Consider the following 60,948-nt stretch of genomic DNA (forward strand, 5'->3'; position numbering starts at 1 on the left):
CCCCAACCTATAAGTTTAGTAAGGTGAATGAAAAACAATAACTTCTCTCCTATATCGTTTAATTAATTCAACATAATCTTTATTGACTTGTTATTTATTTACAATTAAAAGTAATTCAGCATTTTTGTTTTAGGCCCATATTTGGTGTTCCCCACGGCTCCAAATTTGGGAAACACTGCTCTTGAAAACAACAATATAAGCCTAATAAAAGTGCCTGACAAACATGGTTAAGTACGTTATGTCAAACGATTTTGAATGTGCAAATCAGTAAGTCGCAGTAGAGCTGTATGTTTCATAACTATATTTTGATTTTGTTTGACATTTTGTGTTTGTGTTATTCCACTGAAAACGTACTACTGGTTGTATGTGATAGTCCTTAATGACATTGGAAGACAAAGGAATATGGATCTACTTGGAGCACCAGAACACTCCAACAAATCGGATCAAAGCTATGGTAGACGAAATACAGCGACTTACAATATGTAATGATACACGAACAAAACGTTCATGGGCAAAAACCTATTCACGTTGTACAAGCAACAGTACATAATATAATTAAGAAGGAACTCTGTCTTAAAACAAGTCCAACAGGTATAGGAGTTTGCAATGATAAAGCTTTCAGTCATATCTCCGTTTCAAACGTTGCATACCTCAAACAGCTAAAGAATGAAAAGAAGTTAAGGACTAAATCGCCGATCGCAATGACTATGGATTTCCGTGCAATCAACGTTATGGAAAGCAGTCAGAGATAAGTGGTGTTGTTTGGACATAACAGTCTTACGATAATGCCTTTTTACAGTAGAAACAATGTTGCAGAGCTATTGTTAAGATGCAGGGTGGTCGGATAAGCGATTTCCGAATGTCGCGACAAGGAGGTTAACAAAGTGGCGATAAATCCAAAATCGTTTTAATTAATGTATTCACTGCTCTGTTTTGGCTAACTCTGTCGGAAAAAAAATTGATGACTCTAAAAAGTGTTCAGTGGTAAAGGTAAAGAACACATTACATGTATGAATAAATATGTACTTTTCAATGTTGAATATGAATGTCTTATTATGAACATTTTATCAGCTTAATTCTAGTTTACTTAACTGAAATATTTCAATTTCTCATAAACTTTATGAAATCTGAACACATGTGACAAACTTCTTGTCTGGCTGACAGCTACTTAGTTTAATAAGCTGCTAAAGTGATTATCCCAAGCAGAGTAAAACTGATAAAGATACAGTATGATGAAATACACACAGCCATTATAAGCACTTTTATTTAGGTCTTTGAGACCATTCCCTTCTGCATTTCTGCATAGTGTTCTTTATACTATACAAAAGCCAGTCGATATTCATCTACACTAATCCTCAAAGGTAGAGTTTTTGTCGAAGAGTTACGAAAGGTTTTATGCTTTATAAATGACTTCAAAATACAAAACTACGCTTCCACATCGATCTAAGTTTTCACATTATCAATAAATGTTTCTGGACCTCTGGAGAAAAACATTTTCTTTATTCATAGAAAATCCGTCCCTAATTCCGAACTTCTAGACAAGAGTGGAAATGAATCAAAAACACCACAGTAGTGATAGATTAAAGTTTTGGGTATATTTGGTCACAAAACGGATTACACAACGGCTTGTTGAAATAGAAATGTAAAGCCCGACCACATATATAGTAAAGCAGGAACTTAGTACGAAACCCCATTAAAAAAATAAAATGATTCTTGTTTGTTCGTTTGAATATCGCCCATAGCTACACGAAGGCTACTTGCGCTAGCCGTTCTTAATTTAATATTGAAAGACCAGAGGGAAGGCAGCTAGTCATCACCACCTACCGCCAACGTTTGGGCTACTCGTTTACCAACGAATAGTGAGACTGACAAGTACTTAACAAGTATTTGAGCTTTCGAAATTGCAATAAAAACAAATTGCACCGCATGTTTATTCGGATGTGATCTAGAACATAAGGTGAAATTACAGTTTTCATGTTGTCATCAAGTATTTGAGCTTGCGAATCAGCAATAAAAAATAAATTGTACCATATATTTATAATATATGTATATTTATTTATTTTATATGGTGCAATCTGTTTTTATTGCTGCTTCGAAAGTTGGAATATAATATAGAACATGTTTCACAAAACATTATCACTTATTAAGATTAAGACGGTGCTAATTTTTATTCGAATAACATCATCATATTCTTACTATCTCTTAGAAATAAACGTCTTCTTACATTTCACAAGGAAGTGAAAATATATCTATTGGTGTTTATGTGTGACTCTGATGACTTTAGAAAAAAATATAAGACCGTTTTCCCTTTTCTAAGTTCTATTGACTAGTTGGAAGAGTTTCAGGGAAAGTCTACAAGGGTACATTAAGGGATATGTGTTTGTTTCGTTTGTTTGTTTGTTTTTAATTTCGCGCTATCTGCGCTAGCCGTCCCCAATTTAACAGTGATAGACTAGAAGGAAGGCGCTTTCAATATAGTCCATCGCCAACTCTTCAGCTACTCTTTTACCCAGGAATAGTGGGATTGCCTATTATATTATTACGCTCCCACGGCTAAAAGGGACGAATATGTTTGGAGACGGGTATTGAAGCCTGCGACTTGCAGTTTATGAGTCAAACGTCCTAACCACCAGGTCATGTCAAGCTTTTCCGGGGATGTAAAGATAACCTATATGTTTATATATATATGAATGGGATAAAATTTCTTATGTTTCATTAAGAAATGGAGAATAAGAAGTGGTATTATTGAAGCTTACAAGATTATCCTGCGTACTGATAGGATAAAGACCCCTGATTGGATGCTATACTGAGGGGGCATTGACTCAAAAAGGCCATGCAATGAAAAACAACTGTTAAAATGTTAATTAGATCGTCTAATTATATCGTGCTTATTGGAGATACTGCTTCTTGTGACAAGCTATCTACATTTCACTGAATGATCTGAAAGATATGTTACTGAAGATATATCTTCATAGAAGCTATGCAAAACTCTAGCAAGCTTATAGATACTTTTTGTGTTATGCCCTGTTACTTTCTGATAAAATTTGTTACCATGAAAACTACAATGTACAGAGAAATCAGATAAAACAGAAGCATAAACTTATTTTTTACCATACACAAAGAGATCGGTAAGTTATAAAATATAAAATAAACCTGTTTACACGTTTTTCCCGAAAGAAAAAATGGTAACACAAGAAATTACTGTGTGAAGGAACAGCGATTATTAATGTAAGTTAGAGTTAGTTAAGTAGTGGAATAATAGGTGGCTGCTTGAGTTGCCAACTATTAAAAGTGTTTTGTAAACAGTAAGTAAAAGGATTCTTTCTCAAATCTTCAAATAGAGAAAATGGCTCAGTAAATATCATGGCGGGCTTCGGGACAAAAGGTCTTGGGTTCAAGACGTGATGCCACAAAATATGCTTCTACTGTCTTGTGTGTGATCGTTATAAAAATACTTCAATCTGGTTTATCGGGTCAAAGCCGGACAATTTACTTGTCGTAGAGGTCAGTAGTTCATCCATACGTGAATTCTAGTGGTCACTGACATGTCCTTTTAGTCCACGTGCGCATAAAATGTCGTCGTTTGAGTTGAAAAAAAACAATTTCTGGAAACAAGAAGAAAGAGCAAAATTATCAGTTCTACAAAGTGACTACTGTATTCCAAGAAACAGGAAGAAAGAGCTTGATTATCAGTTCTACAAAGCCACTACCGTATTCCAAAAAACAGGAAGAAAGAGCTTGATTATCAGTTCTACAAAGTGACTACTGTATTCCAAGAAACAGGAAGAAAGAGCTTGATTATCAGTTCTACAAAGTGACAACTGTATTCCAAGAAACAGGAAGAAAGAGCTTGATTATCAGTTTTACAAAGTCACTACTGTATTCCAAGAAGCAGGAAGAAAAAGCTTGATTATCAATTCTACAAAGTGGCTACTGTATTCCAAGAAACAGGAAGAAAGAGCTTGATTATCAGTTCTACAAAGTGACTGCTGTATTCCAAGAAACAGGAAGAAATAGCTTGATTCTCAGTTCTACAAAGCCACTACTGTATTTAAAAGAACAGGAAGAAAGAGCTTGATTATCAGTTCTACAAAGTGACTACTGTATTCTAAGAAACAGGAAGAAAGAGCTTGATTATCAGTTCTACAAAGTGACTACTGTATTCCAAGAAACAGGAAGAAATAGCTTGATTCTCAGTTCTACAAAGCCACTACTGTATTTCAAAAAAACAGGAAAAAAGAGCTTGATTATCAGTTCTACAAAGTGGCTACTGTATTCCAAGAAACAGGAAGAAAGAGCTTGATTCTCAGTTCTACAAAGCCACTACTGTATTTAAAAAAACAGGAAGAAAGAGCTTGATTCTCAGTTCTACAAAGCCACTACTGTATTCAGAAAGAAAGAGCTTGAAGCTCTAAAAGTGACTAGGAAGAAAGAGCTTGATTATCAGTTCTACAAAGCCATTACTGTATTACAAAGAACAGGAAGAGAAAGTGTGACTCGTCTTAATCGTGTTGTCTGTGACGGTAACGTGGTAGTTGCTATAAAAACGTAGCTGACCGTTTCGGGTCTATGTTCACCTTATGTTTCGTGACGATACCCTGACAATTAATCTTTATGCTCATTAATCTTTTAAGTCTTTATATATGCTAGTTTCTGCCTCAAAATTATCTTTGACAGGTCGTTAATCTTTTATAATGCAATACGTAATTGTAGCCTTTCGTTCTGCCAAATATTTATCTTTCCAGAGGCAGTCCAAAGTACGTAGTTCCCAATATGACCTTATTTTGGTACATATTATCCTGCTTACCTGTACATTTAATATACTTTATTGCTGAGGATATATCCTGATTCGGTCATTTTGTATGTTCTATAGTCCACTGCATTTAACCCCGCAGATAAGCATGATCTAATTTTATTGAGTACTTACCAAAGTACTGTAATTCTGGCATTAATAAGACAGGTAATTTATAATTGGTGAAGTGTGTGTAATTATGTTATGATATTTTTATGTTTAACAGTAATGGTGTTAATATTCAAGCGTTAATATAAGCACGTGCGTTGATTGAGCACTTTAGTCCTTACGAAAACAGAGTTCATTTTCCTGATAGGATTTTTATCTGTAACACCTATCAAGGTCGTTTTACAACACGACCAAAGAAATACTGTGAGTTCGTCCTCATACAGTGTGTTCGGTAAATGATATTTGTCGTTTTCAGCAGCTATAAGCCTACGCGAATTTATAATTATCTTGTAATCAAACATATCATTTTTAGCATAAATATAAGGACAACTCAGATATTTGCTAACCATATCTCGTAATCTTAAATGTCTTAATGTCTTCCATTTATTACAATCAAATAGCATGATAACCACCAAGACTAAGGGCGTAGATTAGCGCGTTTTCATTTAATACGTTAATAATGCCAACCTTTTGAAAAAAAAACTGTTTGGAAATTACCTGAATGGCTTAGATCTCACTGGAATGTTACAAAGGTACATAACATATAGATGGACATACGCCGATATATACTTCCCAACGAGCTAAATAAAATGAGAATATTAATAAATATTTGACGTAATTAATTTTTATTGGAAATAAATGTGTAAAAAGGGAACGTTTATATCACTCAGAATTTTCCCCCAAAGACACACAGAAAGTCATCTATCTATAGCTGATCATAATTTTGAACGGGAAAAACCAAAATGGAGGCAGCTTATCAAAAGCACCCACGGCCATTTATTGAGCCACATTTATCTGACTGAATGATAGGATTAGACTGTCACAGTTTCAACAAGTAGCGAGCCATAAACCTTCAGTAAATCTCAGCAAGTTAATTCCTAAGCCTCGCCTGGTGCTGTAATTTCTAATCCTATATATATATATTTGTTATTTATTGCTGACCCAAGAAAGTTAACAAATGAGAAAGAGTTGCAGTCTTATATAAATAGAGCAAGTTTAATAATACACTTTGTTTTACACTACTTACAAACAAAGATAATTTAATTCAGTATTCTTCCAAAATGGATGATTTCATGTGAATAAATACACAACTACTTTTCTATTTATCAATGAATTCAACAATAAGAAATCTGTATTATAAGATTTACGGCTTATAAATTTACAGAGGAAAGATTGTTTTTTTGGGTTTTTTATTTCGCGCAAAGCTACACGAGGGATACCTGCGCTAGCCGTCCCTAATTTAGCCGTGTAAGATTAGAGGAAAGGCAGCTAGTCATCAACCACCCATCGGCAACTCTTGGGTTACTCTTTTATCAACTAATAGTGGGATTGACCACACATTATAACGTCTCCACGGCTGAAAGGGCGAGCATATTTGGTGGGACAGGGATTTGACCCCACGACCCTCGAATTACAAGTCTTAATCCATCTGGCCATGCCTGGTCCAGAGGAAAGAAATATTTCTAAATGTTTAAATGCTCTTTCTGTATTGAAAGAAAATATTATTTTTAAGCATTTTTGAAGTGGTTTAAAATTAGTTTGTATGTATTTTCTTATTACAAAGTCACTTTGGAATATCTGCTGTATTCACCGAGGGGAATAGAACCACTGATTTTAGCGTCGTAAATCCGTAGACTTGTCCTAGCGGAGAACTAATCTTGAGTAATTCATTTTCTATATTTGTAGTTTCAGTACCTTTAATTAAAACATGTATAAAACGAATTTATTTCGCAAGTCCGTGACATTGGGTATGCATGCGACGTTATTAAATACACCGATTATACCTGTTAATATCACTGTGTCTTGAACACGTGCCTGTTGTTTCCACGAATTACCGTATTTGATTGCTCTTAAAGAAGACAGTAACAGGTTTTCACGTGTTTAAATCGAGATGAAATCTATAAAATAAGAAAGTAGGATTACAGACAGTAAAGAAATTTCAAAAATATTTTAGCCTTTGGAGATAGAATTGTACCATGTATTTACTGTTTTAAATGTGATATTTAAAATTTAAAAATAGTAAAATAAACATCCCAAGAATAATGACCGAATGGGTAAAACAAAAAAAAAATGTGTAATTACTTCCCCAACAAGAGCTTTATCCATGAAATGAGTATCAATTTGAAATAACTATGCACACTCCATGTTATGACAGAACTGAACGAATCTTATGAATTCTTGTATTTAAGGGAAATTTTACTTATGTAATAGTGATGAATTTCTGTTCAGGTGTGGAAATTTTTCACATAATCAGCTCAGTCTTGTTACTATGCATTTCATTCTTTAATGATAAAATTTTAATGTTATAGCCAGAATCAATTTCATGTAAAGTTTACTTTATGAACGTGTTTTAACCTTGTTAGTTTGTTATGAATTTTGCGCATAGCTACATGAGGGCTATCTGCGCTAGCCGTCCTTAATTTAGTAATATAAGACTAGAGGGAAGGCAGCTAGTCGTTACCACCCATCGTCAACTCTTGAGCTACTCTTTTACGTACGAATAATGGGATTGATCGTCACATTATAACCCCTACGGCTGAAAGGGCGAGCATGTTTGGTGTGAGGGGATTCTAACCCGCGACCCTCGGATTACGAGTCGATTGTCTTAACCACCTGGCCATGCCGAGCCATGGTTTTTAACCTAAAACTTTATTTATTCTCACCAAAGCATTCTACTAACCAATAACTCTGTTACTGTTTAGTTTGTAACTTAAGTAGACCTAAACATAGTACAGCCAGCATATGTGTTTAGTAATCAATAACTCTGTTACTGTTTAATTTATAACTCAAGCAAGCCAAAACGTTGTAGTCAGCACACTTGTCTAGTAATCAATAACTCTCTTACCGTTTTTAGGAAGCCTAAATGTTGTTCAGCCAGCATATTTGTTTAGTAAACAGTAACTCTTCTACTAACCAATAACTCTGTTACTGTTTACTTTGTAACTTAAGCAGACCTAAACCTTGTAGTCAGCATATTTGTCTATTAACCGATAAATCTCATACTGTTCGGTTTGTAATTTAAGTAGGCTTAAACGTTGTACAGTAGCACATTTGTCTAAATTACATGGTAATTCACGAGAATTACCTCACGAATTTATTATTTTTTCCTATTACCCTTTTCGGGGCCATGCCCAAAATGTTATAGCATTTAGTGCTATTTACCACTTACCAAGTTTGATCGCATTATAAGTCTACAAAACATTGGTAAACGTCTGGTGTCAGGATCCTCTTTCCTGATTGAAATCAGGTTCTAGTTTAGGATCAGAGAGGGTCAAACTCTTTCCTCTCAGGAATTATTGCTTTGTTTATATTTTTCGTGAAGCCTAAGTAACAACCCTTGTTACGTTATTGTTGCATTACTCGCAGTATGTTAAATTTTGTCCATTGCCCGGAATTTTAATTAATACATCCTTTCGTGACATGTCCAGTTTATGGAGTAATATTAACTCGTTGTACAAATAAGTTATATATAATAAGAGTATTGCAAGAAGTTTCATCATTTCTTCCTCTCATCGAATCATGATCACTACTATTAAACAATAATTATATTACTAAAATATAGTAACAGATTTGCTTAACACCAGATTTCGATACTCCTGGTGAGCACAACATGTAGAACATACAAGAACAATGAAAACAATGAAACGTGTGTTTGTGCATTGTTTATAGCAAAGCCACCTGAAGTTATCTGATTTGTCTACAGAGGGTAATGGAACCGATTACTTTAGCGTTATAACTCCAAATACTTACCGCTGTCCCATTGAGGTCGATAATGCGATTTTTTTAAATTTATTTCTATTACCTATTTTCCGCTAGCCGTCCCTAATTTAGCAGTGTAAGATTAGAGGGAAGGCAGCTAGTCATCACCACCCACCGCCAACTCTTGGGCTACTCTTTAACCAACGAATAGTGGGATTGACCGTAACAATATAACGCCCCCACGGCTGAAAGGGTGAGAATGTTCGATGTGACGGGGATTCGAACCCGCGACCCTCAGATTACGAGTCGAGTGCCTGAACCACCCGTCCGTGCCGGGCTGTTCTGCGATCGGGATGATTCATAAACTTTTTTCTCAAGCTTGTATAAAATACAAAAACAATAGAAAAAATTAAACTTCAATAAAAATTTATTTCTTTTCCAGGTTTACAGAGATCGGGAATTTCTAATTATTCTTCAACTTTAGTAAATTATAATGTCAATATATATTTTTAAAACATTACTGGAAGCTACTTCTATAAGTTTATTTTAATAAAAGTAATTAATGACAATCGATTTATATGCTCTTATTTAATTTTTGCTGTTCAAATTACTAATTTAAAAATATGTCTCTAATTATCAGAATAATATTTTAAATGTTATATATAACTTTTATTTACTTTACATTTTTTTAAACTTTTTGTCTTTTGATGACATGAAGTTTCGTTATGAATTTCCAAGAATAAATTACGCCAATCTAGTCAACTTTTCAATTTATAACTTTAACTGTCTCATAAAGTAATTTAAATTAGTTTTAAATTTGTTTTCATAATTCAACTTTTAAAAGTTTTGTCGGTTATTTGTTTTTGTTTGCAGACTACCACATAGCAATTATAATTTTTGATCTCAATGTCAACGGCTTAACAGACAAAATTTCAATTAAAACAGTGCGTAATGAAATGTACAAATATAAATGGAAAACACTATGATCTGAGATACAGAAACGAATACAATACAAAACAATTAAAGAAAAATATGGATACGAACCAGTTGAAATATATGAACACTTTTTGCAGCTAATGTAAAAAAAGGGAAAATAAGAATGTGATTTATTTTTAACACTGTTAGAGAAACGTACTACTTGTATTATTTAACAGTTACCCTTATTCTAAGTTTAGCCAGGGTTAATTTTTTTACTTTGCATATTAAGTAGGTTATTTTGTAAATTTAGAACAAGCTAAATATAATAACGGTGTACGAATAAAAATAATTTTCTTTAGTTACATTTATTTCACATTTAAATCACATAAAACACTAATATCTTAATGACAAAACTTTGTCCTTAAGTTTCTTTCACATGTTTCTTTTTTTTTTCTTATTCAATCGAAACTCAATAAAACATTAACAAAAACAAAAACATTAACAAAGACTGTTTACAACTTCAATTGTGTGTGATACTTCCAATTGATTTGAAACTTATACATTGTATCTAGTTAAGAATATTTTGTTTTGTTTTTCTCTATCTGTAATTTTCCTGGTGAAATATTAAACATGTTCATTTTCGATTTCTAAATTATGGTGAAAATCAAATAAAGTTATTGCAACACTTGTGAGATATAAAATAAAATTTAATAAACTTAATAATTCATTAATCTAGCTATTCCGTTTACTGGACATACACTAAACTTCTCTATGAACTTTATAAGTACCAATAATTTTTTTTATATCATTATGCTTTCGAAAATAACCTTGATGCCTTCTTGTTTCCTTCTAAACGATTTTCGTCTCCCTGAACTGTTTAAATGTGTTAAACATAATGTGATTCAAAAAAAAAAAAACACGATAAAAGCTCAGTTTTAAGAGGTAATGTTATTCTGTGTTTAAATATGAACTGCTTCTTAAGGATTTAACATATTAAGATAAAGACAATTTATATATGGTTGACTTTATGTTTGACTGACCGTTTCAGTGATATTTCACATGGTAAGACTGCTTGTGGACAATTTCATTTATTAAGGAAAGTAAAAACACGTCGTATCTAAACTCACGAGGGTTTTCTTGACATATTCAAAGATCTGTCATTTGATTTGAATTGCTTGGTGTTAGTTTGATATATGAAAGGATGTAAAGACACATCAAATCTAAAATAACAAGGACTTTCTTGACATATTCAAAGATATGTCATTTTTTTTAATTGGTTAGTGTTAGTTTGATATATGAAGGAATGTAAAGACACGTTGAATCTAATATAACAGGGATTTTCTCGACTTATTCAAATATCCGTAGTTTGGTGTGATTTTGTTGGTGTTAGTTTGATATATGTAGTAAATGAAATTTTTTAGTTCATAAAACAGCTACGTTAATTTTGGTGCGTTTAATGATCTTACGTACGTAAAGGAGAAGTAAACGTAAAGGTAAAATCTTACTGTCAAAAAAGACCTGATTTTTATTTTAGTTTTTGAAGTTTTACCCAAGAAAGCGAGAGAATGATTTTGTCGCCGGTAAGATGTACAGTATGTATTTGGGCATCAAGTAATGGGTCTTACGTATTATTTATAAATAGTTTAATAAATCTTTCTAGGCCTTGCATCAATGAATAAGGCTTCTACAACCGTGCAACTACATTCCAAACTCACAGGTGGCAAATGAATGCGAAAATAACGTTAACAAATAAGGTCTACCCAAGATCATTGTAACACTATCCTTCTACAAACTTGCCACAGCACAGCTATTGTTTAAACTTTGTATTAAATACGTATGATTTATCTTGATGTAAGAGTTGCAGGACGTTTCGTCATAGTTACAGTTAGAACCATAAATCTGGTAAATAAATTACCCTTTTATTCATCGTCTACGACAAGTCGGTATTAGCATCAAGCTTATGACTACCACGAATAAAAGTAAAGAAACTCCTCTCTGAAAAATGGGGATCATATTTGAGGGGTCTGTTGTTTTAGCTGCGTGATCTACAGTCGTCAAACTTATAAATAAGAGAGCTTTGTATTTTGACAACGTACATATAATAAAGAAACGATTCATTTCCAACGGCTGTTCATTTTATAAGTAAACATGGTTCCCACGAGAGTCACTCTACTTTAATCAGGCCGAATATAAGATTTTTCTCCTGCCTTCAATTCGTTACGACTACTGATGTTATCGAGAAAGCTAAAATCTTATATATGTTAATTGGGTCCTTGAAGAAATTTTCATTGTTTTAAATGTTGGTGTCATTGCTTTGTATTCAGCAATCTTTGTTAATTATAAATCACTCAAACAAGATTAGCCTCTTCGTTTGTTGAAAGCACTATAACAAAGGTTACCTTTAAGCTCCTGTATGATAACTGAGATAATTGTGAATGATTTAAAAACCCCGAATCTGGCATGTGCATAGGGAGAAAGAGATAAAACCAAAACATTTATTTGAAGAACAATTGATTTTTTTCCTTAGATTTAATGACAGAACAGATAATTAACTGATTGTTTGGAATTAAGGACAAAGCTACAAAATGGACTATCTGTGCCCTATCCCACACGGGTCTTGAAACCAACTTTATAGGGGTAGGAGTCCCCAGACATACCGCTGTGCCATCTGGAGGCCCGGATAATTGAAGCGTGAAAACTTTTTATTTAAATAACCCCTTTTATTGATGTAAAAATAATTATATTTATTCTTTACTTTTCGTGTTTTTTTATTAGTAACAATCAGTTAATAATCTAAACTGTGTTTTTATTACGAACAATTACTCATTTAGTTGAATTGCGAATAAACTGCAAGACAGAAATTATCAAAGTTTATTAACCAACAAAGAAAATATTTGTCCAAGTTTCAGTTCGAGAGTTTATTAATTGCACGTTGGAGACATAAGTATACGTAAAATCAATTAATACATTATGCATTTTGAAAATCTACGTTGTGCGTTTTGGAAATCGATCATATATGGTCTCCTTCAATGAGAAACGTAACTTACGCTTTGAGTTACCTAGTGACAAAATTAGTTTGTTTTGTCTTAACTAAGCAATTATTATATATCAGTATAATAATGGGCTACACAAAAGGCTATCTGTGTTCTGCCCACCATGGGTATCAAAACTCGGTTTTCAGCGTTGTAAGTCCACAGACATAACGCTGAGCCACTGGGGGTCGACAAAATTAGAATAAGTGATGTAAAAATTGAAATTTGTACCAATATTATTTAAAGCTTCATATACAATTTAAAGTCCTTCATTAACTCTATAATTACCAGCATAAGTTCGTGTGATTTCTAATTGTTTTTGTTTTCCAGAATTTCACGCAAAGCTATACAAAGAATGACTGGTCATCGCCACCCTTAGCCTTGTCAGTGATAAATTAGAAGTGTGTGTTTTTTATGGCAAAACCACATCGGGCTAATTGCTGAGTCCACTGCAGGAAATCGAATCTCTGATTTTAAGGTTGTAAATCCACAGACTTACCGCTGTACCAACGAGGGACAAAGTAAAAGAAATGAAACTGGTCATCAAAATTCAACGCTATATGAAGGATTAATCTGATTTGATTGAATAAAGGAATTCGATCTGAGCCCTCACACCAAACCCATGAAGATCGTGAATATATGCAGTAACGGGTTGTAACCACTGTGGATCCTCGGTTTCACAGTTCGGGTACATTAACCATTGTAGGTTATTCCTGTCTTGGTCACTTTAGTTCCTGTTCTATTTTTACTTGCACTTTTTAAACTATTTGTGAGTTGTACTACCTGAAGTTCACTATTCTGTTGATTGTAATCACTAAGAACAGACGTTTTCTTCGTTTTTGAATTTCGCGCATAGCTACACTAGAACTATCTGCACTAGCCGTCCCTAAGTTAGCACTGTAGGACTAGAGGGAAGGCTAGTCATCACCACCTACCGCCAACTCTTGGACTATTCTTTTACGAACTAAAAGTGGGACTTACCGTTACATTATTGTACTCCCACAGCTAAAATGGCGAGCCCCAATGGCTCAGCAAAGAGTTTAAAGGTTTACAACGCTAAAAACCGGGTTTCTATACCCATGGTGAATAGCGCACAAATAACCCATTGGGTAACTTTGCGCTTAGCAAGAAACAAACAGAAAATCTTCACAATGAGTATTGCAACAGACAAAAAATAAATTCCTATACGATACCATGTATGAGCTCCGCTGTTAATGAACAATATAAAAAACAAATCAGTAATTTGAGGATTATTATCTAGAATGAATTTAACAGAATCAAGAAGATAACAATTTGACAAAACTAGTAAAACAAAAGTTCGAGTATAATATTGAATTTTCTGGTAATGTTGCATCGTACGTGGACTATAATTTCTGGTAATGTTGCATCGTACGTGGACTATAATTTGTATATAATGTTGCATCGTACGTGGACTATAATTTGTATATAATATAATAGTTCTCAGGAAAGGGGGCGAAAGACAGAAGGAGATATAAATCAAAACTGTCACGGTGCAAGTCACGCGCCGACAAAAGTAAGATCAGCAAGCCGTGTTACGTTCAATGACATAAATATAAGTTATTTTACTTGGATTCTAATACTCAGGTTGCTGACCTTTCAACCAGGAAGACGTTGTTACGGCAACACATTTTTATTTTACAACACTTCAGTAATGATAAACACGAAACAAAATGGCGTTCTTGCCATAATACGCTTTCTTATTATTCCCTGGAAAACACCATTTGTATGCTCATTTAAATTAATTTTATCAGTCTTTTTAAACATGGCTTGTTGAAGAAAAGGTAGTTCAAGGTGCACAAGGCATTAGTTTCACCTAAATTTAAGAGAGTTTATGAATAGCCCAAGGAAGTTGACTTATAAAAGTCTAAATATTATTGTATTGTAACTTATTAGACAATCAACATTGAAGCATAAAAACTGGCGGGTTATTCTAGAAGTTAAAAAAATCTAATTTATATAAAAAAAGAAATAATTAACTACAATTATCCAACCCTCGTGTTGACCCAGTTTTGGACAATCGTTATTGTATGTTTCGAATGCATTCTAAGAAATATACCTCAGGAAATTATTAATAACTAAATCATATAATGATATAACTGTGTAACCTTGGTTTTGCACAATAAAATTGTTTTAGAAACATAGCCAAGTCAACTTCAATAGTTATCTTCTTGGTAGCTTGATTTTTGTATTTTTAGTACAAAGCTAAGGAATAGAGTGTTTGTGCTATGCCAACCACTGGTATGTAAAAATCAGATTTTCAACGTAATATGTCCAGAGATTTGCCGATGAGACACTGTGGGGATTTCTTGATAGTTCTCTATAGATAAGTCATTAGTCTCGTTATGATTTTACACATAGCTTTAGAACACATACATTTACTTAACTGCCATCATTGTAAAATGATGGATCTAGTAAATTGGTTTCTATCTCGTTAATTGTCAAAAAGGGATAATTTTGTTGCAGGATATAAAAAAGTTTGATTTTTTTCATGGGATTATTTTCCATCTATTAGATGATAGTTAAATATCAAACATTTATTCATTGTTTTGACTAACTAACAAAAAATAGTTTTCAACTATTAAACAAGAATTACGGGATTTTGTATAATTGTTGGATGTCAAAAGAACTGCCAGAAAATATATTTCAGTCTAATTATAGCATGTAAAACATTAAACCTGTTGCGTGACTTAAGAAATCAATCTAATTAGACATCTTAAATTGCATAGATGCAAATGATCTCTGTACATTCAGGGATATTTTCGTGTCCCCGTGTTTTAAGAAGTTCCACACAGATTAATCAATTTGTTAATCATATCATCGAGGTAAACAACGAACGAGTTCTTTTACTAATGACGCCATTAAATAGCAAAGTGTGTCATTAAAAAGACACTGTTCTGCTTATACATGAGCCTTGGATTGGATGTAATATACATATGATGCCAGTATGTTCTTTTGTGTTCAGTAGTTTTTCACATTGTTATCTCAACAATATATACATCATATCTACATCATTGTCCAATGAAGAAAGTTTCATTGTTTAACGTATAACCCTAGTTTTTCTAAACAATACATTTTACTGTTTCGTAATACGTCAATGCCTTTATTAGGCGACGTTATTTTAGCCGATGTTATTTATTTATTTTATTTATGAATGTGATACATATCTAGATAGCTTCTATTTTGTTTTAAACAAGTCCTCGAGAGAGATCTTTTATTTATCAACCAGTTCTTCCAGTAATAAAAACAGTGTAAGAATTTTATATTGAATAGATAGATATCTAACCATGTTTGACCAATATTCTACGAGATAGACCGGTGTTAGTGAACTGACAAGAATGCCCGGTTCATTAAAAGTTTTGAAGTGCTTAAACTACAAAGTGATGTCATATTTGTATTAAAAACTGTACAAGTAACAGAACTTAATTTCTATTTATAAATGACACGCTATTAACTGAGACATTTTATAATCGAAATAACTTAAGTAATTAAATAAAATCTACGAATTATCAGCATAACATACCTATGTCCATTTTCAAACGTTAACATTACAATAAACTCTAACAGTTTCAATGTGTGAGAAAAATAGTATTTTTTTTCAAAACCATTAGTCCACTCGTGCCTATCTCCTCATTCAACCACAACAGCAACAACTAAAAAATGAACACTTGTGGTTATGAAGGAAATAACTGATTGTTTTGTTCTTTGTTGTCACCCATAGAATTTACTTTTTATTATTTTTGCAAATCATTCTCAATTGATATAAAACCTCATTTCAACGATCCATATGACACAAACTCCATTTTCACAAAACCAGCTATGTATTTAAAGTTTAAAAGCGCCACCATGTTTCTCTATTTAAACTATAATTTGACCAAAATTTGGCATCCAAAATGTTGATTTGACGTATTGAGTTTCATTAATTAAAATAAGGATAAATTTTGGTTTTTGAATGTAATTTTGAATCTTATATATCCTTTAACTACAGCATGGAATATATTTTTTAGAAAAGAGATCCTTATATTTCTCAAACTGTGCTCTTTGTCATATAATCCGTTTTATATTGTTCATAATATAGACTGAGTTATAAATACGTAATTGTATGTCATAGTAAAAAGACTACGAACCAGGATTGAAGAGATAAAATAAATCGTTATTTCTTGTCAGTGGGACTGACTTTTACCGTTAAATTAAAGTTTTTACTGTAAGGAAAAGTTGTAACGGTCGGTAAATGCGTCTGTGTTTACAAGGAAGATTGGTAAAAGAAAGAGATATTTTATTGATGAGATTTAGATGAAGATAGAAGTATTACACAAGTTAAAAATAAGCGTCAGTAGTTTTACACCTTTAGTTGGTTGTAAAAGCAATGAGCCAACTGGTTGACCTTTATCCTTAATAATATTTTAACGAGAGAGAATGGGAAAATAAACGGTAGTGAATGTTTTAAACAATGGCTGTGTGCACGCTTGGCTGGTTGAACAAAAGAAATAGAAACTCTTCTCGCGCAGAAGTATTTCATATTACAGAAGCTTAATGCTATTAGAAAACGGCCGAACAACACCTTTATTGGAGTTTAACACTTATGTAAATATTGGAAATGTATCAGTAAAACAGTTATGAGAAACACATGGCGTGTTATACCAGCCTCCATATCAAAAAGACACCAACGCCGATCAACCTATGGATTAATATCTGATGTTCATAATTCTTAAACTAGCTATATAAATTAATAATATTTACATGATATAGAAACAAAGTGAACTCCATAATATAAACAAAGTGTACTCTATAATATAAACAAAGTGGACTCTATAATATAAACAAAGTGGACTCCATAATATAAACAAAGTGGACTCTATAATATAAATAAAGTGGACTCTATAATATAAACAAAGTGGACTCTATAATATAAACAAAGTGGACTCTATAATATAAACAAAGTGGACTCTATAATATAAATAAAGTGGACTCTATAATATAAACAAAGTGGACTCTATAATATAAACAAAGTGGACTCTATAATATAAACAAAGTGGACTCTATAATATAAACAAAGTGGACTCTATAATATAAACAAAGTGGACTCTATAATATAAACAAAGTGGACTCTATAATATAAACAAAGTGGACTCTATAATATAAACAAAGTGGACTCTATAATATAAACAAAGTGGACTCTATAATATAAACAAAGTGGACTCTATAATATAAACAAAGTGGACTCTATAATATAAATAAAGTGGAATAATATAAATAAAGTGGACTCTATAATATAAACAAAGTGGACTCTATAATATAAATAAAGTGGACTCTATAATATAAACAAAGTGGACTCTATAATATAAACAAAGTGGACTCTATAATATAAACAAAGTGGACTCTATAATATAAACAAAGTGGACTCTATAATATAAACAAAGTGGACTCTATAATATAAACAAAGTGGACTCTATAATATAAATATAAACAAAGTGGACTCTAAATATAAACAAAGTGGACTCTATAATATGGAAACAAAGTGGACTCTATAATATAAACAAAGTGGACTCTATAATATAAACAAAGTGGACTCTATAATATAAACAAAGTGGACTCTATAATATAAACAAAGTGGACTCTATAATATAAACAAAGTGGACTCTATAATATAAACAAAGTGGACTCTATAATATAAATAAAGTGGACTCTATAATATAAACAAAGTGGACTCTATAATATAAACAAAGTGGACTCTATAATATAAACAAAGTGGACTCTATAATATAAACAAAGTGGACTCTATAATATAAACAAAGTGGACTCTATAATATAAACAAAGTGGACTCTATAATATAAACAAAGTGGACTCTATAATATAAACAAAGTGGACTCTATAATATATAATATAAACAAAGTGGACTCTATAATATAAACAAAGTGGACTCTATAATATAAACAAAGTGGACTCTATAATATAAATAAAGTGGACTCTATAATATAAACAAAGTGGACTCTATAATATAAATAAAGTGGACTCTATAATATAAACAAAGTGGACTCTATAATATAAACAAAGTGGACTCTATAATATAAACAAAGTGGACTCTATAATATAAACAAAGTGGACTCTATAATATAAACAAAGTGGACTCTATAATATAAAAAAGTGGACAAAGTGGACTCTATAATATAAATAAAGTGGACTCTATAATATACTCTATAATATAAACAAAGTGGACTCTATAATATAAAACAAAGTGGACTCTATAATATAAACAAAGTGGACTCTATAATATAAACAAAGTGGACTCCATAATATAAACAAAGTGGACTCTATAATATAAACAAAGTGGACTCTATAATATAAACAAAGTGGACTCTATAATATAAATAAAGTGGACTCTATAATATAAATAAAGTGGACTCTATAATATAAACAAAGTGGACTCTATAATATAAAACAAAGTGGACTCTATAATATAAATAAAGTGGACTCTATAATATAAATAAAGTGGACTCTATAATATAAACAAAGTGGACTCTATAATATAAACAAAGTGGACTCTATAATATAAACAAAGTGGACTCTATAATATAAACAAAGTGGACTCTATAATATAAACAAAGTGGACTCTATAATATAAACAAAGTGGACTCTATAATATAAACAAAGTGGACTCTATAATATAAATACATAAGTGGACTCTATAATATAAACAAAAGTGGACTCTATAATATAAACAAAGTGGACTCTATAATATAAACAAAGTGGACTCTATAATATAAACAAAGTGGACTCTATAATATAAACAAAGTGGACTCTATAATATAAACAAAGTGGACTCTATAATATAAACAAAGTGGACTCCATAATATAAACAAAGTGGACTCTATAATATAAACAAAGTGGACTCTATAATATAAACAAAGTGGACTCTATAATATAAACAAAGTGGACTCTATAATATAAATAAAGTGGACTCTATAATATAAACAAAGTGGACTCTATAATATAAATAAAGTGGACTCTATAATATAAACAAAGTGGACTCTATAATATAAACAAAGTGGACTCTATAATATAAACAAAGTGGACTCTATAATATAAACAAAGTGGACTCTATAATATAAACAAAGTGGACTCTATAATATAAACAAAGTGGACTCTATAATATAAACAAAGTGGACTCTATAATATAAACAAAGTGGACTCTATAATATAAACAAAGTGGACTCTATAATATAAACAAAGTGGACTCTATAATATAAACAAAGTGGACTCTATAATATAAACAAAGTGGACTCTATAATATAAACAAAGTGGACTCTATAATATAAACAAAGTGGACTCTATAATATAAACAAAGTGGACTCTATAATATAAACAAAGTGGACTCTATAATATAAACAAAGTGGACTCTATAATATAAACAAAGTGGACTCCATAATATAAACAAAGTGGACTCTATAATATAAACAAAGTGGACTCTATAATATAAACAAAGTGGACTCTATAATATAAACAAAGTGGACTCTATAATATAAATAAAGTGGACTCTATAATATAAATAAAGTGGACTCTATAATATAAAACTATAATTTGAGAAAATTGGTTAATCTTCTTTTTTCTCATCATTGCACAGATTCCTTTTTTTTATTCACGTTCATGAAGGATGTGGCTTATGAAATAATTGTGGTGAGAAGGATGTGGCTTATGAAATAATTGTGGTGATCTAAGTAAGAGAAGCAAGCGTAAGTAACTGAGTTTAGAACACACTCTTATCCCCAAATAAATAATTCTGTTACCAAACCATTGTACTAGTTTAACTATTTTTAACAACATAGATGGTGGACGTTTCTCAATGATAGGCCTCCCTTTGTTGAGATACAGGTAAGTCCACAAATTTACAACTCTAAAATCAGGAATTCGATTCCCCTTGGTGGACACAGCAAATACCTCGATGTGCCTTTACTATAAGAAAACTTATTCAATGATAGAAAATAACCGAATAAATTCGTTATTTCTAAACAGAGAAATGATAATCCATAAATACGGGAAATACCTTTTACACAGTTCAAAGCAAATATTTTAATAGTAATAGCATTGTTCCAAGTAATTAATGTATGTCATATTTTGTTGTCTGAAAGAAAGGGTAAGTGTTCGTTCTAACAAATACAGATGCAGTATTATCGTCATAATTGTAAATATACAAAAGTGAGAGGTATTAGAACATGGTATTTTTTGTACATGATGCAAAACTGAATCTAATAAAATCTATTTACCAAAATCACTCTCCATTTTTCTATTATTGAACAAAAGTTACTATATGCAAGAGTCACCAACATGTAACTTCAGTTCTGCTCCAACAATGTATATCAACATTTACTTTACCCGAGTGTCACCAACACGAAGCTTCAGTCTACGCCAACGTAAAACAAAATGTACTTTATGTGTCACCAATACTAAGCCACAGTTTCCAACAATGTATAACAAAATATTCTTTATGTAAGCGTTATCAACAGGAAGCTTCAGTTTCCAACAAATTCGGACAAAATCTAATTTATATAAGCGTTACCAACATCAGTTCCATTTCGTAACAATGTTGAACAAATTTTACTTTATCTAAGTAAAACCATTAACGAAGTTTCGGTTTCCAAATGTGCATCTTGTACAGAGACAAAACAATCGACGAAATAAAGGAGCAAGAAATAGAAAATGGAGGTTTTGAAAACTTAGAAAGAATTTCTTGAATATCTCATTCATTTCTTACCTTTTTATTACTAATAAAACTGATTCCTAGGAGGCGAAAAATCGATATGATTAGCATTTGTAAAATATTTCCAGGTTTTTCCACGTAAATTCATTTTTCAATGGAATACCTTTCACTTTGCGTTTTTGAAGTGACTAGAAATATTTCTTTACCTGAAACAAACTATTGAACTTATAGCCTTCAACTAAAAAGATCTTGAAATTGACATTACTGCTAAGAATATAGAAATTCTAACCTCATGTTATAACCGCTTTTCCTTGTCTATCAAGACTTCTGTTATCACAACCCAAGAGTCAAGACTTCTGTTATCACAACCCTAGAGTCAAACGCGTGTCTTTAAATATTTATTTTCAGTAAAGAAAAATTAAACTATAAACTACGTTTTGGTTGTTTTTTTCTTCAGTTTACTGGACAACGTTAAAGGCTCCATCCTTCAGGCCCCGGCATGGCCAGGTGGTTAAGGCACTAGACTTATAATCTGAGGATCGCGGGTTCAAATCCCTATCACACCAAACATGCTCGCCCTTTCAGCCGTGGGGGCGTTATTATTAGTTGATAAAAGAGTAGTCCAAGATTTGGCGGTGGATGGTAATGACTAGCTGCCTTCCGTTTAGTTTTTTCCTGCTAAATTCGGGACGGATAGCGCAGATAGCCTTTATGTAGCTTTGCGCGAAATTCAAAAACCAAACCAAACCCTGTCTATCAATTGATATGGTTTACAAATAAAATAATTTCTAAGACTTTTTGAAAGTTAATGTTTAGATGAGTGTTTGGGAAATAGTCAAAGTTGATGCCATAAACAAATATTCCGAGATTTTAAAGTACTTTGCTGTATTATCTAAGCCTAAAATATGTTGTATTACTAATAAAACGAAATATCATCTAATACATGAGGAACGCCTAGTAATTATCATTACAATAGTTAAAAGCCTCAGATTAAATTTATGAAGTATAACAGAGCTAATTTACATCATGTAAAAATGAGGAAAGAGAGAAATTACTAATTATAAATATATGGTATGAAATGCATGTTCCTCTGATGATAGACCTTGGCCTCAATCTTCTTCGCTGCTTCCTTAGGAAGCTCTAAAGGTATATCCATTATTACAAGGTAAGCAACCCACAATGCACTTGTCCTTTCTACTTTTTCTGTGCCTCCTACGGTCCCGGAACTACTGTTGCTTAAGTGTCTAGATAAACTGACATTTAGAGGCGTCACTGTGTAGTATATACTCGTGTATATGCCAAAATACGACAGGTATTATAAAATATTGCTCACTGTTAGACACGACTTGTAATGTAAAGTGTCTTCAATGTAAGGACAAATAAATAAAGGAATCTGGTTTTCATAAAGCTGAAACTGGCCAGGTGGTTAGGGCACTGGACTCGTAATATGAGGATCTTGGGTTTGAATCCCTGTCACACCAAACATGTTTGGCCTTTCAGCCGTGGGGGCATTATATGTTATTGTCAATCCCACTATTCGTTGGTAAAAGAGTAGCCCAAGATCTGGCGATGGGTTTCTAGTTAGCTTACGTGTAGATGAAGAAAAAAAAAGAACAACGAATACTTTTGTTCCCGTTAAATCAGTGCTAAGTACTAACAGCAGTTCATATCCAAGTTAATGTTCCAAAATGTTGCTGAATACCAACATTTTCGCAGCGAAGATGGTATCAGTATCAGATCATTATTCTACTAGAATCAGGTCAAGTCATATGATTTTTTCCCATTAATTACGACTGACACCTGATCATTGTTTTAACACCGACCAAATGTTTTGTTGTAACGAAGTCGTGATTTTATTTTAAACCTTTAAATACGTTTTACTGTAAATACTAAATAATCTATAAAGTATCCTCTGCTTACAGTTTTTTATTGGCTCAGTATTAGCTCATGTTGAAATGCACTGACTACAGCATAGGTACAAATACTTTTAAAAGATGTGTTAAATTAATAGAGTGAGATGCTATTAAATGTTATTCGTTTATGTTGAAAATTATGATTTGTTTGCGATCAGATTTGGCTTCCCATATGTGTCAGAATTATAATTTAAACCCATGAATAACGTACTAATTCATTTAATATGTTACTTTTACTTGTACTAACTATAATAAATTAACTAAACAGTTGGGCAGTTTCGGCCTTAATCCCAATAATGTCTCACAAAGTTCGGCTGGCTTGGAAGATTTAGGTTAGTTCTAAATATTCTAAACTAAGAAAGCAGAATAGTCCCCTCATAATGAAAATATACAATAAAACTTAAAGATTATAAAGGTAATATATTGTATATAATAAACAATATAACCAATATTATAAATATAACATGATTAAGAAAAAGAATAACACATAATTTACCCTTGAAGTATAAAATGCTAATATACTCATTAAAACTTCCACATTACTAGTTTTACAATATCCTGTAAGACAAGTGATATCCCTGTTTTCGAAATTTTAAACACCTAATCTCAACACATCTTTATAATCTGAGGGTATGTTTAGTTTCCATGGGAACTAGCTGTTACACAATTTTCCCAGGAACGATGACATTCTACACGTACATAACGTCTAAAAATACTAACATATAGTTCTTACAAATGCCAATTTCATCGTAATTTTCTACCGGTTGTGGCTGAGATGTAATTTGCTTATTTACATATTCAAAACCTGCGGAAGCGTCACAAATGCAACAGTCAGTTCCATTAATTAGTTCAGAGAAGTCGAGCAGGCGGCAGATCTAACTGACTTATTGCCTTTTCTCTCTAATTAGCAGTCCTAGGGATGGCTGGCTACAGATTGAACCTTGGGGTTTCGGATCTAGCCATTTAGCCCATGTACTTTATAAATTATGCCCTTCAGTAGCTCAACGGTTAGTATGAAATATTATAACGGTAAAAAATCGGGCTTCGATGCTCATGGTGCACATAGTTCATTGTGCAACTATCTGCTTAATAATAAATAAAGAATGAACAAAGATAACATCCACTTCAAGTAGACAACACCAATGACCAAAACGTGTACGAAGAATACATAAACTATTTATTTTTGTTACTAAAAATGGGTTAGTTGGTTTATCTATATGTTTCATAACTTGTTTATCTTCCATGTTCGATATTAAACCAGGGATATTTGTGATACCTCAGTAGTATACGGTTTCTGTCGCTATAAGTGCATATATTTTCCACCAGTAGGTGGGTAATATTTTAAAAAAATGCGTTAGACAGTGATAATCACGCAATTAACTTTAAATTAATACAGCTCTAAGTTTTGTAAGCACTTTTTTCATATTTCTCTATAAGTAATTTTTTGCCTTTATTTTTTTTTTAGTTTCAACATTGTTTATGCCTATTAGATTTCTTTTAAACAAGTTTTGACTTTCTTATCCATTACAATTTAATCTGAATATTACATACGTATTACGTTAAGATTCATCTTTTTACTTTTGTGGCCCAACTGGATTGGCGAGTTCATCGAATGGGCTTATCAGGAATGGCTTACAAAGGATATTGAAACACCATATTAGCACGTTCGAGAATAGCACGCGACAACTATAAATTTATGGCTTGAACACGTCACACGTCTGAATGTATGTTTTATTACAACGTGATTCTTATGTTCGTAACTATTTCAATAATTCTGTTTCATAGTTATTTCTATCTTTTACTTTCTGTAGTAAGTCCAGAAATTACCAGTAGGCTGAAGATTGATTTTATCAAGCATTGCTCCATTAGATCGGTTTTATTAAATATTATTTTATTAGATCTGCTTTATCAATTATTACTCCATTAGGTCTGTTTTATCAAATATTACTCCATTAGATCTGCTTTATCAATTATTACTCCATTAGACTGGCTTTATCAAATATTACTTCATTTATAAGCATAAGTTACAACACTATTTGAGAAACAATTTTATGAACATAAATGTTTATATGATAGTAGTTTTCACTAAGTTTCATTGTACTATAGTCTTAAAACTTGGTATGAAACTTTTACTTATTTTTTATCACAGCAAATTAGTTTGCTTGCAATTGTTCAGTTCAGTACTGTGTTGTTTTTTCATTCATTCTTCTGGGTGTTAGCATTACTTTCTACCCCCTCAATGTTCATACATTTCCCTGTATTATAAATATATATTTATTTATGTTCCATTTCGTTCTCGAAATTCAAAGTTTATTTTAATATTTATAACGTTTCGCCTTCCTGTTATCCCTATTGTTAACTATTATTGATTTTGTAATCCTTACTCGTGTACAATCCTTTGTAATCCCCACTTGTGTACAATCCTTTGTAATCCCCACTCGTGTACGATCCTTTTAATCCCACTCGTAATCCTTTGTAATCCCCACTCGTGTCCTTTGTAATCACATCCTTTGTAATCCCCACTCGTGTACGATCCTTTGTAATCCCCACTCGTGTACGATCCTTTGTAATCCCCACTCGTGTACGATCCTTTGTAATCCCCACTCGTGTACGATCCTTTGTAATCCCCACTCGTGTACAATCCTTTGTAATCCTTACTCGTGTACAATCCTTTGTAATTCTTACTCATGTACAATCCTCACCCGTAAGTGCCTCAACAGTGTCTCTAGTTTTGTAATGACAAAGTGCAGTTTTCGATAATCTTGGGAACTTTGTGTAACTTTATGTATAACTACAAACAAACAGACTCTTCCAATAGTTTAATAACACTTCGCAAATTAACAATTTAACTTAAAATTTGTGTAAAAACAGCTCAAAAGTACATGTTTTAATTCAAGAAACTTTGATTTTATTTAAGTTTAAGCATTTTTGATGACGTAATTTACAATATGTTCCACACACTGTCCCTACATGTTCCACACACTGTCCCTACAGGATCAAATCAAATCGACCTTCTCTAAATTTTTTCTACCTTTCTAAGTTATTTTTAACCGAATGCTCTTGTTTGGTGTGACGGCGATTTCAACCTGCGACCCTCAATTACGAGTCGAGCATCCTAAGCACCTGGCCATGCTGGGCCGACAAGGGTCGGAATTTCCCGAAACCGGAATGCCTCAGCGACAAGTTGTAAACCAAATAATAAACTAGGCTTCACATTAATTTTTCAGTGATTTAAATAACTTTTCGGCTGAATGAAGAATAAGTTAGTAGATTCAATGATCTATATTCTTGAAATTCCTGTGTAAATTGTGGTCTTAGAATCACATATCTCGTACAAAAAAGACATTTTAACTACAGTAGTCAGATGTAAGTAACAACTTACAATACAAACATATTCTTCTAGCTAAAACGATTAGCTATAGGCAACAATTTAAATATATTACAATACGGGCAGACTTCACTAATGTTTAACACTACACTCTATCACAAAATGACACATATTTCAAGCATATTAGGGAAGGTTTTGTTTCTCAGCATGAAGCTGTCTGTGCCACGGCTATTACGGGTATCGAAACCGTATTTTAGCACTTTAAGCTCTCAGGCTTCCCGCTGAATCTCTTAGTGGCATTAGGTGAGGTTACAACCGTATTTTCAGTTTGTTTGTTTTGAATTCCATGTAAAGGTACACGAGAGCTATCTGCGCTAACCATCCCTAACTTAGAAGTATAAGACTAGAAAGAAGGCGGTTAGTCACCACCATCCACCGCCAACTCTTGAGGTGTTCTTTTACCAACGAATAGTGGGATTGGCAGTCACGTTATAACGCTCACATGTTTAGTGCAACCGGGATTGAAACCCGGGACCCTCAGATTACGAGTCAAATACTTTAACCACCTGACCATACCGGCTCCAGTAACTGGGATATAAAGTATAACACAATTGCAATTAAAATAAGAAACTGTCAAAGATGTTTAGATTTATTTTATGGGTTTATGACATCAAAAATTATTGAAATTAGTTCATCGTTCAACTCCACAGGTTATTAACCCCAGTATTTGAGTATTCTCAGTTGGATTGCGTGTTTTTTTCTCTTTTAAAAACAAGAGTCGCTTGCGTCATATGTACATGTCACAAATGATTGTAGTTTAGATCATTATTTCGAAAGTATTTTACTTAAACTTCTTTCTTTCGTATCGATGTGAACATTAAGTAAATAAATAGACACACGTATTTATATTCTATTTTTAAATATGTGACAAACAAAACAATATTTAATAGTTGATAACACTAAGTGTGCGATAAAACATACAGAAGAGAATTCGTGTCATGTAACCTGTTTATTTAACTGTCTAAACTCTGGATATGAAAATATCAGTCATCGTCAACTTTAATACACAGATGTCTATTAAGAATGCGGGATAAAACAAGGGCGTTAAACTTTTAGAAAAATGTGTAAAAACAAAAAAGAAAAATTTCAAAAATAATTGTTGTTTTTTTTATTTCGGGTATTCGCGCAAAGCCACTTAAGGGCTATCTGCGCAGGCAGTCCCTAATTTTGAACTTATGGACTAGAGAGAAGGCAGTAGGACTATGAGTTAACCGTAAACTATCTAGCGACTTTAATCGAATAGCTGAATTTAAGAGTCACGTATTGTGATTTTGCCGCAGAGGGACGCGAAAAATAAACCATCAGATGCAGAGTCAAATACACTAGCCAATAGGCTTAAAACATAAGAATAATGACATTAAAATAGCATGAATAATGTGTTTAACCAGATATCCAAATGATGCTTTTACATATTTTGTTTCAATACACTATTAAAAGTGTTAGAATTTTCTTAAGAAATAGAAAAAATATAAAATAGCAACTAGAAAAAGAAAAGACACTCAAACTATGAAAGAACACAGAAGAATAACAGTTATTTTTTGTTAGTAGGCACAAAGTTACACAACGGACTATCTGTACTCTGCCCATCATGGATATTGATTGTTTGCTTGTGTGTTTTTGAATTTGGCGCAAAGCTACACGAGGGAAATGTGCGCTAGCCGTCCCTAATTTAGCAGTGTAAGACTAGAGGAAAGACAGCTAGTCAAAGCCACCAACCTCCAACTCTTGGACTATTCTTTTACCAACGATTAGTGGGATTGGCCGTCACATTATAACACCCCCGGGGTTGAAAGGGCAGGCATGTTTGGTGCGATGGGGATTCAAACCCGTGACCCTCAGATTACGAGGCGAGTGCCTAAACTACCTGGCCATGTAAACTTATGGGTATCGAAACCCAGTATCTAGCGGTTGAAGTCCAGAAACATACTGCTGTGCACTGGTGGGGTCAAAAGTAACAGACGTATAGTTTATTGATTTCAAATTTATTAAAAACAAAATATAAAGAACCTTTGAAATTGCCACAGGGTTTACTATTTATAATGACGACCAATTCACAATTACACATTATTAAATTAAATTATATATATATATAAGCGCACGTTTATTAGTTTAACTAAATGTCAGTTTAAGTGCGCATATACTTGCGCAGAAGGAGACAGTAATAAAAATTTATTACAAACACGTGCTGTTCTGGTACAACGCTCTGTAGTTTGCGTTGATTGGCCTAGTTTATTTCTTTTCCCCTTTGTTGCGAGATCATTAGTTTGTTTGAATATAAAGAAACTGAAATGAAATCAAACATTTATTGAGCTTATATAATGAACAGTAACTTATAGTGTGAAAATTTAAGAACCGGACGTGACCTAGTGATTAATGTACTCGGAACGTGAATGCTTGGGCTCAAGGTTAAAGTCCCATTGGCTCAAAAACGCCCTCCTCACCTTGGGGCTTTGCTTTCGAGGATAAAATATCAATAAGTTCCACAGTTCAGGCAAACAAAAATAGTCCAAGAGTTAGCGGTGGGCGTTGTGTATTAACTCATTTTTTTCTTCTCTAATATATAAAATCACAATAAGGTGATCTGGCGTGATCAGGTGGTTAAGGCACTTGACTCTTAATCCAGAGGTCGCGGATTCGAATTCCTGTCACAACAAACATGCTCGCCTTTTCAGCCGTGGGAGCGTTATATATGTGACGATCAATCCCACTATTCGTTAGTAAAAGAGTAGCTCAATAGTTAGTGGTGGGTGGTGATGACTAGCTGCCTTCCCTCTAGTCTTACACTGCTAAATTAGGGACGGCTAGCACAGATAGCTCTCGAGTAGCTTTGTGTGAAATTCAAAACAAACAAAAAGAAAAAAAAATTGTTTTTTCTTTGTTTTTCTCTCTTTTTTGCACAATATTTTTTCAACAGAAACTTTATTACATTAAGAATAAGACATAATTGCTATTATATATATATATGTATTAACCGCACATATAATATACATTGTACTTCCAAAAGACAAGTCTTGTTCATTCAATTTACCTTTGTACAGAGTACCTTATGATAAAAAAATATTATTTGATTTTTCAAAAGATTTGTTTGTTTGTTTTAATTTCGCATAAAGCTACTCGAGGGCTATCTGTGCTTGACGTCCCTAATTTAGCAGTGTAAGACAAGAGGGAAGGCAGCTAGTCATCACCACCCACCGCCAACTCTTGGGCTACTCTTTTACCAACGAATACTGGGATTGACCGTCACATATATAACGCCCCCACGGCTGAAAGGGCGAGCATGTTTGGCGCAACAGGGATGCGAACCCGCGACCCTCAGATTACGAATCGCACGCCTTAACACGCTTGGCCATGCCGGGCCTTCCGAAAGTAAAGAATTGAACTACAGATTGGGTTTTATGTTTGTTCCCATGATATTGTTTTGACTTCGTATCTCATTATCATTACTAATACGTGTACGTTTATCTTTGTTTTTGATTGTTTGTTTTAGTTAAATACAAACCTACATTATAAAGTAGATGTATTGTACGCACAGCTGGCATCGAAACCCGGTTTTTAGAGTTATAAGCCCTCAGACTTAATTAGGCCTCTGGGAGCATTGATATATGTATATTATTAAATATTTATAGGTCACAATCTCGTGATAATATAACTGGTTCTTGGTATTTTGGCTACTCTTAAATTGTCCTCTCCTCTCGATAGCTTAACGACAAGTTTTAATGCTTGTAAAATTTAAATTTAAGGTATAAACCCCGTGGCGAACTCAACACTAAAACAAACAAGAAATGCACAAATAAATAGATACTATTAAACCATTATAAACGACTCAATTTTAGAGAGTAAGCTGTTTGTTGAAGAAACTAAGTTATTTCTTTAAGCACTCTTTACTTACCTTACTTAAATCAGCATTACAATCTCTTTCTTTTATACAGGTATGGCCTGGTAGTTAGAGAGCTCGACTTGTAATCTGAGGGGCGAGAGTTCGAATCTTTGTCACGCCAAACATGCTCGCTATTTCAGCCGTGAGGGCGTTATATTGTGAGAGTCAATCTCATTATTCGTTGGTAAAAGAGTATCTCAAAAGTTGGTTGTGGGTGTTGATAACTAACTGCCTACCCTTTAGTCTTACACTGCTAAATTAGAGATGGCTATCGTCAACAATTAGGCTACTCTTTTACCACAAATAGTGGGATTGACCATCACATAATAACACCCCCATGGCTGAAAGGACGAGCATTTTTGGTGTGCTAAGGATTCGAGCCCGTTACCCTCAGATCACGAGTCGAATGCCCTAACCACTTTGTCATGTCAGGCCGTTGTATATTCATGAATCGATGTTCTTAAGACAGCGTGTTTTTCTTGTTGTTTTTTTTCATGATGTATTAAGTCTACCTTCACTTAAGACTCTCAGGAAGTGTGAAATACATTTCAATAAAGGTCTTAACTACAATACGTATTTAATTTTATTTCATATTGTGAATTATATTTAATATTGAATTCAAATCATTTGTTTTGAAAGTAACTGCAGTAATTAATGGTGTTGATTTTTTTGTGCACTCGAGTCGCCCTTTCAGCCGTGAGGGCGTTATAATGTCACGGTTAATCCCACTATTCGTTGGTAAAAAAGTAGCTCAAGAGTTAGCGATGGGTGGTGATGACTAGCTGTCTTCCCTCTAGTCTTACACTGCTAAATTAGGGACAGCTAGCGCAGATAGCCCTCAAGTAGCTTTGCGCGAAATTCAAAAACAAACAAACAAACAATGACGAAGCTAGGCACGAAAACAAAATAAATTTCACTACGTTTTGCTATTTTGTCTAAATTGATATTAAGTCAGCTCACAAACGTTTCAACTTCCTTTACCGTAGTTCGTGATTTATTTAATGAATATGAAATTCTTATAAAATGTTTAGAACTTACAGGTTTTTACACAAAATATCATAACTATCTATACTCGCTTGCAGAGAATTAACAGTGGAATGAAGATAATTCGCTACATTCGCTACTACAGCAAAGCGTCGGTCCTGCCATCTGCTGTTTGTTATTTACACTAAAGATTCTTTTCCGACTTGAGCTGTTTGGTATGTAAGTTATAAATTGTTTTTAAGTAGTTTCGAAAAACTTATTATTTTGTATTTCAAACTAGCTGATAAATGTGACGTATCTTAATATCTATGATTTTTCCGCTTACAAATTATATGTATTAGTTTGTATAATTTTGTTTTCGCAAATAAACGATACATAATTTGATATATAATTTAAATAAGTGTAACAATAAATATAAATTGCGCAAAACATTTAAATTCTACGTATTTATTATTATAGTGCAGTATTTTTAATTAAATAAGGAAACAGTAGTAATAACATTAAAAAGAAACGGAGAAAATAATCTCGCGAAAATTTGAAGTGAAAAAAAACTAATAGAAAGCTCTTTCGTCCCTCAGTATGAAAGCGGTAAGCTTACAGATTTAAAACGCTGAAATTCGTGACTCGATGCCGTGTGGTAGACATTACACATAGCCCAGTATGATTGTACTCCAAACGAACTAACGCTATAAAATAAACTACATAACGAATCGAAACAAGTTTTAATAACAATTAAGTTTTTATTTCTCTCCCTTTAATAACAATTAAGCTTTCATTTCTCTCCCAAATATGTTGCAAATCTTGATTTAAGACATTATACTCTCACTTTGCAAATAACCGTAGTGTAATCCATCTTGAAACGTATTTGGTTGCTTGAAATTACTGATCAAATCGTGGGTGTAAATAGTATTAAAGAGAGGGATCGGTATTTGTTTTACAAAGTTGTGTTTTCTTCTACACAGAAAATAAACGAGTTACATGAAACTCAAGTGTTTGTTTTTTTGAAATAGGAATGTGTTGGGACCTTTAGAATATTGAGTGGGTGGCAGGTGCTCAAATAGCCTGAGTCGTTGTTTAGTCATATAGTTCGTCTGTTTTAGCTTAAAACTACAAAAAATGCTACATGCACTCTGTTCCTCTCAGGGAATCAAACCTCGTACTATAGCGTTGTGGATTCGTAAATTTACCGCTGATTACCTGATGCACTTGTCATGTAGAATTTTCATTTTGATTTTTTTTTCTTTTATCGAAAACAGAGCCCTCTTGTACTGTCTAAATATTTAAAAGAGGAACAAAATTTCTTTGTTATCACGAGTATGTCGCAAACTATTCCATCTAGCATTGATTAGAAATAGATATATCTATATATATATATACAGGATATATATATAGATATATCCATATAATTTCGGAAAAATTACCAAATCCACACAACTTGACACAGTGATACAGGATGACACGAGGAAGGCTATCAGAGGGTTTAGACCTCCATATAATTTGGTACTGATAGAATTATTGTAAACAGTATTTTTTCTGTCTTGTCAGTAGTGGTTTTCTTATGTATTTTTATTGCACTTTTAATGTTTATTATGTTAAAAAAATCAAATCAAAATTTTTATACTTTTTTACAAACAATATTTTGTTTGACCTGTCCAAAGAACGAGTGAAATAAAGTCTATTATATAATAGTTCTCAAAACATAAAGTCTGAAATCTACAAATTATTACCTGATATACCAGGATTACAATTTTCTGTTTAATACAAAATAAAACCAGTTACAAAAGAAAAACGTAAACAGTAACTCATGTAAAACATTACATTAAAATTTATTTTTCCTACAAAATGAGTTTGAACTATGATATAATATAATCCATGGTATGTAAATCGTGGTGGTAATTTTTTTTAAGTTGGTTATGAAATAGTTCTTTACTGATATCGTATGAAACTGTGAAATAACTCGACTAAATATCACATAATAGTGTTTGTTCTTATAATATTTATTATTTGCTTGTGTAATTATTAAGTCGTTTATTAACCTGTTAACAGATGGCACTACATGCGTTATGTTCAAAATATTTTGCTTCACATCGAGGAAAGTCGAGTATAAAATTTTGTCTTGTTTAACTAAAGCAAAGTAATTTTGTTTATTCCATCGTACAGAAATGATTATTGTGAATATAATATACGGTCATGATGTATCTGTAGGACTAATATTAATGTTTCATAGTAGACTGGATATAATATACATGAGTTCGTCTACACATTTGCACATCCTGAGCATTTGCTCTATAACTTTTGATTCAGCTTGTGTATCTTCACAAAATTTTGTAGACTTTTGGTAAAGATTATTTTTGTTGTACACAAAAACGAAGATTTTTTAACTAAATATTTTACTAATGACGTGCTTGTGAACTATCGAGACTGTTTCATTATTAGCTAAAGTGAAAGATGATTTCATATTATGATTTAAAAAAAATATTCTTCGTTCTAAAAATCTCAAATATTACTTGCATAATCTCTATTACCTCCTATATAAATTTCAAACGTGTATTTTCAGTAAGACTTTATATTTTATTTTATTTTTTATACCCTAACTATGTGGGGTCTGTCACTTGACCAACTTCGTAACCATCACAAAAAAAAATAAAGAAATAAACTTAAATTATGCTTTTTTCGTGCTAAAATCACTATATATTATAACACAAAAGTGCAAATGTTTAGTCTAAGAAGCTAAATCTCATAATGCTATATATTTATTATTTTTTATCATGTTGACTTTCCATTCATGTCTAGCTAACATTACATAGCTTGCATTAATACAGTGCACGTGCATTCATGTTACGTGCCCAATAATATAAAACTGACCTTTAGTCTTCCCTGTCTTGGCTTTGTTTGAATGGACTAGTATTTTGTAATATACTGTCACATTTCAGTTACTATACATAATATATGTATATAGATTATTACTATTAAGAAATAATTTATTAAACCTAGTTTTCTTACAATGCATAACAATAAATAAAGATTATCTTTTCTAGTTACAGCCTTTGAACTCAGATGCTGCCTTTTAAAATTTCACATGTGGAGGATATCGAACAAAATTTTTGAAGTTTTTTATATACAGTTGAATGAGCAAAAAATCATAAATAACTGCATTAATACAATGGAATATTATTATAATTTATAAAGGTAAATAACTAACATGTAATTAGGTTTAAAAAACATGAAACTTCGAGCAGACTAAAGACACAACCTACCTTCTTGAAATCTTGGTTCGAAAGAACGTGATAGCCTTTTCACAGATAAAATGGCTGAGAAAACCCCTCTGGGAACATTTTAAGCTGTCGATTGGTTATTCACATCATATATTGAAGTAAGTGTGTATAAGAGATCGTTTACAAAACTGGAAAGAGGTGAACGGGACCACTGTGTTTGATTCAATATACAAGTCATATCTCAGTAAGGTAAAAAGATATGAGGTTCTCATACTTCATTCTAGCTTGATAATATTAGTAATCGGAGTTCTTAATTTGTAAGAAATTATAAGCGTAGTACTTTAACATCGTAAGCATCTAATTTTAAAATGTGTTGCATTCGAGGTACCACGTGACTCGCTAAAATCTATATTTAGGTTGTTCTTTTAGTATTTACTTTTAAATTGAGAAATTAATTCATATATAATATTCAAGTTTGAAGTATAATCTATAATTTAATTTCATTTCATTTCAAACTTATTGACATAAATCTATAAAATAATAGTTCAATAAAATTTTGAATGCAAGTGAACAAACGAGATGACATGCCCTTTGACCCCGACCTGTCTTGAAAAGGTTAATGTTTCTCAAAGTTGAATTCTAAATATATTATAATTTACACACATTTTTATAAAGAAGAATGCTAATAGTTACTTGAAATCTACTGTAGTCTCTAACTTCAACATAGCCCAGCATGGCCACGTGGTTAAAGCACTCAGCTCGTAATTCGGAGGTCACGGGTTCGAATCTCCGTCACACTAAACATTCTCGACCTATCAGCGGTAGGGGCGTTATAATGTTACGGTCAATCCCATTATTCATTGGTAAAAGAGAAGCCCAAGAGTTGGCAGCGGATGGTGATAACTAGCTGCTTTCCCTCTAGTTTTACACTGTTAAATTAGGGACGGCTAGCGTAGTTATCCCTCGTGTTGCTTTGCGCGAAAATTCAAAACAAACAAAGAATTTTAATATTTTACAACTATAAAAGCACTTAAAGTTACTACTACTAAACAACATGGAGTATAGTTTTGTAAAATTAACGGATTATTAATAGTAGCTGATATAAACAGTATAGTTTTGTAAAATTAACGGATTATTAATAGTAGCTGATATAAACAGTATAGTTTTGCAAAATTAACGGATTATTAATAGTAGCTGATATAAACAGTAGTTTAAACAGTATTATATTTAACATATTTTTAATTCATTATCTTGACAATTAATACGTTTTAATGACGAATATAGCTAAAACAAAACATAAACAGAATAAAACAGATAAATGTTTCTCTCCACTGTAGGTTTCGAAATCGTATATTTAACATTGTAAGTTCTCAGGCATACCGCTTAGCTACCTAACAGCAGCCTTTTCGGCCATCTTTATCCACTAAACCCGTGAAACCCGCGGAGAAAACGGGTTTATAGATCTGAAGAACTAGATCATGAATTTCGAAATACGTAGGTAACTTACCGTTAATTATTGCCGTTATCCTAGTGGCACAGAAGCATGTCTGCTAAGTCATACCGCTAAAACCGGATTTCGATACCTGGGGTGGGCAGAGCATAAATAGCTCATTGTGTAGCTTTGTGATTAATTTCAAATAATCAATCGTTTTTTTGCCGTTTTATATTGTGGGGTGGTCTTTTTAATTATATATATAATTATGTCTTCATAATCTGGTAGATAATTCAGATTCCACATTCAGACTAAAAGCTTTGAGAATCAGCTTCTAAACATGTCTCCTTGACTCACAGACTCACTGTTAAAAGGAATATTGTTTCAACAACACGTGAAGCCATTTACAAATGCAAACATCAAAATGAAAATATTCCACAATTGTAGGCTCGAGTGAAGTAAAAACTGCAGTTTTAAAGCAAAAATACGCAAACTTAAGAATATACATTGCGAGTCACCTTATTTCCCGTTGATAAGGGCCCTGATGATCAGGATATTGTGGAGCTCGACTCGCAATGTGAGAGTCACAAGTTTGCCCTCCCTCCAAACATGCTCACCCTGTCAGTCGTGGAAGAGTTATAATGTGCAGTCAATCCCTCTATTTGTTGGTGAAAGAGTAGCCCAAGAGTTGACAGTGGATGGTGATGACTAGCTGCTTTCCCTCTAGTCGATCATTTGTAAATTATAGACGTCTGGTGCAGACAGCCCACGAGTAGATTTGCGCAAAACATAACAAAGTATTGGATTGTTTAGAATATCTAAGTATTTTCCATTAGCTCCCTCTATGCTTACTTTTATTTATTATTGTTTTGCAAGCCTACAGCAAAATTTGCTGGATATTTTTGCTTTGAAAGATGATTTACGTGGTTATAAATCCATAATAGATGTGCTGTTATTCTCAGCAGATGCTTTTTTTTACTCGAAGCGTGTTAAACACGTGTTTACACGAAATCTCGTACACAAAACCATTTGGCTTATAAAAGAATTACTTTAAAAAACAACGAAGCTTTATTTATAGCGATATTTTAAGCATAATTGTTTTATTTGAAAACTATTCTTCCACCGGTAAAGTTTTATACGTGCTTTTACGTAGCGTATTACTCCAGGCAAATATCTCCAAATTGTTGTACATTAAAAAACCAACACGCAACATAATTTAGTATTTAAAATCCACAAATACGGATCGCAAAAAAGTAAGCTAACTAAAATTGATAGGTGCTGTGGACATGGAATTTAAATAAGAATTTGTAGCTTGAGAAAATAACGTAGACACTATTTCCAGTCTAGGTTATTTACTTTTTTAGTCCCTCGTTTTAGGCTTGGCAATATAATTTTTGTATTTTGATTCAGTTTCTTTATGTACTTTTTTGACGATCCCCATAACTCATTTTTAAATTAACAATTTTTACTAATATTTTATTATATTATAGGATGTAATTTCTATAAATAATCCACAGTTTATCTTAGATCTGTTTATAAATATTTATTTTATAGAACTGAAAATATAACGAAGGAGTATTTGTTTGTTTAAAGTTAAACACAAAGCTACGCATTGGGCTCTCTGTGTTCTGCCCATCACAAAATCCGGTTTCTAGCGCTGTAAGTCCACTGGGGGGCTCAGGAGTATTACTTACAATAATACACATTACCTAAACTTGGATAGTTTTGTTTTTTAATTTCGTGCAAAGCTACTCGAGGGCTATCTGCGCTAGTCGTCCCTAATTTAGCAGTGTAAATTTCTTCATAGAACAGTGGGACACACGTTTATATTTAAAGTACAGTTGTTATTGTTCTACAGGTAAAGGCCAAACTACACCCCACATAAATGAAAATAATAGATCGCGAGAGAACTCAAGAAATTCTCAATGAATGAATTTCGCAAAAAGGTACTCGAAGGCTATCTGCGCTAGCTGTCCCTAATTTAGCAGTGTAAGACTAGAGGGAAATCAGCTAGTCATCACCACCCACCGCCGCCAACTTTTGGGCTACTCTTTTACCAACGAATAGTAGGATAGACCATCACATTATAACCCCCCACGGCTGAAAGGGCAAGCATGTTTAGTACGACCGTGATTCGAACCCGCAACCCTCGGATTACGAGTCGAACGCCTTAACCCACTTGGCCATGCCGGGCCCTGGTCCAAGGACCCGAAAGTGAGGACTTAAGAGATTCTCGTGCAGAAGTTAAAGTTGTGAAAACATTACGAAAATACTGAATACATCTGATGTCAAAACATCAGATATTCTTTTCAAAATCTGTGTAATTCTATAAAAATGTTAGGAACCTACTTAATTCTCTGTAAGTGCTCTCTTCTAAGCGCCAACACATCCTTAAATATATTAATAAGTTTTCAACTTTCCGACACATGAAAACACAATGATTGGTTCTTGTTAGATGAAATGACCAATGAGGAGTGAAGATCAGGGTGGAGTCCATTTGCACTCATTATTTGATTTGCCAATACGAATAACCCGGCCCGCTAATTAAAAACAACATTGTTATTCCTGTAAGTATATCAGACAAGCGGACTTCTAAATCCTTACTTAACCTAGTTTGTTCCTTAAGGTTGTTTGGTTGATTTGTTTTAAGGCAAACCCACATTGGTCTATCTAGCTGTTGTGTCCGCCGCAGGAAACTGAGCCCCAGATTTTAAATCTGCAAACTTACCGCTACTTCACTGGAAAACTGCTCCTTAAAGAAAGTGAAAGTTAGTTCATAAAATAAACGTCTCTGTATTTAACCAGACAACTAGGAAAAATAAATCTGGAACATTTGCTTATTAAGGAAAACGGTGGAATATATGTATTACCACTCATACTAAAAATACGTTTAAATATATCCTCATTTTCTAGTTAAAACTATATGCAACAATATTTAGTGACAATTCATTCTTTACAAAAATGCATTATTACATTCCATTGTCGTTTGGAAGATTATTAATTTCTAGTATAAAAGGCCGTCAGAAATAGGTGCGACATGGCCAGGTGGTCAGAGAGTGGTGGGTTCAAATTCCTGTCCCACTAAGCATGCACTAAACATAGGAACTTTATAGTGTTACGATCATTCCCACTATTCGTTGGTAAAAAAGTAATTCAAGAGTTGTCGGTAGGTGGTGATGACTCTCCCTGCTAAATTAAGAATGGCAAGCTTATATAATCCTCGCCGAATTCAAAATAAACAAACCGTCAAAAATGTCCCACCACTAGTGACATAGCAATGTTTCTGCGGACTTACAAGGCTGGAAACCGAGTTTCGATAAATGTGGTGGATAGAGCGAGATATCGCTTTTTGCTTAATTACGAGCCAAAATAATATATATTAATTAAAATTTATTAACCATTTTAAAAGTTTTTAAACACTAATTAGTTAGTAATCGTAGTCCTATCTGTAGTCCGGTTAAATACATAAACGTAACGTTAGGCTTAGCGAAATCACTACTTTGTGTTTTGCTTTTGGCTGCAACTCAATGTCATAAAAATTCTTAAATTACAGAAAATAAAAACAAAATAAACAAATAAGCATTAACATTCAACATAAACACCATAGTTGGCTTAAGAACAGTAAGATGATAGTTTTATTGCAATATAATATTTTACTGCAAGAGCATCTTCTCGTAGTGCAAAGGCCTGGAATGCCCTGTGATTAGATTGTTCGCATCGCAAACTATGGGTTTTGGGATCGAACGTGCTCGTACTTTCAGCCATTTAGCATTATAACGTGAAAGTTAATTCCACTATTCATTAGTGATGTCATCTAGCTGTCTCTCTTTAAAGCGAAGAATAATTAGAGCAGATAGTTTGTTTGTTTTGAATTTCGCGCAAAGCTACTCGAGGGCTATCTGCGCTAGCCGTTCATAATTTAGCAGTGTAAGACTAGAGGGAAGGCAGCTAGTCATCGCCACCTTCCGCCAACTCTTGGGCTACTCTTTTACCAACAAATAGTGGGACTGATAGAAACATTATAACGCCCTCACGGCTGAAAGGGCAAGGATGTTTGATACGACCGGGATTCGAACTCACAACCCTCGGATTACGAGTCGAACGCCTTAACATGCTTGACCATACCGGGCCAGAGCAGATAGACCACGGATCATTTTGAGCGAAATTCAGCAAAAAACCCAGATATGTAACTAGGTACCTATAGTGTTTTAAACTCATCTAAATATTATATCTCCCAGTAGCATATGGCATTTATTAACTCTAATATCTAAAGATTTTCAGTGTGAGAAGGTAACTTGAAGAAACTGTGCTAGTCTCGAGTTTTATTGAATATAAAGGAAAGGATAAAGAGGACTTATATGTGTATCATTGAACTATATGATAGGTACGTCTATACAATTCTTGTTTTTATTGATTGCAATATGATACTACTTATAAGGTCACAATGAAAAGTGGAAATTTCATTTAGTAGAATATTAGGGTGAATATTTTTATTATCTTTTCTATTCATTTATAATTAACTTATCAAAGGGGGAGGGACTACCACGCTCCTAAGTGTAGTACACTTAGGGTGGTGTGGGTTCAAGCACTTGGGTTCTTATCTCTTACTAACTTTGTTTTTCCATTGTTAACTTCTTTGATTTTTTTCTATTGGCGATTTGGAATATTGCTGAATTGTTTTGAATTTCGCAAAAAACTACACGAGGGCTATCTGCGCTAACTAGCACGTCCCTAATTTGGCACTGTAAGACTAGAGGGAAGAGAGCTAGTTATCACCACCTGCTGCCAACTCTTGGGCTACTCTTTTACCAAAGAATAGTGGGATTGACCGTCACATCATGACTGTCTAACCACCTGGCTATTGCTGAATACATTGTGTTCCTCTGATGCTATGTCTTTAACAAATAGCATAACTTTAATGTTGTGTTATATATATATATATATATATATATTCATGATCTTATTCCACATTCTTGTTTAGTTTTGTTACACCATAAGATAATAGATTTGAAAAAAACAGTAAATTATTATCGTGGTTGCTAATGCTGATAGTTCGTCTTTAGGTAAACAGTGTAGTTAAGTTTTATATAATATCTTTTTTGTTTGTTTGTTTCTCTAATTGTTTTTACTTTATCTATATATTCATGAATAAAATGTTATTTGCTATTACATTAAATTACCCTCACTTGAAAATGAATATCATTGGTGGTGTGTGAATATTGTTGACTTTATAAGTGAAATGGGTAACTTGGATGTATATTATGGTAACAATATTTTTACCTTGTTTCTCTTTGTTAATTTTTTGAAACATTTTTCGTTTCAAGCATTAAAGATTTCTAAAAATTATCTTATTCCATCAGGTTTTCTAGATGGTAAACGAATAGGAAAATAAAAATATCGATGCATATAAGAAAATAAACAAAAACAAAATATATCAATTATCTGACAGATAAAAGCGATCATCTTCATTGTAATTGCAGCTACTATATTCCACGAGACAACTTTATTGAAATTTTCTGAAAATTACACAAATTCAAAGTCAGACTGATTCAATCTCTTTTTTTTTTTTTAAATTTAACTGGACCAAGAAATACAGATATTGAAACAACTAACGTTTCTTTCATTATATAGTCTACACAATCATGTAATCACCTTCTTTTATTCAATATAAACAAAATTTTGAACCTAAAAAAAATCTATTTACTGAAGATTTCATTGTGAATGCATCATTTTAGCTCCGATAAACCTAAACAAATTAATTCTCAATGATCTGATCCGTTAATTATCAACATAAATATAGTATGCAAGCAAATGTTTTGCCTTCAGTTACATCTCTTACAAACATGGTTATATTTTGGACCAACGTCTTGAAATAATTAATTGAAAAATTAATCATTAAGTTGCTTCATTCCATGAATGCAGTAAATTTCGGGGGTTCGATTCCTACGGTGAAAGAGCGCATATTACCCATTATGTAACTATACACTCAAAACTGTTTCTTTCCACACATAACAGGTATATTACTAACAAAAACCAAGAGAGGCTTAGCTGAATGTTTGCCTTATATTTGTATCTGATATTCTTAGTAAGAGAAGGGTTAACTAAGTTTTAAAAGCTCCTTAAAAATCATCCCTCAACACAAATTATAAGATTCTGAAATGTTAACTTTACTGCTACCAATATCAGTATTAACGCACCAAAATAAACTTTGATTTACGTAAGGTGTTTTGTGTTTCTGTTTACGTTGAATGTTTTTATTTTTAACGTTTTTCAAGAATTTATTCAGAATAGTGTTATCACTTTCGAAAATTATTTTATATGCAACTTATTCTTAAATTTTGTCAGTTTATTATTTGTTCGAATTTAAGCACAAAGCTATACAATGGGCTATGCTCTGCCCACCAAGAGTATCGAAACCCGATTTCTAACGTCGTAAGTCCACACATATACTGCTATACAACTGGAGGGGTGCATTTATTATTTCAAACTATGAATATATCAGTATACTGGATATTTGTTCCTAGCTCGTAACTCTCAAACACGTTGACACCAATTAGAACGGTGAAAGATACGTCTTCGTTAAACTGTGAAAACTACAGTAAAGTTTGTTTCATATTTAAACAATATGCATGTACTCAGGAGTTATTGAGTAATACTGGAAACTTAAAGATAATTTTTAAAAATATCATACTATAAAAAGTAGCTCTGATAATTTTAAAATAAGTTATCATTAACTAAACAAAACTTTGAGTAATTTTCATAAACCAAAAAAAGCAGTAAGTATATGTTATGTTACTGTCTAGTCTCAAACACTGTTTGTTTCTATACGATAACTAGATCAGGATATCTGTAGTGTCCACCACTGATTTAGCAGTGTAAATCCAAAGGTTTACCGCTGTCCCAGTAGGGAACAGTCTTGAAAACAGTGAATAATCCGATTTGCAATTTATTATTAAGTTTGTCTTAAAAATTGCACCTGCTATGTTTATTTGTTTGATTTAGTGCAAAGCTGTATAATAGTTTATCTGCGCTATAACCATCATGCGGAATCGAACCCAGATTTTAGCATTGTGACCCCGTAACTTTACTGTTGACCCCCTGTAGCACCAAGCTCTGACAGCCAAAAATGATGATAAGACAGAATCACACAGGATCTAAGCATTTTTTGTTCTCACGCGTAAATATTTATATCAGTTTTTAAACATTCTTAACATTAGCTCCAAAGCTGATTTCGTTTTAACTTCTCTAAGTAGCTGATGAATATTCGTGATCCAATAAAACAACAATATTAATAGGATTTAATCACGTGCATCACACAAAACTGGACAAATAAAGATGAGGTTTGACAAACTGTTGGTAATTAAATCGTGCTTTGCTTTAGTAACACTAGCATTCTCTGAAGCACACGATGTAACACATTTTTGTTGAAAGTACTACAAAATAAAGGAAAGTAAATTAGTAATATTTGTTAAAGATATAATACATGAACAACTGTAAGTATATAATTTAAGAAACATGTTCCCTTATTTTCGAGCTCACATATTTCTCAAAATTTGACTTCATATGTAAAAAAAATTATTTTGGATAACGCATCGAGCAAATTGTATTAAAGGTCCACTTTAATGCCAGAATTTTGGGATACCCTGCGTATGCTTAGGATTAATGTAAATTTCAAGGAAATATTTTCCTTGAAAAACATTAGTTTCATGTAACATTATATTATATATATATACGTTTATGTACGTTGATACGGGTTGGAAGCAATCGTAAAATTAAAATGTCGACTAACCTTTTTTATTTCTATTGTATATATAGTTTTCAATGTAGCCAAGCGGTATAAGAAATAAAGCGTAAACACGAAAAAATTGCTATGTCTTGCAACAACTGGTATTACGTTCTCAAGGACAAGATTCAATGGCCTCATGTGAATCAAACGATGCTATTGTTTGAAATGTTTACAAACGTGTTCAGAACATTCCAAGCTTTAATGGGAAGTAAAGTAGGTTTGGCTTTGAATATAAACACCTAAAGATTGGTTAATATGCAATATTTATAACTCACTATCTACCAGCAAGCTAACAAAATCCAATATATCTTACATTGCAAAACGATGGTTAACATTCCAGTGAAGAGTTTTCAACCCCATCTGCCGGACTATTATCTTCAGCTTTATATTTCTCGTCCCCTGTTGTTTCCTGCGCTGTTTCTTCTGATATTTTTTATTCTAGAGCAGATCCTGTTGTTCCTTCTGCCTGTGATGCAGAAGTATCTGTTGTTTCCGGTTGTAGTCCTACTTCTTCTGGTTGTAATTCAGCGTCCTTTATTATGTCCGGTTGTAGTCCTACTTCTTCTGGTTGTAATTCAGCGTCCTTTATTATGTCCGATTGTGGTGCAACTTCTTCTGGTTGTACTACAGAATCCGCTGTTGTATCTGATTGTGGTGCAACTTCTTCTGATTGTACTACAGAATCCGCTGTTGTATCTGATTGTGGTACAACTTCTTCTGGTTGTAACTCAACATTCATTGCTGTGTCCAATTGTGATGCAACTTCTTCTGATTGCGCCATAGACTCTGTTGCTGTATCTGATTGTGGTGCAACTTCTTCTTGTTGTAACATAGCATTCACTGCTGTGTCTGATTGCAATGCAAAGTCTTCTGGTTCTGGTTGTAACTCAGCAGCTGTTGCTGTGTCCAGTTGTCGTTCAACTTCTGTTTGTGGTTCAGTATCATCTGTTGTGACTGTTTCTGAATTAGTCTCTTGTTGTGGCGCAACATCTTGCATAGCTTCAGATTCTGGTGCAACTTCATCAGGCTGTAGCAAGGTATATTCTGCAGTTTCAGTTCCCTGTTCTGAAGAAACTTCTGGCAAAGCACTTTCGGTTGTTTCTGATTCTGGTGCTGATCCTTTTTCTTCTTCAGTTTGAGGTAAGATACTTGTTGTTTCCAATGTCGATGAATTTTCTTGCGTTTTATCTGATTTTGGTAGAGTTTCGTCAGAAGCATGTTCTACTCTTGCTTCTGGTTCGGATATTGGCTCTTCTGCTTTCCCGTTTCCGGCTGATCTGTTAATGATTCATTTTCTGGTTTTTCTATCTCTATTATAGGCTCTTCAGCTGTAGGCTCATCTACTGGATGCAATGCTGGTTGGTCATCAGATTGAGGAGAAGAAGGTTGCACTGGACTCTGGAAAAGTTAATTATATCATGTAATATTCAATGGAAAAAATTGATATATTTGTCCAAAATAAAGTAACATAAATGAAATTACAACAAATTGTTCCTGAACCATTTGCAACAATAATCGATAAGATAGAAAAGAAAGACATTTCTGCAATGTATCAAAGTAAAGAACAAAGAATACAACATGCTTGATTTTTCCTACCGTTTCTTCTGTATCATTTTCAGAGGCAGGGAAAGAGATAATTGGACAAGGCTCCTGTTCTACGAGATGTTGCTTTTCCGTTTTCATTTTCTCTTGATCACCTTCTGGTTTATAGTTAACATTTTCTGTGGAACTAATCTTTGACGCAGCATTTGATTTCCATTCCAATTTTCGAGATTCGATCTTAAGAGAAACACCCCTCTTTATATAAAAATCACGAAATGGTACAGGTTAATTAATTATTTCATCTAAAAATTAATGAAAGATTTTAACTGTGATATAAATTTCAATTATATTTTAAAGGTATTTGTTTAAAAGAATCTGTTGGATACATTGATATAGTTTGTAGTTAAAACATGGCTAATACAATAATTAAATTCACAAACTTTCGTAGGAAAAAGCTACAGCAAATAAAAATAAATAGGTACTAAATCACTCAGTTTATCAGTTGAAACCGTCTGTTATTCTTTAACTTGTTATAAATAATTTAAAAAGAATTAACGTCTACTTTTCACATTCACTATACTCATTTGGAATGCTCCATCGTTTGGTTTTTTTTTAATTTCCTTACAAAGTATTGAACTGAGAACTTTGCGATGCGTCATTCAAAGGTTCGATAGTTAATTTTAATCTAATAAAAACACTTAATTGATAAGCAACATAACGAATTATAACCCTGCCAATTTCAAATTGCACTTCTTGGAGCTGTTTCAAATATTCACAGTAGGACATAACGCCTTAATATTTCGACTGTCATGGAGGGGTTGAGCTGTAATACACAATCATACATATTAAGAAATCTTTTCTTCAAACATGAATTCTATTTTTTTGAAACACGTTTGCTGTGGTAAAAATATTTTAAGTTTATCGATATAAGGTATATTTTATTTAAAGGTTTCTCCCCCACCCACCCACATGATTGTTACCGATTTAGCATTTGTCTTTTAATTAAACATTTAAGCTCCTACCTTAACGTGACCTCCACCTGGGGTATAAGTCAGATTTTTAGCTCCTACTTTAGGTTTCACATTCCATTCTATCTTTTGAGTGGTAATTTTCTTTCCTCCACCGCCAGGTTTATACGTAGCGTTGTCCAATGATCTCACCTTTGATTCAGCAGTCCATTCTAATTTTTTTGTCACCACTTGCTGTAAGAGAAACATGCGATAATTAAGTAATTTTGCCAAATATGTCTGTCATTTGAGGGTAAAAATATTTTCGAAAGCACAACAAACTCTGGAAAAAAAGGAAGTTTAAGCTGATAAATCCCTGATTTAAAAATTTTAATCTCTACTTTTACAAGAGACGTTCATCCTGTTGTAAAAGTGTGGTGTGAACGACATTTGTGTGTTAGAAGCTAGTTGTAATCAAGAAGTATTGTTAAGCCTAATCATTATATAGTTTTATAACACTTATAAGAAATTTGTAAACCCACGTTACTTATATAATCGGTGGCCCGGCATGGCCAGATGGTTAAGGCATTCAACTCGTAATCTGTGGGTCGCACGTTTGCATCCCCTTCACACCAAATATGCTCGCTCTTTCATCCGTGGGGACGTTATAATGAGACGGTCAATCCCACTATTCGTTGGTAAAAAGGGTAGTCCAAGAGTTGGCGGTGGGTGGTGAGGACTAGTTGCCTTCCCTCTAGTCTTACACTGCTAAATTAGAGAAGACTAGCGCAGATAGCCCTCATGTATTTTTTGCGCGAAATTCAAAAACAAAGAAACAAACAAACATATATAATCTCCGTCTTTGTAAATACCCTGCAAGATATAAATTTCCCATCGAACAATGTGGAACTTTTAAGTTCTGTCAAAACTCTTCACTTTTGAAGATTAACTTTGCAAGACCAAGCACTCACGCTGAACTTGTGGCCTTAGGTTTAGTATTACTTTGTCCGTTCCAGAGATTTCATATGTTTCCTTTAGGATATGATAATTTTAATCCATTATATTCAACAGTTACAATATATATACATTGAAAAGCTGTGTATTAACAATGTGGTTTGTGTTTTACTATCGCGTACAACTTTGTCCTGTAACATAAATTTTCCTGTTGCTTTATAACAGATTCATTTTAAATTATATAATCATGTTATCAGAAAAACACTCATTCACCCACATTAACTTTCTTGTTATTGTTATTAAACAAGCGACTGAAAACGAAACATTAATTAAACATCAAATCTCTGTTGTTGTTGGTTTTTCAGTAAAAAACCGTAATAAAGCAACAAATATTGTCGTGTGAAAACCCTCTTGTTGTTATTTCTTTAAATAGGGAAAGTGTAATAGAGTGAAAATCCGTGAAACTCTACCAAAAGGAACACAATAAAGCTAACCTTGCTATCACACTGATATAAAGGTAAGATGACTCAAGAACATAATAGTGTAATCTTAGCAGTTGTAATAATCTATACAAATGGGTTTACATAAAGTTTAAAAATATTAGTCAATGCAATATTAATTTTAATTAATGTTAAGTTTTACTTACAAAATGTTTTTTTACAAAATCAGGACAACACGAAGAATCGAGTTCTTACTTAGAAACGTAATGTATAAGATATAATCATGTTGTTTCTCTGTATAATGCTCATAAAATGCAAACATTGATTTTATTCATTTCTTTATTGATCAAATTTTAGTCGTTTGGAACTTCTTCTTTGAATAAAAAACATTTTCGAAGTGAAATTATTACAAACTACTAGAAAAATACATTGCAGTTAAGTTTCTTCTTTTAAAAAGGAAATAGTAATTTTTAATCCGTGATGATGTGAAAATCCACTTGTAGAGAAAAGTATATATGTAAAACGGCTGGTATGAATAGAGAAAGCACTATGTAGAGGAGCGAACAACGTTTTCACATATATAGTAATTTTTTAGTATCTCAAAATCTGTTAAAATCGCTACAGGCGTATAAAACATGATACAATTATTCAAATACAACAGAATATCCACTGTTTTGTTCATTACAGATTACCATATACTTGTGTAGTACACCAATAAACGTAATAAACACAATTTTTAGGCCATAAACAAAACACATAAACATGAAACAAATTACGCTGCATACTTTTAAAAAAGGATCCTGGGGTACAAGCTACAACATGGGATTATAAAATGTATTCTAGGTTTAGGAGGTGACTGAGGATGTAGGACCCACATTGCGGTGGTAATACACCGTCTATCAGTCTTAACCCCCAATTCGCTAGTCTTGCATAGTCTCACAGACTTATAATGCTAAAATTTGGGATCGATTCTCCCATGACGGATAGAGGGCAGATACCCTATTTTGTAGATTTGTACTGAAAAAAACGAAATTATTTTCTGTCATAATTACGTCATAACAGATAGAATAAACTATATTTTATCAGAACTAAAGCAGGTGAAACATAAAGAAATATTTACAACTGTTTTTGAAAATAGTATCTGTGTAAAACATACTACTCGAAACTGTATTTTTTTACCTTTTTTTCTCCTCCAGCAGGTTTATATTTAATGTTATCGAGAGATCCGATTTTGGAAGTTACGTTCCTTAGGTTTGGCATTGGCGCTTGACCAATAGGTGCTTTAATCGGTGGTAATCCTGTAATTGAAAATACCAATGAATGATGTGTAAGAATTGTTAATAACATACACAATACTAAAAAGATAATGGGAATGTATACAACGAAAAATCAGGTTTCGTAAAATATTTATGTATTTACCGTTTTTCAAATTTGTGTCAAGTTTGTGTGCGTTACAATAAAGCTCTTGTACAAATTCGTTAGAAATGAAATAAACACGTTCTTGACATAAAACGGGTTTATGGCCTCGGTTAAAGCGCTGTGTTGTAAAATATAATCACAATTTTGCATTTTGAGTCTCGTTTGCAAAGATGCTTCTTCTAAGTATAAATTTGTTTCTAAATGTTCATAAAACAAAATTAATTTCGTATTAAATTTGTAATATTTATATCAAGTAAAATTACTCGTATTGCTGCCAATAAAATTTGTAACACTTTGATATCAACATCATGAAAAACAAAATAACTTACGTGCAGGAACTTTAGTTGGTGAATGAACGCCGTTTCGTAGAGGCATTTTTAACTTTGTTTACTGACTTAATGTTTTAAGTCGTGATGCTGGGTAAAAAAAACAACAACAACATAAATCACAATTAAATGAAACTCTCTCTTATCTACCATTTTTCTTGAATCAGACTATAGTTATAAATGTGATTTATTTTTTATCTGGGCTACTCAAAAGACTGACTAACCTAGTGTGAAAATATTTAATTTCAATAACCTTACCAAACTTGAAATAATGTTATACAGTGTAAATGTTATAAAATATATCAATTTTTTACAACACTTTAACTGAAATACGGTAGAATAATTATTCTAAACTAACTCTTGGTTGGTAGATGTTTGTGTATATACACAAATCGCTCAGGTAATTGAAATCAGAGATTGTAACAAAGAAACAGCTAAACAAAACACTGAAATAAAATAAGACCCGGCATAAGCAGGTGGGTTAAGGCATCTGAGGGTCGCAGATTCGAATCCCCTTCGCACCAAATGTGCTCGCCCTTTCAACTATGGGGGCGTTATAATGTGACTATTCGTTGGTAAAAGAGTAACCCAAGAGTTGTCGGTAGGTTATGATGAGTAACTGTCTTTCCTCTTGTCTTACACTGTTAAATTAGGGACAGCTAGCAGAGATAACCCTCGTGTAGCTTTGCGCGAAATTAAGAAAAAACAAGCAGTCGTTACTGGAACCAACTAAACACTGTACTTACAGTTAAATGATCGTTTGTATTGGGCAATATACAACACAAAGTGCCCCGACGAGTCAGAAGTCAATTTATAGACTTATAACCGTAATACAACTTATATATAATTATCAGAATGCGCATGTGTTAATTTTCATTGAGTCTTTATAAACATTATTTTCTCAAAATTTACCAACCATCAACCAAGCCTATTAAACAGTCTAGCATAGCCCGATGGCTTGGGTTTTCGACTTGCAGTTTGTTGACAAAAGAGGAAAACAAGTGTTGGCGATGTGTGCTTTTAATTAGCTGCCTTCCCTCTGGTCTAAAAGGAAAGAACAGTGCAGATAGCCCTCGAGTATCATTACGCGATATTCGAAAAACATACACTCGAACTAAAATATAATAATATATTTACATAAAGTGATTATATGGTACAATTCTAAGTATAAAATGATTTTAAAGTAATTATTTTCGACCATATTTGTACACAGTTTTTATGGTACTCCAGAAGATTGGCTTAGAAGGTAAGTTCGGATGTTAATTGGCCTATCTGCATCGTTGAATTTCCTTTAATGAGTCAAATGCTATATTCTATTTATTTTTGTCATTGCTCTCTATCACCACAAAGTGCTGCATTTGGCTGGTTTTGGTTTTATTTTTGTATAGCGGAAGCTGTGAAATATAACTCGGTAATGCTTACTTCTATATCTGAAACGAGTTTTACGTTATTGAATTTAAACTGTTTTCGATACAGTAATTCGATTATTTCTCAAGTTTTCCGGTGACTCAATGACAGGTTTAAGAGATAATAACGCTAAAATTCGAGGTGCGATACTCGTGGTAGGCAATACAGGTGTAGCTCATTGAGTGTTGCTTTTATGTATTATTATTCATTACGTTATAATTAGTGTCATTAGACCTCTTGTATTACGTTATCTCAATCAAATAAAAGCTATGACTTTAAGGAAGTTAATGTGTGGTTTATGTATGTGCTTTGCTTGTAGAAAAGCCATAACAGGCTATCTGCTGTGTTCAACAAGGGGAATCGAACATCTGATTTTTAGGCCTTGTAAATCCGAAGACTTACCTCTCTTCCAGCGGAGGAATAAAAGTTAATGACATAAACTATATATTGACAGCTCATTGTTGAAATATATATACATATATTGTGATTTCTAAACCTTCACTGTGTGTGTGTGTGTGCTTTCTTATAGTAAAGCCGCATCGGGCTATCTGCTGAGCCCACCGAGGAGAATCGAACCCTTGATTTTAGCGTTGTAAATCCGTACACATACCGCTGTACTAGCGGGGGGCAAACCTTCACTGACTCGCTCTTTAAAACATATTATATAATATAAGTTAGATCTGTTATTACATCTTTCAAGTTCACTGGATTAATATTTTATGATAAATTTATAATCTTTACATTAAAAACAATGGTTGAATTAAAAATTATATTTGTTTTTCTTCCTGGAGGAAATATTTACGATTGGTATTTGGGTCTGAAATCTCATACAGCAAGTCTGTATACGACTAAACACTTTTGCCACTGACCATATCCTCACTTTTGCTCAGGTTTTCGAAACAATCTGAAGGTGCTAAACGACACTCGATCAATGCTAATAATAATTACTTAAACATGTTGTTTAATTTGTTTAACTACAGTCTTTAGATGAAATATATACTCTCAGACTTACGTCAGTGTGTTACTCTTAAAAACTCCACGATGAAAACCGAATACGTCAATATTCAAAACTACTTATAGCTGCGACATCTAGCGGTGGTATGCAAAGCTCTATTTGCATATCTCCAACGTTAGAACGTTAGAAACTCTTGGCGTGACTTTAGCGATAGGACTAAATACAGATTGTTTGAACAACTGTTTTTAGAATGAAATGTTAGAGTTTTTTTTAAATACCTGCTTCGAAAATCTTAACACGTTAAATTAACCTACCAACGTTTAACATCATATATTTGGAAACAAATGTGCGTATTTGGTTGAGGAAAACGGAATGCATGCTTTCCACCAACTTTAATTTGTTTTCATATATTATGATTTTCCGTACTGTGTTAAACTGTAAAGTGGTATAGCAGAAATAAAAACTGCATAAACCAGTATTTTGGAAGCATATTGTTAAAAGTAAGTTGAAATAAAATGGATAAGTTATTAAACAAAAGTCGTCATACTTTATACATAAAGTAGTGTATAGCACTTGTAAACTAAGCTTCAGTAATTACAGAGAGGAGGCCATTTGAAAAACAAACGTGGAAAATGTCTTGTAAAGCTGTTCCATTTGTATTGAAATCAAATTCATTTGTGAAAACTGACAACTACCTAATTTACTATCTATTAATAAGTAGTACAACAAATTAAACTCTAAATGATGTAATAATGTATATAAGTTACAAAATGTATACAAACACGTATAATGAAGATCAACGTTTACCGGCGTAATTTAAATTAAACAAATTATAAGATTTGTATCTTACTACATCCAAGTTGTTTTTAAAGTAATCGTAACTGAAGGAGCAGCCATTTGTTGCAACCGTAGGTGTCTCAGTCGTAGCTACTATTTATCAAGTCAGTATTTTGCAAAATATATAACTCACACTTTTAGTAAAACATTTCAATATTTTGCACAAAACAAAACAAACAGATAATTCCCACTATTCATCAAATATTTCATTATTTTACACAAAACAAAACAAACAGATAATTCTCACTATTCATCAAATATTTCATTATTTTACACAAAACAAAACAAACAGATAATTCCCACTGTTCATCAAATATTTCATTATTTTACACAAAACAAAACAAACAGATAATTCTCACTATTCATCAAATATTTCATTATTTTACACAAAACAAAACAAACAGATAATTCCCACTATTCATCAAATATTTCATTATTTTACACAAAACAAAACAAACAGATAATTCTCACTATTCATCAAATATTTCATTATTTTACACAAAACAAAACAAACAGATAATTCCACTGTTCATCAAATATTTCATTATTTTACACAAAACAAAACAAACAGATAATTCTCACTATTCATCAAATATTTCATTATTTTACACAAAACAAAACAAACAGATAATTCCCACTATTCATCAAATATTTCATTATTTTACACAAAACAAAACAAACAGATAATTCTCACTATTCATCAAATATTTCATTATTTTACACAAAACAAAACAAACAGATAATTCTCACTATTCATCAAATATTTCATTATTTTACACAAAACAAAACATACAGATAATTCTCACTATTCATCAAATATTTCATTATTTTACACAAAACAAAACAAACAGATAATTCCCACTATTCATCAAATATTTCATTATTTTACACAAAACAAAACAAACAGATAATTCTCACTATTCATCAAATATTTCATTATTTTACACAAAACAAAACAAACAGATAATTCCCACTATTCATCAAATATTTCATTATTTTACACAAAACAAAACAAACAGATAATTCTCACTATTCATCAAATATTTCATTATTTTACACAAAACAAAACAAACAGATAATTCCCACTATTCATCAAATATTTCATTATTTTACACAAAACAAAACAAACAGATAATTCTCACTATTCATCAAATATTTCATTATTTTACACAAAACAAAACAAACAGATAATTCTCACTGTTCATCAAATATTTCATTATTTTACACAAAACAAAACATACAGATAATTCCCACTATTTATCAAATATTTCAATATTTTGCAAAAAACAGATAATTCACTCTGTTCATCAATTATTTCAATATTTTGCAAAAAAATACAAATAATTCACTCTGTTCATTAAATATTTCAATATTTTACAAAAACAGATAATTCTCTCTTTATCAAATATTTCAATCTTTTGCAAAAAAACAGTAAAAGCGCTCTTTTCGTAAAATATTTTGATATATCCTCGAAAACATTCAACCTTTCTTGTTAACCAAATATTTCATTATATTTGAAAACTGTTGAGTTTCTCTTGCTTGATTAGAAGTAAAATCGAAACCAAACTATAATAAAAGCACTCAAAACTATTTCAAAGCACTCTCTAGATATCAAGAGATAAATTTAAAACAGTTAATATATTATATACTAATCATGTAATCAAACATAAAGTGATTTTTTAATGACACAGTACAGCATAGTTAGTAAGGATACGATTTCTTTCTTACCTGAAGTTTTTAAGTGTACTTAATTATATATAATTAACGGCCAGTCTTAATGCGTTTGTTAATTAGTTGCTTTACAACAATATCTTCAAAGTTCAAAGATGTAGTAGATTACACTTCTAGTCAGCAGTCACAGTGCTCTTTGCTTTTTAAATCGAGTGTTTCGTTATAAACAGTGTATCATTTAACAGACGTAAGCAGAATGTGCCAGAGTTGTCCGCTCGGTGTATTCGACACAAGTCTCACTGTGCCACAACTGATCCGCTATTTTCTACAAAGGCATGCAGTGGCGCTGGCATTACAGGGAAATTTGCAAGGAATGTTGGGAGAAAATTATTCGTTGCTAAGTTACGACCTCGTTGCTAAGTTACGACCGTTTACGGGAGATAAGTTTGAAGTACTAAATAATTATTACTCATACTGAACCATAAAAACTGAAAGACTTAGTTGTCTGTAAACATAAGCAGAATATGAAAGCAGTAAAATATTACTAAAGTTGGGTAAGTGGTAAGTCGTTGACAAAATGGTTCCCTCCCACAAAGTTGATTGAATTTCTTTTAGATATTCAATTTGTGGCTTATGTAATATGGATTTTCTAATTATCATTCTTGCTATAAAAAGACAAGTTGTGGTTTAGCCTCACCAACAGTATTAAATGAACTCATTTCAATTTTATACGTCACCATCAAAGATTTTGTTTGTAGATACAACCTGAACCTTTAGTCAAAGGATAGTGGACTATCTCATTTCAAATATGTTACATATGTGAATATTAAGATATGGCTAATAAATACAAAAGCTAATATCTTTAGAAAAATATTTATATTACAGAAAGGATTATCAATTGTGTAACAAACCGAATTATGCAATTAGAATTTCATCTTTATAACTTTATTTTTGATATTATCCAATTTCAAGTTCAAATCGTGAAAACACTGGTAATTACTTAATGCATTCGAACTAATTCTGATATATCCTTCTGGTCCTCAATCATAATAGGAGCGGCTCGTCATGGTCAGGTGGTTTAGGCACTCTACTCGTAATCTGAGGGTCGCGGATTCAAATCCCCGTCACACCAAACATGCTCACCTTTTCAGCCATGAGGGCGTTATAATGTGACGGTCAATCCCACTATTCGTTGGTAAAAGAGTAGCCCAAGAGTTAGCGGTGGGTGGTAATGACTAGCTGCCTTCCCTCTAGTCTTACACTGCTAAATCAGAGACGGCTAGCGCAGATAGCCCTTGAGTAGCTTTGCGCTAAATTCAAAACAAAACAAACCAATCATAACAGCAGTTATAATACAAAGCCTGATAGTATTAATACGACAAATGTTAATAGTTGACTTACATCTCTCAAAATAATTCTTCTTTTTTACGATAATTAAGATATATATAACAGTAATATGTAACATTAAGTTACATATTCTATAATTAAAATTCATAATTGAATAACTATCAAAAGCTTAGAATCACCACACACTTAAATGGACCACAAAATATCTCTTACCAAAACAATATTAATAAAAAAAAATTAGGTTCACATTGCTTAAATTTCCTCAATTATTTGGGTTCATCTTTCTGAACGTCATTAGACATTTATTTACTTTATCACGAGTAGTTTTAAATACGTTTAAAATTTTCAAGAGGCATAGAGTCAACATATCTGCTAGTTGTTCATTTAGGTTCCACCAGTGGCGCAATACTAACTGAATTATGTCCGCTGCGAGGAACGAACCAGAATTCAGGATTCGTTCCTTGAAGTGGACATAATTCAGTTAGCCTAGCGTAGTTTTGAGCTTGAAATTTCGGTTCATTGAATTCCTTGTTATTCTTGATAATAATAAACCCATTTGATATAAAAATGTATCTCATAACGGCTGGTATGGGTAGTAACACTTTTATTGATAAACAGAGAACAACGTGACCTTCCTAGGTCATCTTCAGATTAACAAAGAGAAAGTTTGCTCTGCCCACCAGGGACAATGAAGCAAGTTTTTGGGCGTTATAAGTCCACAGACTCACCGCTCTTTTGCTGGAGGGAGGGGCGTTGCTCTAAGATCTACTCAACAGTTTCTTCAAAGCAACATACCTTTTCAGAAAAAAACAAGTTGCCTTTTTACTTGCATATTTATGTATGCTGTAAACACCAGCTTGCAAAATGTGTTGACAAAACAAAAAAAATAGGTTTTAAACATAATAATACCTACTGGTTTTCATATAATGTTCCCCCCTCCCAGTGGCACAGCGTCATGTCTGCGGACTCACACCACTAGAAACTGGGTTTCGACACCCGTGGTGGGCAGAGCACAGATAGTCTATTGTGTAGTTCTGTGCTAAATTCCAAACAATCAATCAATCAAACTATATTAAAGGTAAACAAAATACTTTGAAGAACAAGTATTTAATTTCTCGATAGGAATATCACGCCTTCCCCCCAAGTTGTACTAAAACAAAACGACATAGATATGATGACAGTACATTAGGGCGATTTGTTACTGAAAAAATACAAGTTTGGAATACAGTTTAAAATGTTTATTCTTGTTTCTTCTTAAACACAAAGAGTTACCTGTCCATCACGGGTATCGAAACGTAATTTCTACCACCATCAGTCCACAGACATATCGATGTACCACTAACTCATAAAACTTTGTAAGGTATTATTTATAGAACGAACTAGTTCTGTGAACTTCAAACAACGACAAGAATTGTTGGAACTGCTGGTCGAGCCCAAAATTTCAGACGAACAGGGTTTAGCATGTAGAATATAAAAATAGTCATTTGAATGGTTCATCCACAGAATTACAAATTGGAGTCCGGACCCCATCGGATTTTTAAATAGATATTTTTTCCGAACTATTTAAGCACCAAATTGTGGTTCCATGAATTCACACGCAGAACAGACGAATAAAAAAAAATCAAAATTACCATTAACCACGCTAATTCCGGTTAGGATTTCCTATGTTTTTTACATATAAAATGCGTGACTTTCCCTATTTCTTTACACTATATATATTTTTGTGTGCTTGTCGTTCATCACTGATCTATTCATTATTCTACTTGCGCTCGTATTCCAAGTGTATCGAAGCCCAATTTTTAGCGTTATAAGTTCCCACAGTTATAGCTAAGCCATCTGGTAGCTATTCGATATCAGGTAATACGGAGACTTTATTCTCTACGATACTAAATGGTTCATATACAGTACTGTAAGTTGTAGGTTGAATACACTAATACCTGTGTAAAACTTTGAATAAAAATTGGAAACAAAGTGTAAGTAAAGATAGGTTCTATAATGAAGTGTAAGTAAAGATAGGTTCTATAATAAAATGTAAGTAAAGATAGGTTCTATAATAAAGTGTAAGATAGGTTCTATATTTTCTCTTATTTTATCTGAAGGTACTTAAATGAAGTGTAATTTCGAAAACTTTAATAGTAGGTCGATAAAGTTGTTGACTTTCACGTTTCATGGAAGAGGATTTTTTATTCTGAGTTTCTTTCGAAAAACACAAGATGCTGACTTTAGCACTCATACAAATTTGAGATTCTATACTTACATATTTTCTGTAACTAGGTGAATCCATGTGGTCTTAATAAATTCGTAAATACAGATATATAGCAATGTCATGATATATGTATATATACATATATACCATTTAAAGAAATGAGGTTAATTTACATCTTTTTTGTTTATACAACAAATAAATTAAAATAATTTTACTCTAATAATGGTTATAGTTAATTTTTACCAAACATAAAATCTCAAATTGTCAGTCAGCGCTTCTGGTTGTTGGAATTTGACCTTCATGTTTGTTTCGTCGCTTTCCATTATCACGAGAAAGATCTGGTACCAAGTTTGTTGGCTACAAGACGTCACAACCTACTACCCAAGCAGAACCAAAAACAGCATGATACACCGCTGGTAATCAGACAAAATTATTAAAACATGTTATAGGGAAGAGTCAGGCAAATGTCAAAATGATTATGCGTGTAATTTTTAGTATGCAGAGCCCATAACTGCATTATAAGGTGCCACTGCTGGAAAGGGGATTAAATGAGGCATCTCAAACGTGTTTATATCTAATCTAATTTGATTGGGGTCATCGAGCTTCCATGATTAAAAGTAAGAGGAAATATTTATGTTCATAATAACCAGTTAATGTTTCGAAACACGTGTATAATGTTGTGGTAATCAAAATTAATATGTGGATTACGATTCGTAGTGTAAGACAAAATGCTGACTGATTGCTATATTTTTATTAATACTTTTGTGTGTTTATGAACAGAACTATCGTGTACTTACGTCCAAAAATTAAAGAGATCGAAAATGGCAAAATAATACACCAATTTCAGTCAACACCATGGTGTCTAATTTTCTCTATCTGTAGCAGTTTGCTAAGATGTATGTATTGACTACATATGGAATTTATACTGAAGCTAATACCACTTTATAAGAATAATATTTGAAGACTTATGTTGACTTTGGAATTACTTCCTTCATCGTCGGTCGTGTCCAGTCGGGTGGCAATTATTACTCACTATTTCCTTACATTAGAATTTCTTTTGTAATAGGCTTATGTGAAATATTGTTTGTTTGTTTGTTTGTTAATTTTACGCAGAGCTACACGTCCACAATTTAGCAGTATAAGACTAGAGAGAAGGCAACTAGTCATCACCACCCACCGCCAGTTCTTGGGCTACTCTTTTACAAACGAATAGAGGGATCGACCGATACTTTATAACGTCCTCACGGCTGAAAGGGCGAGAAAGTTTGGCCATGCCAGGCCTGTGTTAAAGATAATGGAGTCAATTGTAGGCTACAAATCTTCCGCAGACACTCCCATATACATGGATTTTGACTTCCAGGACAATATTTAAGCACATCAGGAGATCATGACCTATCAGTGATTGAATAGGGTTGATAAAATTTCTGTTTCATCAAACAGGAATTGAAGGTAACGAAGGCTCATTATCTTGCTAACTGTAGCAAGAAATGTATCCAACTTTATGTTTGTTGTATTTTGATTGTTGATCTTTTATTTTTTTTTGTTTAAGAGGTCGGAGATATTTTTTTTTCTAACCGTATTATACGCTTTGCGAAAGAAGACAATTTGTTCTGGTTGATTGAAGATGTAGTTTTTTAACCTCATTCTTAACTAAAAGCTTTACTCTACGAGTTTTTCAGCTTTCATCGAGGACACTGAAAACTCAAAATATCGGGACCTTTAATTCTGTGTCCGGCATAGCCAGGAGCTGGATTCACGATCTTAAGGTCGCAGGTTCGAATCCCTGTCACACCAAACATGCTCACCCTTTAAACAGCTGGGGTGTTATAATGTGACGAACAATACTACTATTCTATGGTTTGTTTCGTTTCGAATTTCGCGCAAAGCTACATGAGGAATATCTGCTCTAGTCATCCCTAATTTAACAGTGTAAGGCTAGAGGGAAGGAAGCTAGTCATCACCACCCACAGCTAACTCTTGGGCTACTCTTTTACCAACGAATAGTGGAATTGACCGTCTCGTTATAACGCCCCCATGGCTGATCATGTTTGGTGTGCCGAGGATTCGAACCCGCGAACCTCGGATTATGAGTTGAGTGCCTTAACCACCTGGTCATGCTCAGTTAGTCTTAGCTTTAGGCCCGACATAGCCAGGTTGGTTAAGGCGTACGACTCGTAATCTGAGGGTCGCGGGTTCGAATCCCCGTCGCGCCAAACATTCTCGCCTTTTCAACCATTGGGGCATTATAATGTGACGGTAAATCCCACTATTCGTTGGTAAAAGAGTATTCTCAAGAGTTGGTGGTAGGTGGTGATGAATAGCTTCCTTCCCTCTAGTTTTTCACTGCTAAATTAGGGACGGGTAGAGTAGATATCCTCGAATAGATCATTGCGAAATTCAAAACAAACCAAACCTTTGATCTAACTGTTTAATGATTTTTAAGTACAGAATTCCCGAACTAGTTATCAAATATTCTTGGGGTATAAACAACAAATTATATTTTGGTAGCCACCTGCCATTGACTTGCTTTTGTCGTATGATGTCAATGCCCAAGATCCATGCGTCTATTGCTGATGAAAGTTACGCAATTTCATTGCGTTTGTTCAATCTTGTTTTATGTTTGTCTAGTCGATTAACTTCAAAGGCTGATGACCGAAATATTTTTCTCAGAAACATGTGCATGTGCATTTTATACTTTTCTATATACTTCACTGTTACTCAATTGTATTTTGTTACGCTACAACCGATAACGGTTTGATAGCTATTTGCACGCGAGGGAGATATTTTTGTAAAACATAAGTGGTATTTTGAAGGTCGTCTGTAACTATTAGAAAGGAAAAAAAAGGTCGATAAACTTTGACAATTGAGAACTTTCGTGGTGAAAGTTTTAAGTCATGCAAACAATAAAAAATCATTGAGACTGTTCAAAGTGACTGAAAAGCAGTGACACTGGAAATGGCACGTGATAGCTGAATAGAA

The 60,948-nt window shown here is 32.9% G+C and overlaps 1 protein-coding gene across 1 annotated transcript; it reads right to left on the reverse strand.

The window, feature by feature from the left end:
- Window positions 1–41,572: 41,572 nt before the first annotated feature.
- On the reverse strand, window positions 41,573–54,716 carry LOC143255193 (uncharacterized). Its single transcript, XM_076510463.1, has 6 exons — window positions 54,474–54,716; window positions 49,550–49,636; window positions 48,981–49,099; window positions 46,483–46,662; window positions 45,515–45,697; window positions 41,573–45,316 (listed from the first exon to the last, which is right to left on the reverse strand). Exons 2-6 carry the CDS (start codon window positions 49,593–49,595, stop codon window positions 45,140–45,142), a joined length of 705 nt encoding a protein of 234 aa, XP_076366578.1. The 5' UTR covers window positions 49,596–49,636; window positions 54,474–54,716; the 3' UTR covers window positions 41,573–45,139.
- Between the last annotated feature and the right edge of the window lie 6,232 nt (window positions 54,717–60,948).

The sequence above is a fragment of the Tachypleus tridentatus genome, chromosome 7 (genome assembly GCF_004210375.1).
Source record: "Tachypleus tridentatus isolate NWPU-2018 chromosome 7, ASM421037v1, whole genome shotgun sequence".
Classification (NCBI taxonomy): Eukaryota; Metazoa; Arthropoda; class Merostomata; order Xiphosura; family Limulidae; genus Tachypleus; species Tachypleus tridentatus.

Coding starts and splice junctions, on each gene's coding strand:
- LOC143255193 (XM_076510463.1), bottom strand. CDS start 49,595: ATGCCTCTACGAAACGGCGTTCATTCACCAACTAAAGTTCCTGCAC. Junction 49,100..49,549: donor ACCAACTAAAGTTCCTGCAC/GTAAGTTATTTT, acceptor TTTCAATTACAG/GATTACCACCGATTAAAGCA. Junction 45,698..46,482: donor CAGGTGGAGGTCACGTTAAG/GTAGGAGCTTAA, acceptor GTTTCTCTTAAG/ATCGAATCTCGAAAATTGGA.